The following is a 59,740-nucleotide window of genomic DNA, read 5'->3' on the forward strand; positions in this document are numbered from 1 at the left end:
ATTCCGTTGCACTGATGTATTATAATGTTTCCTGTGATATCCTGTCACTACTCCATAGAGCTTAACCTAGAAGGAGCTTGGCTTTGGGAAAAGAAAAACCCAACAATAATAATAACATACGCCACAAAGAATTCCTGAATTGTAAAAAAATGGCCACTAAAAGCCCAGAAGACAAAAAAGAATAGCATACCTGTTCACCTACACGTGACACCAGTAGGTCCGATTCCTAGTCTCTCTCTCTCGCTTTCTCTCTCCCCCAGTCTCCGCAATTCCAGTTCGCTGCAATAATTCTGTTGCTAGACCTACCCTGACGTCAAGAAGCCACTGGAGTAGGTGGCGCTGATTTTCCAGTCCTTGAGGCACGATCCTAAAATCACGAATTGACGCCTACCTTAACTATCACTTTGCATTTCTGTGTACAATTTTTGCGCCTTCAGTGTAATTCTTAAAGCATTGCGCTCAAATAATTTGTATCACGAATACACTGGACCAGTGCATCTCGATGTTTGTGATTTGATGTCGAGTGCTATTAGTCATTAGACTTAAGATATGCGTTTATGCGCACACACGCACGCACACACGCACACAGAGAGAGTTTTTGAAGTTTTTTTTTTTTTTTGGTTCATATACACGATACTAACACACTTGAAGTTAACACAGTTTTTTCATTAGTACAGGCAAGACTAGAAGGAGGTCTTGCCTTTACTAATAGACCTTTACTTTTACTTTATTATTCAGTTTGAGGCAAAACGGACAAAGAAATTAATTAATCAGGTGTAGACCTCAGAATCAGATGCTGACCTCAAAAGAAATGGACATGGGGACTAAAATACGAGGTGGAGGTTTGCCTCAATTTATTTGAAAATCACAGAATAGAAAAGCAGATGTTAACTTGTTTCAACTGAAACTTACAAACAGTATAAAACGTGTTTTGGCTAAATTGCTGCAGAGCATGATAGCTTTCCAGGGAGAAGAGTGATAATAACAGCTTTACAAAAAGTCGGCGAATAAACGCAAATTTCGATTAGTGTTCTTGAGGCACTCAAAAAAACACATTTCACGATTGCTAAATAAACAGTAGTTGTCAGTAGCACGGATTTTTGAAGCATTAGACATATTCGAGTAAGCCAATGATAGATCGAAATAAAGGAAATAAAATAAAATAAATAGAAAGAAAGAAAGGAAGGAAGGAAGAAACAAAACACTAATATTTATAATTACAGCATCACAGTAAAACGCTAAGTCACACACTTCCGGTAGGCTTTTGTTGTGGAGGAGGGACTTTTGTTTGACCAGGTTAGCATTTAAGCTAACAGTCATTGTGCTCTCTAACTCACAGCGGGAAATTAGTTTCAAAGTAACTGTGAGCGCAGGCCTCACATTTTTCATACGGGTACGTAACTAAATTGTTGCTGCTACGTTAACTTAACAGTGTACATACTCCCTCCTTAATGGATATTGTTTTATTAAAGATACCATGTGATACATTTAGTTAGCCTAGCGACGCTAACATAACTTAGCATACACATGCTGTTTAGTACCGTTGACCCCTCTTTTGTTGTAGCATAGCATTTAGCTAGGCACAGTTCCTCTCCTGTTATTTTTTAAAACATTTAGATGCTGTTCTGTGATTATAATTAATTGGCAATGTCATGTCCTTTTGGGCGCTATGTATAGTAAATTATGAATGGATAAAGAATGAATTAAGTTGTGGTAGGGGTAGAAGTGTGATGCAGCTACTTATGCTACTGCTGGGCAGGATAAGTTTAAAATGAAACAGTCGCGCGCTACTATGACATCCGTGCAATGCTTACTGTGTGCTAGCGAGCATCTCCACAATGACTGAATTAAACCAGGTCAAGCAGAATAATGTGAGTCGTTGTGCCGTAGCTATGCTTGCTTCGGTTGCCCATAACTATTGCTAAGACCATAGCATAGCCACGCAAGCTAGGAACCATCTCTGGGTAACTAGGTTAGCATAAATAAACGACTTTTGAAACACTGAACAAACTACCTAACTTGAAATGAACGGTTCCTGTGATGCGAACGGTAATTGTGACCTGATATGTGTATTTATATTCATTGAAAATCTTGAGTAGGTTAGTCTTTGTCTTTCTGTGATGTCCATTCCCATGGAAATTGCTCTTGTCCGTTATAAAAGAAAATGAGATGAACAAATGTTTATAAGATTTTGATCTTGAAAGGAGCTGCACTATATTTGACAAAGCTGGTATTTTAATTTAATATACATAAAATTCGTGGATTACTATGAAATGTTAAGCGCGTATTGGACACGGCAAGCTGTAAGACAAGCATGTGTCAGTATTTACTATCTGCCTTATTTACTCTGTGTATTTTTTTTCGAATACTTCACAGGTCTTGTTTCAATGGGTTCTAAGAGGCGTCGTGCCACTTCCCCTTCTAGTAGTGCGAGTGGAGGAGACTTTGATGAGTCTTCTACTTCCACCCCAGTCGGTGGTTGGAAAAGAAGGAGGACTTCGAATGTCCCCACCATTGATCAGGTGAGTTCACTGCGCTGAGATGCTTCGTTAGCTCTGGAAAAGTTACCGAGGGGGTCCAATAGGTGGTCCATGAGATTGTTAGCAAGCCTTAAAAAAAAATCACGAGTAGTTCAGTAGCTTTAAAAATATTTATGCGTATGTCTTCAGGACCGTAACCTGAGGGTGCAAACTTGATCCCTGCGCAGAGATAAAATAAATTATGATGTTTTGCGCGTCACTGCAGGTGATATGTAAATCGCCTGGCTGTGGCGGAGAAGTGCAAATTGTTCTTTGATATCGCGTGTATTTGCTAAATGACTAGACGACAGAGTTTGAGCGTCATGATATTGTTGTGCTGATGTAATAACGTATGATATGGTCTTATTTAGATCGCTGTATGCCACGAATTGTACAACACTGTCAGAGAATACAAGGATGACCAGGGCAGACAGATCTGTGAGCTGTTTGTCCGAGCACCAAAGCGAAGGTATGAAATATATCTGCACTGGCCTGATGGAAAAAGAGAGACACATTTTCTCTTTTTAATGACACAGGAAATACAGGCTATACCTCGAAACCCGCTGCTTTCAGGATGGCTCTGTTCTAATTTAAACAGCATAAAAGCAGGATTTTTCCAGTCCAAAGGGAATAACAGTTAGTTGATAAATAACTTAAGCTGTGGCTTTGGAGCAAAACCCAGAGTACAGTGCAGCTTTCCCAAGAGAAGCACTGTCTACCTCCCACTGTGTTAAGGAACAGAGACAAGAAAATGTTTGTCTCCTGTCTATTAAAAACTTCAAACCACGTCGCTAGACTCTCTTTCCCCATTTGAGTCAATGAATATGGCGTAACTGATAGAAAGTGAGGTCACCCATGAGATGCGGGCATCACTGTTGTCATTTAGCACGGATCCCTTTGTGACTCTCTCTGTTTTTTGTTTTTTTTTTCTCTGTGGGACAGAAACCGACCGGACTATTATGAAGTAGTGGCTCAGCCCATAGACATGAGTAAGATCCAGCAGAAACTCCGAGCTGAAGAGTATCAGGATGTGAGCCAGCTCACTGCAGACTTCCAGCTTCTGGTGAACAATGCCAAAGCGTACTATCAGGTAAACACCGGGTACTCAACGTCACAGCGACTGCAACCAACACCAGACTGCCAGTTCACAACAGATGGATTGATTCACACAGATAAAATGTAATAGAGTCTGGGAACAGAATCAAGACAGACCCCTATGTGATGTGTGTGGAAGAAATGATTATAATTGTCTTATTTCTTATTAACACTGGTCCACATGTTGGCATAAGCTCTAGCTTGCTTTGTTTTTATGAAGTGAATTCTGAGGCAAAAGGTTGTGAAAACCCAGGAAAAGCACCGTTACCTCAAAGCATTCTTAAAATCGTTGTTGGTAACCTCTAATACCAATGGCAGCAATGGAGATGTTGGAGAATGATTCGCTAAGATTTTAACCTTTAAATCCCCCCCCCCCCCATTTTTGATGAACTCATCATCAATCAGCGAGAGTCCTGTGTTTGGAAGATGAACGCACAGGGCTCTCGCGTGTTAAGGTGAACACACAGGGCTGTCGCGTGTTATTCTCCTCTCTCTGTGTCTTAATGAAAAGATGAGAGACCATAATGCCCATCGCTCTGTTTGTCTCTCTCAGACAGACACTCCCGAGTACAGAGCGGCCTGCAAACTGTGGGACGTCTTTGTGTCCACGAGGAGCGAGCTCCTGCAGGGAGGCGACGGAGAGGAAGGTGAGGAAGAGGAGGAAGGCGAGGACACACTGGAGAACCCAGGAACCTCCACAGAGGAGGAGGTAAAGAGCAGCATTAAAATCCACCTTCTTAGTTTTCTCCAGCATCTCAGTAGCTTTGATTAACGGTGTCAAGGTCGCAGAAAGGACAATGCGAGGGCCTGTTTTTTTTTTTTTTTTTTTGGAGGAGTGGTCAGGAGAAGGCTCTTGAACAGTAATTAGTGTTTGCTAATATTAACTCGATGAGGAGAAAGGAGATTCCTTCTAGCTTGAAATCTAATCTGAAGAAAAGTTAGCAGTTGACTTTTTAAATATGTAAATTTTCATTGCTTTTTTTTTTTTTGTTTGTTTGTTTTTTTTATACGTTGTTCAGTATACGTACTTGACTAGGTGTGTTTGCGTATTTGATCAGATGTGTGTGTGTGTGTGTGTGCATATGCTTGTGTCTGACTATGCTTTCTCATCTTTGGTTTTCAGACTCCGCTGAGCTGTTTGAAGGAAGTTCTAGAACAGCTTTTGGAAGCTATAGTGTCTTACACAGACTCCTCAGGGCGCCTAGTCAGTGAACTCTTCCAAAAACTTCCATCCAAACTGGTAAGAGCTTTATAGACCCCATCACGGTGTTCTGGGATGCAGAGAAGAGATTCAGCATTTTTTTTCCCTCAAAATCCGCTGAACCACCATTACATACTCTGGGTACTATATGTAAAATCAATGTAACAGTACATCATTTTTTACTTTATTTTTTCTTGGACCTCCTTGATGAAATTTTTCAGTTATTGCGTCTTAGAGATGTAAGACATTGTGTCTGACAACTATATAACCTTTTTTTCTCTCTCTCTCTCTCTCTTCTTTACTCACCTCTCTCTCCTGTTTTGCATTTCTGTTCTCCACCCTCTCTCTCTCTTTAGCATTACCCAGATTACTATGCTATCATTAAAGAGCCAATAGATTTACGAACCATTGCCCAGAGGATTCAGGTGTGTATTTCCTAGAATATAGCATATATCCATTGTCACTCAAACCCTGCAAAAACAGGTGGCAGTAACAAACGTGTGTGTGTGTGTTTTGCAGATGGGACACTACAAATCCATCAATGCAATGGCGAAGGACGTTGAGCTTTTGACCAAAAATGCCAAAACCTACAATGAACCTGGATCTCAAGTTTTTAAGGTAACCCGGGATTCAGGTTACCCCTTTACATCATCAGTCTTTGAAGATTTCTGATCATACAGAGTTACAAGCAATCAGTTAAATCTTCTGTCATTTTTTTTTCTCTTTTTCTTTTTGTTTTCTTTTTGGGGGAAAAGGATGCAAACACGATTAAGAAAGTTTTCATGCAAAGAAAAACGGAAATCGATCAGGCGGAGCCCACAAAATCAAGCCTCCGCATAAGGTCTGTTTCTCTCTCTCCCTCTCCCTCTCCCTCTCCCTCTCCCAATAAGAAATGGTTTGTTTTATGGACAGTTAGGTTTTTTTTCCCTATCGTTCTCTTCTGTTTACTGACAGAGTCGCCAAACTCATTAGTATGTTTGTACTGAGGTAGCTGTCAGGTGTAAATATATTTGTGCACTACACGCACGTATTTACTCCTGTGTGTGTGTGTGTGTGTGTTTTGCCTTAGGAACAGGAGGTCTGCCCAGGGAGACCGTCTGTCAGCGATAACTCAAGCCCTGCAGTGTGGCTCAGAGAGTGATGAAGATTCCCTCCTCTCAGGTTAACAAACAAACGAACATATTTAAACTCAGTCCCCTGCCTAAGGGTCTTTGCGTGATTAAATACAGTGATTTATCTATAAAGGTTTGATCTTTGTCACATATATATTTCTCATGTGTTTCTTTCAGAAAATTGTCTTAAGCCAGTGCAGGGCCAACCCCCTTTTTTTACAAGCTGAACCCCCCCCCCCCCCCCCCCCCCCCCCCCAAGATTTTAACTCAGTGAATTAAACTTGATGTTGACGTTTCCATCACAATCTCACTAACCTCCTACTGTACCGCCACAAACCCCTGGTTGAAAACCCCTAATGTAGAGCATGCCCAACCTCCCATGAAAACACAGAGGAAAATCGACAAAGCGATATTCATTGTTTAACGTTGCTATCCAGCATAGTGACCTGTTTGCCCCTTGGCTGTTTTGAGCGTATTTCAGATTTATACATCATCTCTCTGTTGCTGTGGTTACGCGTCCGCGTTTACACGCGCTGTCGCCGTCTGCCCGCCCCAGGTTCCGTGCTGCACGACGCCGGCGAAGGAGAGGCCGAGTCGGGAAGCTCTCGGACGGGCACGGGCGACCCCGCCCTCCAGCTGTACCAGTCCGTCCGCGGGGCGCGTAACACCCAGGGTCAGCTCCTGGCCGAACCCTTCCTCCAGTTGCCCTCGCGCAGAGAATACCCTGATTACTACCAGCAGATTAAACACCCCATCTCTCTCCAGCAGATCCGGTACCAAGTCTTCCTTCACTTCATTTGCTGTAGATGAGTGTGGGGATCTGAGGAGTGCACGTGAGGTTTTCAAGGAGGCTCGTGTGAGGCCGCCGGTTATTCAGAGGTTTTATTATAGCTGAGGTTGACTAAACTGAATTCAATTGTACTTTGGCTTTATCGTTTGTGAGCATTTGTAGTATCGGTGAATTCTTCATTTATCGTGAATTTCAGTTTATCCTTTAGAAAGCTGCTTTGCCTTGTCCTCGTTCACAGGCTTAGTTTAAGTGACAAGTGTGTTTGTGTTTGGCTGTCTTTATCTGTGTGTATTTCCCTTTTTAATAGGAGTCGTGTTAGTTCACACTGTGGTGCGTGGTGATAGTGTTGTGTTGACGTGTGGCGTCTACCTGTTGTCAGGGATAAGATGAAGAGTGGGGAGTATGATGGTGTTGAGCAGATGGAGGTCGACCTCAATCTGATGTTCGAAAATGCCAAACGCTACAACGTCCCCAACTCGGCCATCTACAAACGCGCCCAGAAACTCCAGCAGATCCTCCAGGTCAGTTAACCTGAATGCCGATGAACGGCACGCGTGTGTGTGTGTCTGTCTGTCTGTGAGAGCTTGTGTATGTGTGTGTGAAGACACATCCGTGTGTGTGTGTGTGTTCGTGTGTGTTTGAGGATGCTGAATAAGGAGAAGGAAGGTAACCTGGCAGATACATTGTGTGCTGTGATTTTGAGAGGTTGCCATAGTGATATAGCGTGGTGTGTGTGTGTGTGTGTTAATGTGTTTTACAGACCAAGAAGAGAGAGCTGAAAGAAGAGAATGAAGGAGACAGTCTACTCTCGTCTGATACGGGAAGCACCAAGAGAAAAAGGTAAACTTAGGACCTCAGACTTGTTTCAGACCTTTTTGAAAATGACTTCTCTCAGTACATGAATGGAATAAAAAAAAAAAATTTTGTCTCATCGATAGCCTGAAGGAAGTGACTGTATTCTTACAATTATGTGAGTGTAGCCAAGACATAACGGAATGACAAGAATGATTCTGACAGAAAATTTCAGCTGGATCTATATGTTTAGTCACCTTCTTCATCTTCAAGGCTAAAAGAAATTGCGATGCTTTCATCGCGTACCTGTTGTGTTTTTTCTTTTCTTTTTCTTTTTCGAGGATGATCGTCGAAAAAGAAAACATTGTTGAAGCAGAGCATTGTTTTTGCTCACGGTCCATGTGTGACTCACGGTAACTCGTGTCTCGTGTGCCTCTGTGTTGCAGCCATAAGAAAAACACCAGGAAAAACCGGATGAAGGCCCTGTACGCTGCCGTCACCGAGGCCCGGGAGGCCGGAACCGGGAGGCGCCTCTGTGACCTCTTTATGGTGAAGCCGTCGAAAAAGGACTACCCCGATTACTACCAGGTCATCCTCGAGCCCATGGACCTGCGGACCATCGAGCACAACGTCCGCACGGAACGCTACACCTCCGAGGACGCCCTCATGGACGACATGAAGCTCATGTTCCGGAACGCTCGGCACTACAACGAGGAAGGGTCTCAGGTCAGTCGCGCTGTCGGACGATAAAGAACGGTCGGCGTGTCCTGCCGTGACGCCGATGTTATAAACGAGTTCGTACATAGATCGATAAGCGCTACATGTTTAGATCCGTAAGCGTTGAGACTCGGTAAGTTCCTGTGATGATGGTGTTGTGTCCTGTGTGCTGCGGAATGTCACACGGCTTTTCTCGTTTTGAGAGACGTTTTTTTCTCGTTTGTGTGTCTGGTGTGTAGGTGTATAATGATGCTGATATTCTGGAGAAGATTGTGATGGACAAACAGAAGGAACTGGGACCACTTCCAGAGGAGGATGATGTGGGCTCTCCTAAACTCAAATTAAGTATGTACTTCTGAAACCCGTTTGAGTTTCAGCCTATTTATAAATACTAAAGCATGTTTTTTTTTTTTTTTTAAGTAATTAATTACTGTCTTCTGGATACTGTAATCTCTGTTATATTCTCTGGAAAGCGAAGGAGAATATTTCAGTTCAGTTTTTATTTCTTGTTGCCTAACAGTAAGTTGTCTTTGACTAGGGAGAAGTGGGGGCGGAGCATCCCCTAAAAAGTCTCGTACCCAGACCACGCCCCTGCAGCAGAGGCTGACAGAGCTGTACGAGGCCGTGCGCAACTTCACGGACGGGCGTGGCCGGCGCCTCAGCGGAGTCTTCCTCCGACTCCCCTCGAGGGCGGAGCTTCCCGACTACTACGCGGCCATCAAGCGACCAATCGACATGGAACGCATGCGCAGCCACATGGCCGCGGGGCGGTACCAGGACTTGGACTCGTTGTTCGAGGACTTCATCCTCATGTTTAACAACGCCTGCACCTACAACGAACCCGAATCGCTCATCTACCGGGACGCCCTTCTGCTCCACAGAGCCCTCCTGGACGCCCGGCGCCGCCTGGACGAGGAAGACGAGGCCGAGGAAGGGCAGGGCGGGGTCGCGGTCGCTCCGCTTGCCCGGGAGCTCATCCGGAACCTCTTCGTGTCCGTCATGGGCCATCAGGACGACGAGGGCCGTTGCTATAGCGACTCCCTGGCTGAGGTGCCGGCCGTCGACCCGGCCAATCCGGAAAGCCCACCCCTGAACTTTGACACGGTCCGAACCAACGTGGAGCGCGGGCGCTATCGGAGGCTGGACGTCTTCCAGGAACATATGTTCGAGGTGATGGAGAAAGCCCGTCGTCTCAACAGGTATGGAGAAAAAAATCGCACTTTTGGCTGTTTATAAACCAGAAAAGGGATATAGACATATTTATGTGGGAGGTGATGACATATGGGTGGTGAATGATAGCATTGTTAAACAAAAGGTTTTCAGTTGAAAGTGTCGTTTCACAGTTACATGCCTTGAGGGCGGTAAATACATTTTCACACGTATGTTCTAGAAATGGAAACACAAACAAGATGCCAGAATGAAGGAAAAAATAAAATGTTCTCTTTTTTTTCTAGGACTGATTCGGAGATTTTTGAGGACTCTGTGGAACTGCAGCAGTTTTTCATCAAGATCCGAGACGAGCTATGCAAGAACGGGGAGATTCTCCTCTCCCCAGCTCTCAGTTACACCGCCAAACACCTCCACGCCGACGTGGACCAGGAGAAGAGGGAGAAACTTCCCAAGGAGATAGAGGAGGACCGACAGAAAAGAGAGGAGGAGAAGAAAGGCAGGTTTATGTTTTCGTGCTACGTTAGAGATCACTCCTCCTCATTTTTCTCCACCCTCGGTGTCTGCTCCTGCAGCTTCACACCTTGTCGTACACACTCCTCTCACTTAAACTTCCACAGCCTTGTTCCCCCTTAAAACGTTTTGCACGTCGAAGCGGCGCCTTGAGGGTATCCGCAGTTTGCAGATTCACTCTGCGTGGGTTGCGTGCACCTGTTAGAATTTTCGCCAGCAGTGATTGGCTGTGATTAAACAAAAGGGGGTGGGATTAACAATGACATTTTGATTTGGTATTTGGTTAACACTGCCATCTTGTGCACGGAAATGCGACGACATGCCACGCGCGATCGGGCAGCAAGTCAAAAAAAAAAAAAAAAGCCTTGCACACAATGCATGTAATAGTACCACAGGGTCGTGTAGTGTTCCTTCTACCTTTTGTAATGTTAGTTAATCGTACAATGGGATTGGTAAAAAAAAAAAAAAACTGTAAATAACCTTTAAAAACCAGAATTCCAAAAAAAAAAAAGTTCTTGAAGTCCAAAACTGCAGTCGGCTCCTTTTGACAGCCGGGTTTAGTCTAAAGCATTTACGTTTGCCCTGTTGTTCGGTTGCAGTCCACTCCTTATATGGAGTTTCAGTGAGATCGGGGTCTGAATGTATATTTAAGGTGCGTGTGTGTGTGTGTGTGTGTGTGTGTGTGTGTGTGTGTGTGTGTGTCGTATGCGTCCGACAGAGGAAGAAGAGAAAGCAGAGGGACCAGCGGGTGACCAGTGGGCGTCAGGACCTCTGAGCTCATTCAGTCAGGACTGCAGTTTTGAGAACAGCACGTACAGCGTGGGAGACTTTGTTTACGTCCAGCCCTCTGAGCCGAACCTGCAGCCCCACATCGTCTGTATCGAGAGACTGTGGAAGGATGAGGCTGGTAAAAAAAAAAACCCTTTCTGTTATCGTCTGCTTTGACTCTTGGCTTTAGTGCCTTCTGGACTAGACCGTGCTCTCGTTTCATTATGGTGACTAATGTCCAACAGAGCCTAGAGACCAGAGAGCCTTTTAATTAAAATCTGCGTTCAGCTGCATTGTCTGGGTAATGAATATAACAGCTTTCTAGAGTAGTTACTTTCTAATTACTGTGAAGTCAGATTTAAAGTGTTTTAGGGAGACATTAGAAATATGAAGGGTTTGTCAGAAATTAGAAATGTCAAAAGTGAGTGTCTCGTAGAGGTCATTTTTTGGTGATTGGACATCATCTATAACAGTAAAGAAATTTAGAGTGCTCTGTCTATTTTGACTTGACAGCTGAAATGTTTTAATCGGGGATTTAGGCTACAGCGGTTCTTTGGAGAGATTCGAGCTCTTTCATTATATGCTTTGAAATTGCCTCATATCTCAACTTCAGAGTGGTCTCCATCTGCAGTGTGTTTGTTGTGTCCTGAGCTTTGTCTGTTTTTTTGCTCTGTCCTGTGCTCCGGGCTGGCGGCGGCACTGGTCCGTAGGTGACCAGTGGATGTACGGCTGCTGGTTTTACCGGCCCGGGGAGACCTTCCACCTGGCCACGCGCAAGTTCCTAGAGAAGGAGGTTTTTAAGAGTGACTATTACAACCGCGTCCCTGTCAGCAAGATCATGGGAAAGTGCATGGTCGTGTTCGTTAAGGTAAAGATTCAGTGTTACGGTAGTACACTCACCACTGAACAGAGAGCAGTTATATTACTGACCATTAGTATGTTTATCACTGAAAAGAGAACTGGTACATAATCAATCAGCAGTATACTTATCACTGAAAAGAGAACAGGTATATTATCAATCAGTAGTATACTTATCACTGAAAAGAGAACAAGTATATTATCAATCATTAGTACACTTATCACTGAAAAGAGAACAGGTATATTATCAATCATTAGTACACTTATCACTGAAAAGAGAACAGGTATATTATCAATCATTAGTACACTTATCACTGAAAAGAGAACAGGTATATTATCAATCAGTAGTACACTTATCACTGAAAAGAGAACAGGTATATTATCAATCAGTAGTAAACTTATCACTGAAAAGAGAACAGGTATATTATCAATCAGTAGTAAACTTATCACTGAAAAGAGAACAGGTATATTATCAATCAGTAGTAAACTTATCACTGAAAAGAGAACAGGTATATTATCAATCATTAGTACACTTATCACTGAAAAGAGAGCAGGTATATTATCAATCATTAGTACACTTATCACTGAAAAGAGAACAGGTATATTATCAATCATTAGTACACTTATCACTGAAAAGAGAAGTTATATCACTGAACTGTGATTTAACTGTATTTCTCACTGAAAAGAGGACAGTTATATTACCAATCATTGATGTATTTTGCACTGGGCAGAGGTCAGGTATATCACCGATCAGTAGTATATTTAATCATTTAAAAGGACAACGGGTACATTACCAATCACTGGTGTATTTCTCACTGAAAAGGGAACAGGTATATCACCGATCATTAATATGGCTGTCACTTTATAAGATTCTGTAGAAGGAAATACAACTATAGAGGAAGCACGAGGACAACAGTGCATGATACCAGATGATATTCATTCATTCATTCAACCTTTATTTAGATCTCTGTGAGACATTGAGGGTAGACCCCATTTTCAGTGCTGCCGAGAGTATTCAAATAAGAGAGACATAATAACAATAATAAACAATAATAAAGAAACAACAGTAAAAACAATAAAAGATAACCAAAAACAGTAGAACAAGTTAAGAGCAATAAAACGTGTTAACATAATAAATAAACTAAAACAGTAAAATTTCACCAGAGGACAAGGAAAAAATCCAGGTAAAATCAGATAAAACACTTATAAATTGAGGTGGGTTGGTTTAAGCTCACGGTTTTGAAGTGACTGTATGAGGGTAGAATACTGATATTACTGGGTTATTAATATGCTCACTTAGCAAACAACATCAAAAAAAGCATTGCTGTTTTGAGCTGTTAATCTGGCCCTGTCTTTGCTTTTTTTTTTTTTTTTTTTGTATGTTCTTCGTGTTTCTAACGTGACCCGACTGGGCTCTGGTTCCTCCTGCCTCCTATCAGGATTACTTTAAAGTCCAGCCTGAGAGTTTCAGACCCGAGGACGTTTACGTGTGCGAGTCCCGCTACGCTGCCAAGACAAAGTCCTTCAAAAAAATCAAGATGTGGTCCATGCCCCCGAGCTCCGTGAGGTTCGTCCCTCGCGAGACTCCGTTGCCTGTGGTCCGAGTGGCGTCCATGTTCGTCACCGCGGCGAAGCGGGACCAGGACAAGACTGCCGACGCTTCAGACGGAGAACAGGGGGGATTTATCGAGAAGGTGAGCGTTCGTCTGGACGCGAAAGAAGATCTCTGCTAGTCGTATTTCGTGATTGTTGTGTTCTTTGGTCTGGGGCAGTGCTGACGATGTAGCATTTGGGGGGGGGGGGGGGGGGGGGGGGGGGGGGGGGGGTGTCCTAAAAAAACAGGAGGGTCGCAGTCAAGAACATGACAACTCACTGAACATGTATCTCTGAAAAAGGCTTTTAACCCCTAATTCTGCTCCTCTGATTCAATCTGGACAAAAGTACCGGTCAAACATAAATGGCATCTCACATAAATAATTGAACTCAGCAGTATCTATTGTTAGCTGCTGTTTCCATGTTGTGTTCATTGGTGGGCTGATGATTTTGTACGTTTTTTTTTGTGTTGTTATTGTCCAATGGCGCGCTGTACAGGAGAGAGAGGATGTCCCTGTTGAAGTGGCCAGTGGTGAACCAGGCTGTCTGTACTATGAACAGCTACGATACAATGACATTTGGCTGAAAGTGGGAGACTGCGTCTACATCCGCTCACACGGGCTAGTGCGCCCCAGAATCGGCAGGTGGGAAGAGCCGTCTCCTTTCTTTCTTTCTGCCTTACTGTCTTTCTTTCTTTCTTTCTTTCTCTCTCTCTCTCTCTCTCTCTGCCTTTCTGTCTTTCTTTCTGCATTTCTTTCTTTCTGCCTTTCTTTCTTTCTGCCTTTTTTCTGTTTCTTTCTTTCTTTCTTTCTGTTTCTTTCTTGTTGTTCTTATCCTTTTTTCTTCTCTCTGGTGTTTGGTTCTTTCTGATTTGACTTAACATGGCGGTTTACTGAGGCAGTAAAGGCATGAGTAAGGTGTGTGCAGTGTAATATACTACAGATGTAGTTACATATGTAAGGTTTTCTTAAACCCATTGTTTAGTAGGTTTAAGGGTCTGCCCCTAACTGTGAATGTACCCAAATGCACAGTTTTGGCCATTTATAAAATGGTTACCACATGCTAAAGACAATAGTAAGGATGTGTTTTCATTAAAAGTTGTTATTTCAACGTATTAATTCATACCTATGCACACAATGTTCCCTGGTACACAGACAGCACTGCACAAACTCCCATCTATATCCTTACTCTAGGTCACTTGCAACTTTCAGAAAGGGCAGTGGTATTTTACCACGGTTAAGTAAACAGATAAACGCATAGTAAGAGTGGCGTTAGCAGAGAACAAAGCATGGCTCTTTGCATGTTTCAGCCAATCAGCATTCACGAACCACTTGTTTGTATGATTCAGTATAAATAACACACAAGATGAGCTAAAGAAGGGACACGAGACAAAGAGAAAGAAAGGGAAAAAAAAATAGTTCAGTGAGCGCAGGTTTGGAGAACCGACCCTCTGTTCTGTTTGCGGCTGGTTTGGACAGGATCGAGAAACTGTGGGTGAAAGATGGAGCAGCGTTCTTCTTCGGCCCCATTTTCATCTACCCCGAGGAGACGGAGCACGAGCCCACCAAGATGTTCTACAAACGCGAGGTGTTCCTAAGCAACCTGGAGGAGACCTGTCCCCTTACCTGCATTCTAGGTACCGGACATAGTGTGTGATTTGTCCCTTCTTTAGAATGGCATGAGGCTTGAGTTCATATGCATTTCTTGGAGCGAGAGAGCTGATCTGTGATCAGTTATCGCCTTAATTCTGTTTATTAGGATTTCTTATCTCGATTGAGCGAAGCTGATCCCAGATCACCAGTCCGTGAGACGCTCTGTGCGTGTTTTCCCAGGCCGTGACTGTGTCAGTCCTTCGAAAAGGATTTAAATTTGCAACGACCGTTTCAGGGTTTCCGTCGCGTCCTTGCGGTGCTCTGATGTTTTTAGTGGTTCACTGTGACATTGAATCTTAAAAAAAAGACCCCCTAGAGCAGAGGACCCTGCAGCTTCCACTGCACATAGATAGATAGATAGAGAGTAGAATAGAACATTACTAATTAATCTGAATTAGGAACAAGTATTGAGAATAGAGCATTACTGCATTGTCAAACAGCCCATCTCATGAAAATGGAAATATCTGGAATCCTGAAAGCATAAGTGCTGTGCTCATTGCCAAAACTTGTTTCTCACTCATATCAGGTTCTTCCCCTCCTTCCCTCTAATCGCTCTCCCTTCTCCTCTGCAGGGAAGTGCGTGGTGTTGTCTTTCAAGGACTTCCTGTCGTGCAGGCCTACGGAATTCGTCGAGGATGACGTCATGGTCTGCGAGAGTCGTTACATCGAGAGCGAGAAACAGATGAAGAAGTTTAAGGGGTTGAAACGCTTCTCTCTCTCTGGCAAAGTCGTTGATGATGAAATCTACTACTTCAGGTGCCTGTCACATCCTCTGACTACCTCTTTAGTATGGCCCCAGTGCACCAACATCCTGTGAACTGGTCTGCTTTTATGGCAGCTGACTCTTGTCACACTGAATGATGTCACATGCTGTTCGTCTGGTTTTCTTAATGCTTTGTCCGCTTAATTGGCTCTTCTTAATAATATGACCAACACTGGCTCATTTTTACTGCAACTGTAGGGCTTTGTATTTCCACTGGTAGTTGTTGAAAAATGACACCCCCTCTTTCTATAAATAGTTTGACCTAGAAAAGCTGAATGTAGCACTTGTTTGTATTTATGTATTTATGTATGTATTTATTAATGTATTTTATTGAAAGTGAGCTTTGAGACAAACCTAGGCCTTCTAGTCTCTCATCCTGAGCTTGTTCTAAGTGGAAGCGTTATTGTGGATTGTGGGTTTCTCTGGAATTACCAAATTTGTCCCGTTGGTTAGGAAGCCCATCGTGCCGCAAAAGGAACCTTCGCCTCTGCTGGACAAGAAGATCGAGGAACTGGAGACCAAGTTTGCGGACATGGAGGATCTGGATGAGGACATGGACGAGCTGGAGGAAGAGGACGAGGAAGCTCCAGAGACGCCTTCCATGCCAGCTATGGACATCACGAATGCGAGCGATGTGGACATCATGCCTTATACGCCGTCGCAGGTCTGTCGCCCCTGCCGCTCATGTACCAGACGCCTGCTGTTAAGATGAAGGAAAGATTCAGCGTAAAGTTCATCTGCAGCTGGTTCTCAGTCTCTGTTGTAGTCATAGTTATGCACTCATGTAGTGAGGGTTTTTTTGGGGGGGGGGGCTTTAGTAAAGCCTCAAGAAAAACAGGTGGACATTCTTCTGTACAAGTTCATTAACATTTAATAATCTTCTCTTCTGTGCTCTTCTCTTCTCCTCAGTCCACTCCAAAGTCGATGAAGGGCCTGTCGAAGAAGGAGGGGGCGAAGCGTAAGATCAACATGAGTGGCTATATCCTGTTCAGCAGTGAGATGCGGGCAGTCATTAAAGCCAGACACCCAGATTTTTCCTTTGGAGAGCTCAGCCGCCTGGTGGGGACAGAGTGGAGGAACCTGGATACGTCTAAGAAGGCAGAGTATGAGGGTACGTCAACCGCATCCTCGCTGAGAGGGCGGAAGAGACGCTCGCCAGTGGCCTGTTATGTCACTGCAGTTAAAACCTGCACTTGTCTCTAACGGAGTGTTTATGAAGACAGCTTGTTTCTGGAAATGAAGTTTTATGCACTATTTTTTTTTTTATCTCAGTACATCCCATTTTATGTACTGTTTTGGTACATAGTAATGATATAGTCCATTTTAGTCGAATTTTACTCCAGAAATCTCTTGTGTAGCCAAGTGCCGCTAGACACAAAAGTAAGTGTGTGTGTGTGTGTGTGTGTTTGCGTGTGTGTGCGTCTCCATAGAGCGTGCAGCCAAACTGGTGGAGCAGCAGGAGCGAGAGAGAGCAGCCCGGCAGCAGGCGTCCCCAGGAGCAGGTACCCCTGTTGGGGCAGGGATGGGGGTAGTGCCTCCCCCAAGCTCAATGGGGATGATAAACCAGACCATGCCACCCATGCCAGGTAACCCCACGCTCCTCCCCCTGAGACAGACGCAGCGAATGGGCACCCTCGCATTTACTCCCCCTCCCTCCCATTATCAGGGCTCACCAGTCAGATGTTGCTTTAATTGCAGCTGGTATTTTTTTTTTTTTTTTTGGTTATTTTATTATGGCAATGAAATGATTTTTGGCAGATGTTTTTTTTTTTTTTTCCCCTCATTGTTGTGTCTCTAGTTCACCACAAATGCTTTTGTCATGAAAATCAAGTGCATGATCATTCCTGAGTCATTAACTGGATCTCTTCATAAACTTTTCACCTTTCCTGTCATTCTATCATTACATACCATCAACTTTTTTTAAAAATTTCATTCTATTTATTATTTTGTTTTAAGTATATTATTTTGCTGTGTTATGCTCTGACTGACTGCCCCCGACACTGAAAACTAAACGTATATTATTTCTTAGTGCATGAATACTCTTAGTCTGTTGCATGTCATCAATGCATGGATGTCTTGTGTTGTCTGTTTCCTCCATACCCCAAGGCATGATGGGAGCTTACGGGTCACCGTACATGCCCATGCAGGGCCCCGCTGAGGGCATGATGGGTATGGGTGGCCCTCCACCTCATCCCGTTGGGGTGCCCTCGCTGCCACATCAGCACTATCCTCCTCCTGGCATGGCTGGGTACCCTGGCATGCCCCCTCCGGGTAAGAAGCCAAAGGAAACACCCCCCCCCCCCGCCCCCCTGACACAACCTGCTGGCCTGTTTAGGTCCTTAATACTCATCCAGTCCAAAAACTCACTTTGATAACGAAGCTCAATTAAACCGTGCAAAACTGTGTGCGCCAATCCCGATCAAAGACTGGGGTGTTCTGCAGGGGTTTGTTTAAGGACCGTTTTTAGTTTTGGTGATGAGACCACTTCATCTCTGTTCTGTCTTTCCTCCTGTCTCACGCTGAAGAAAAGACAGGATTGGAGTGACCTGTGACTGATCAGTATGACTGCATGCTGCAACACATTAACAAACGTACAACCTCGAATTAGGCACCCAACGTATAACAGCACTAACCCCTTCTACAAATTTCTACCGACCACACCCTGAACAGTTCTAACAGATTTTACTCAAATCTTTTTTCTTTTCTTTTTTTCTCCTTTTTCCTGGCGTCATCCTTCGATTCTATCTTGCTAACTCTTTGGTGAATTAAAACCACATGAGAAGAAGATATTAATAAATAGAAAATTAAATAAAATATATTGAAAATACACGGGTTATACTCGGCCAGCATAGCTAGGTGTAAAAGTGTAATTCCCTGCAGGATTTTGATGCTACTGAATTCCCCGCAACAGGTTTGGGAAACGTGGGTTTAATTCCCATTGGTCCATTCAATTTTGCTTTAAAAAAAGCAGCCAAAGCCCAGGGCAGCAAGGTTTCAATCCTACATTTCCTTTTTTTTTTTTTTAATATTCTGTTTGTTGCCACAGGCGTAATGGGTCCAGGTGTCAATGGCATGGCAGGAAGTCCAGGTCCTGGAAACCAGTATGGAATTCAGGTAAGAAATTTACATTTACTGAAAGGTAACGGAGGAGAACGAGAGCGTTGTCCCACGGCTAGGTTTTTTTTTTTCCCTCTCCCCTCAGCGATTATTCTCGCTCACGACCACGGTGTGTTAGCCGCGGTCAGCGCAGCATTGTGACTCTGTGGGGCTATAAAACACAATGCTTTAATGCTTTATGTTCTCTTTCATCCTCATCAGATGGCGGGATATGGGCCGGGCCAGCAGGCTCCACCCCCTTACCCCGGTCAAGGTCAGGTGGGTGTGCCCGCACAACAGCAGCCAACCACGCCCATGTTTGTGGCCCCACCCCCTACTCCACAGCGACTCTTGCATTCAGAGGCCTATCTGAAATACATTGAGGGCCTCAAGGCAGAATCAAACACCATCAGCAAATGGGACCAAAGCCTTAAAGGTATGGCTCCGCCCACCACATGCATACTTAATTAGCCACCCATGCGCCACAACTCAAGAATCTTAATTTGTTTGAGCTGTTCACGTCCTTTGTATTTGTGAGTGCACATTTTATTTTCTGTCTCTTGATGATCTTTACCTTTCTGTATTGTGATTGTTTTTATTTGGAACTTTTGAACCTGAAGCTCTCTTAAATCATGATGAAAAGAACAAAAACAGTTTATTTTTAATGTTTACTGCAATCTGTGTTTCCCATCTGTGTGATGTATACTGTGTGTGTGTGTGTGTGTGTGTGTATGTGTGTGTACGTGCGTACTCCCCCAGCTCAAAGAAGAGACTGCCGCCTGACCAAAGAACAGGAGAGTCGTCTGCCCTCTCATTGGCTGAAAAGCAAAGGGGCGCACACGACCATGGTGGACGCTCTGTGGCGACTCAGAGACATGATGATGCGTGACACGCTCAACGTGCGACAAGCGTACAACCTCTAGGAGTCTCGCGCTCCAGGACTCAGGGCCGTAGTAACTTATGCAACACCTCTCTCCAACCAAAAGTATCTAACCGCCTGACAACTCAGAGCTCACTTCACTTCATCTTACGGCAGGAATAGGAACCACAGCACTCCCTATGCAGCAGTCACGGTATCACTTCAGTCTGTACGCTAGGAAAAAAAGGGTGTTTTTTTTGGTTTTTTGTTTATTTTTTAATTTTTTTTTTTTTTTTTTTGTATGTTTTTTGGTCAGGTAAATACTGAAATGACACACTGGAATCATGAGGTGTTTCAAAACAGTTGTGGGCTAATTTATGACTACTGAGGGAAAAAAAAAATTGCCCAGGGAATCCTGTTACTGATGACAGTTTGGACGTGTTAGAAGAATAGTGGCATGTAATCTTTTCATAAGTTTTTTTTTTTTTTTTTTGGGGGGGGGGGTGTGTGTTTGTGTATGTGTGGGGTGGGTGTGTCCAAACCACAGGTGCATTACTTAACTGTCAGCTGTTGACAGTGGAGAGACTGTTCGGAGTTCAAGACACCTCGTACACAGAGATCTCAGCAGCGTTGCAACTGCTGGACCTGAGAGCTTTAATCACCTTTCCCTTCACTGTCCCGTTTATGAAATTCACACTTAAGGCAGAGAGGCTAAACACAGTAGCATTGAAGTGTTGGGTTTATATATATATATATATATAAAATTCAGAATAAGCTTAACTGTCTGTTAATTTTATTGATATTGTTATTGCTATTATATTTTTTTTTCTCATTTTGTATGGTCTTAAAAGATTGTGGAAATGTCGATTTGTAGTTTTACTGCTTTGAGAACAGCGCCAGAGTAAATTTCAGGGAAAAAAAAAAAAAAAACACTGCTTGTGATTCTTCTTATTTGACTCTGGGATGGACAAACGTGATATATCCATCCATACATACATACATACATACATATATATATTTACATACTGTAATTCACCACTTTTTGCGGCGAAAGAGCAGTAACAGCAATATTACCTCACGGTCAGTTGAGCAGCACAGATCACGTTTAACCACACTTTTCATAGCGAGCAACGGTGTAACCGGAAATTCATGAAACTGCGTGAAAATTGCTTTTGATGCTGAGGTCGCGTCAGTGCCGAATGCGACAGTAACTAAAGATAAAGTCATAAGAAATGTTATTGAAAGTCCACACTCTTCACAGTGAACGAGGGTGTAACGTGAAATTCATGAAACTGTCTGAAAACTGCCTTTGATTCTGAGGTCATGTTATTGTTGTATGGCTCATTAACAAAAAAAAAAAAAGATCGCATACAAAATTTAATTAGGAGTTCACACTTTTCATTGTGAAAAACGGTGTGTGTAAATTGAATTCGATGTCGAGGTCATGTCAGTAGCTACAGTATGGTACAGTAAGACTACACTGGCAGATCGTTAAGGCGGAGAGCTGCACCGGGCTTCGGCTTCGACTTCGGCTTCGGCTTATGGACGATAACATGGCGATTGGACAGGTTTTTACAATCCAGATAGTTAATGCCAAGCCGGGTTGCCATCACTTTCCCCTGGCTTTCCAGCAGCTGAGAAATAAACAAGGGATTTTACTACAAATAAGTCATCTGAAACAGTGCCTGCCTCCTCTCCTACTGTTTCACTCATGATTTAAATTGATTTGATCTCGCCATACGAGAGAGAGGGGAAGAATCTTTGCACAACGTCAACATGGTTTCACTCAAACTATTGTACAATAAAAAGTGAACCACGGGCCTTGAAAATAAAGAGTAACCTAGGCCTAGTTTGAGAGAAGCGACGAGTTCAACAGTCTTGACTCTTGCTGTATTCATTTGCGCTGTGTGTAATAGTCTATGCTGAGTTTTGCTTTGGCTGAGGAAACGTACCAGATGTTTGTCGGAGAGGTCGCACAGCTCCAAGGTGTCAGTGTTCCAGCCTTTGAGAATGAGCCTGTACATGTAGTGTTTTTCTAAAAAAAAAAGAAAAAAAAAATAATTATGATGATAATAATAGATAAGTAAATGAATAACCCAGAATGAGATTAAAGAGCATTTATAGATATCCTGGGGCGGAAAACCTGCTCCCACTAACTTGACACATGGGAACAAAATGAATAAAATAAAACCGTTTTTTAGTACGCATTGAAGATACGACGAAAGACGTCTCACCAATTTTCACTGCAGTGAGTCGTATGTAAACCTCATGAAGCGGACCCTGATAACACAAACGTCGGTGAATGTAATAGCGGTACTCTTCCTTCTCATGATCAATAACAAGGCGCCGACGGAAAGCCCCAGACCAAATGAGACGAAGCGCCTGGCAGACACAAAAAAGCAGCACTGGTGTGTACTTATGGTGATCCTGAAACCAAAAAAAAAAAAAAACACCGTTAGGAATAAACCAGCAGGCATACCTTTTTTCATATTCATGAATATGAATATATGAACGTGAATTCATAATTCACATTCCCTGATCTAAGGTCAAAGGGAACGCAGTAGTAATGCAAAAATAAATAAAAAAAAAAACGACCCAAACTACGGTGGGATGGAGTTATCCAATATCTGGGTCGTCTTGTCCTGACCAAAAGCCAGTGACAACCAGTTTATCTCTATGCATGAAAAGTTGTGCTGCCCTGCACTTTTTAAGTGACTACAGATTATATTATTTATAGTGTTTGTGGAATCTGCAGTGTACCGCTTAAACTGTGACAATATCCTCCCATTACCTCGAATTAAAACGGCTAACTTTCAACATTTTGAAACTCTGCTATATTAGCAGAGTTCAATTCTCATCTATAAAGTTATTTTAAAGTAATAAACAAACAAATGAATGGGTATTTAGATGTGACAGGACAAGCCGGTATCGGTTTTAACGTAAGCAGCTCAACAGACTCTCACCCCAAAGTCTACGGTGATATATGTAATCATTCCTACTACCGTGGCTATTAAAAGGATTGTTCCTCTCTTAAGGTTTTTGTGGAAGTACTCCTTCACGAATACTGTAAAACACACACACACACAAAACAAATTAAATATTACATGCAAGCACACAGATGGGACAGCAAACAATGACGGAATATTAATTTAAAGAACACGTAGAGATCAATATAGACATGCAATCATTTTTTTTTCTATTTGTAAATCTTTAGGTTTTACGTGTGGTATAGCCTAGGTAAAACATGTTAACAGTTTAAGGACGCACAGGCATACGATATTATAGGCCTAGACTAAGCCTCAAAGTTCCACTGAAACATCCATGCATTAAGTCTTTAGGGGTCAGAGATGTGGTCTTACCGTTATTGTGCCTGCTGAAGGGATAGCTAGGGTTTCTTTTAATTTCATTTGTCAGCGTCAGCTCTGACATACAGGGCTTCAAAGTAGTGAGAAGGCTGACAGTCATCATGTGCACTGCGAATTAAAAAAAGAAAAGAAAAGATAATTAAACTTCTTTCATTTTAAGGCTCCTGACGGTTACATTCATAAGTGAACATAAAGCCCTGTCATTGTATGCAAATAATAGGCCTTCACGCCCTCAGTCCTGGACAGAAAATCCTCTAATAATCTGGCTATTTACTTAATTGTAAAAAATACCAATAAGTAACTTTATTTCTATAGGACGTCATAATGGCTTGTGGACACACTCGCAAATGACATCAGAATTCTGAGCTGGAAACTCAAGCGTTGCCAGAAAAAATGCTATCGAATACAAAATTGATGTCACTTTTATAAAGGCAAAAAGACTACGTGTACTGACCTATGTTAACATGTAGAGTATTTTTCCCCACATTTAATTTGACTCTGTGGTTTAATGGTAGGCCTATATAAAATGTAATTTTCTTTAAATTACGCATTTATTTCCAAACAACGCGGAACTAGAAAAGTCGACATGCCCGTTTTCATCTGTGCACTCTTTCCATGCAAAACAAATTGCATGAGGCAGTTTCTACAAAGCCCTAACAGCAGAGGATACACAGAAAATGAAATATATGGGGTATAAAAGCCATGTATTTATGTATTTGAGGGTTATTTATACTCATCAGAAAAAAGAACCACTTTGAGTACATGAAAAATAATAGCACAGTTTTAATATCAGAACAGACTTGACGGTTTCACTGGTGTTTTTAGCATAACATCAGTGGTTCTCAAACGTGTTTTAAATTCCTTTTAACCAACAGTTTTATTAATTAAAAAGCCACTTTACCAGTCACATGAAAATGCAATAACAAACAGAAGCGACGTAAAACGCGTTCCAAACACATGGTTACTTTCTTACGCCAGTTTTAAATTACTGATAATAAATTGAAAAGTTTACAAGTTTGACTTCGGTCCATCTCCCAAAACTATACGATCGACTTAGGCCAACTGTGGTCAGACCCTAAAATCAAATTACACAAACTAGATTAGTGTGTTTCCCTACTGGAAGCTCAAGAAAGTAAAATATATTATTATTACAACCTATAACAGGTTACAGTACAATCTAAAATCGATCGCTAGAATGATTCATTTTAATTAATTCACCGACAAATGAATGGGTACGTACTCATATACGTGATAAACAGCTCCAACGTCAGAATGTTTCTTGCCGTTTTCTTGCGTAAAATGTGCTAAATATCGCAATATTCCTGAGATCACAATGACTACGCGAGAGTCCGTGGTATGGTCGGTGTTGCATGATATTTTGCAGGACGAAAATTAAGTCAGAACGGACAACGGAGACTACAACGTACCATCGTATACGATGCAATCCACAACAATCTACAATCTGCAACAAACAAAAAGTGTAAACAAACAAACAAACAAACAAACAAAGTGGTCGCACACACGGTCATAAAAAGTTCTGTAATCTGTCTGGTCCGCTGACCAGGTTCTACACCACTTTGACCTGAAGCCCGACAGAAATATTTCAAGCAGACAGTTATAGGACATATGGGCTATCAGCTGAGCAGCTACAAGAATTTTTCAAGTATTTTTGAAACAAATGGGAGATTAGATATCGGCCTACAATTATTTAGGGCTTCAGGTTCAAGGTTCGTTTTTTTAATTAAAGGCCTGATCACAGCTGTTTTAAAAGCGTAAAACACCAGATTTAAGTGACATATTTAGAAGGTTAAGCACCTGCTTCAGCATGCGGGTTTCATTATTTAACCAAGTTGTTGAGTGTTTACGCCTATTTTTTATAGTTAATGGTGCTACCATATCTAGTACATTACAGAGGGTAGAATTTATACTGTCCATGAAGTCATTGAAAGACCTTTGCTGATCATCCAAAACGTTGAGAGCAATAGGGAGCAGCTCAGCAAGTACAGCAGTGGAAGCATTAATGTGACTATGAGCCATGATAGAGACAGCCGGTGTGAATGGGAGAGCTATTTGGAAAGTAATAAGAAAATGGTCTGAGAGGGCAGCAGAGTAAGGAGAGATGACAATGTGAGAGACATCTAGTCTGCTGGCTAGAATAAGATCTAAAGTGTTGCCTAATAGAAGAGCCCTATGGCTTTGTTTTGCTAGGAGACTGAAGCCATAGGGGTCTTCTATTAGGTGGTTTACCACTTACTCTGAGTTAACTTAACCAGAAGTTACCCTTACCTCACTCTGTAGTACAGGCCCCTGTTGTGGACTTAAACATCTCTCTGTCTCTCTCTCTCTCTCTGTCCCTGTCTCTGTCTCTCTCTGTCTCTCTTTTTCTCTCTCTCTGACTCATTCACCTCAACCAGGAAGCCACTCCTACTTTCACTTACAATGAGGCAAAACTGATCTGAGCCTCCTGATCAGTGTGCGTTTAATCGTTCGGTGATATTTCGGAGCGTGTTAACATTAAAATGGAAGAAGAAGCCAGTATTTCTGTAGGTCAGGACCAGTTCGTGTGTCCAGTCTGTCTGGATCTGCTTAAGGATCCTGTGACTATTCCCTGTGGACACAGTTACTGTATGGGCTGTATTAAGGACTGCTGGGATCAGGATGATCAGAAGGGAGTCTACAGCTGCCCCCAGTGCAGAGTGACCTTCACTCCAAGACCAGGTCTATGTAAAAATGCTATGCTGGCTGAGGTGGTGGAGGAGCTGAAGAAGACAAGACTCCAAGCTGCTGATCCTCCTGCTCACTGCTATGCTGGACCTGGAGATGTGGAGTGTGGTGTTTGTACTGGGACAAAACTCAAAGCCATCAAGTCCTGCCTGGTGTGTCTGGATTCCTACTGTCAAACTCACTTTGAACAACATGAAAAACTGTTCAAAGGGAAGAGACACAAAGTGACTGATGCTACCGGACGCCTACAGGAGAAGATCTGCTCTCTTCATGAGAAGCTGTTAGAAGTTTTCTGTCGTACTGACCAACAGTGTGTGTGTCTGCTGTGTGTTATGGATGACCATCGTGGACATGAGACAGTGTCTGCAGCAGCAGAAAGGACTGAGAAACAGGTACAAAACTCATCTGTCTACAATTAACACTATTAACACGTAGGCTACTGGACAAGTCACTGTCTCAGACACATAGTCTAACAAGTCTAACAGTGTTGCCCTTATTTGTTAACATTTGACATAGATTAATCAGTTACTGTTGTTATTGGTAAAGGGAGAGAGTCATAGTTCTCATAGGTCCAAAAGGATGAAACACAGAGAGAAGACAGTAAACATCAGTCAGCCAGCACCCAACAGACACACACAGAAACACACACACACACAAATATATACGAATACACACATATACATACTCAAATGCGCACACACAGACACACACACACACACACACTCACACACACTGTGTATAAACGTATCCAGTGAGATGTTTTTTATTTGTGTAACAGAAGAAGTTGGGAGAAATTCAGAGGAAAATCCGGCAGAGAATCCAGGAGAGAGAGAAGGAGGTGCAGGAGCTGAGACAGGCTGTGGAGTCTCTGAGGGTGAGTGTTGAACAGAGGAGAAGACAAGAGCTGGCTGCTGGAGGAGTCATTTGAGGGCTCAGTCAGGGTTCTCCTCCAGTCAGTCAGTGAGGAGTCCAGTGTTGGGCTACTGTCCAATCCCACTGAGTCACAGTGTAGTTAACAGACTGGCTGAGAAAGAGCTGAGTGAAGTGTGTGATTATAATGGACCCCCCTCCTCTCTGTGTGTATGTGTGTGTGTGTGTGTGTGTGTGTGTGTGTCTCCTAACAGCACTCTGCACAGGCAGCAGTGGAGGACAGTGAGAGGATCTTTACTGAACTGATCCGCTCCATTGAGAGAAGGTGTCGTGAGGTGATAGAGCTGATCAGAGGTCAGGCGAAGACTGAATTGAGTCAGGCTGAAGGAGTCCTGGAGCGACTGGAGCAGGAGATTTCTGATCTGAGGAGGAGAGACGCTGAGCTGGAGCAGCTTTCACACATAGAGGATCACATCCACTTCCTCCAGGTGTCAAAACAAAATCCAATATACCAGTGGTTGAATTCTAGACAACTGTGTTTATGCGTGTGCATATGTGTGTGTGGGTGTATAGGGGAAGAATTAGTCAGAGTACAGAACGTGGAGTTCTCCTCATTCTCACCATCATTAAAATATATGTGATGCAGTTTTAACTCTTATGTGTGTGTGTGTGTATGTGTTTAGGGTTTCTCGTCTCTCTGTTCCCCTCCTGGATCTGAAGACTTACCCAGCATCACTGTCAGTCCACGCCTCTCTTTTGAGGATGTAGGAAAATCTGTCTCTCAGCTGAGAGAGCGACTGGGGGATTTCTGTAAGGAGGAGTTTGGAGGACTTTCCAGTGAAGGTTGGGGGTTTTAATGTTATGACTGTTACTGTGCTGAGAATGTTTAACAGTTTAATAATTGGGCCTTTTGTTTGTATAGTGAAAAACACTGAGATCGCACTTTTTCCTGAATCCAAAATCAGAGAAGAGTTTTTACAAGGTGAGTCTCACACACACACACACACACACACACACACACACACACACACACACACACACAGAACTCAATGTTTTAGCCATAGCTGAAAGGTAATAGCATCTTACAGCTTTAATTTTTTTTTTGATATTTTAGATATTTGTTTCATGTTGATCAGACACAAATTCTTTCATTATGACTCACACACTTGCAGAGTTCTTTCAATATGACACAAACACTTGCAGAGAGAGAGAGAGAGAGAGAGAGAGAGAGAGAGAGAAAGAGAGAGAGAGAGAGAGAGAGAGAGAGAAAAGAGAGAGAGAGAGAGAAAGAAGTTATGACTTAGACTGCTGACAGTTTTCAAACATTACACAGTTACATTAAGACAACAGCAGATAAGCTCCGCCCCCTTTGAGTATCTGACAGAGGTGCACTTCAATGTGCTATGAATGAATGTGTTTCAGCATTTCAAATTTGCTCTGGTAATGTTTTGTTTAGTCATGACATTACAGCTTAGATGTGAATTATATTGAATTGATAACAGGGAACATATTTACAAAGAAAGAAAGAAAGAAAGAAAGAAAGAACAGAGAGAGAAACAACAGAAAGAGCAAGAAAAAAGAGAAAGAGACAGAGAGAGGGTGAGAAAAAGAAGAGAGAGAGAGAGAGAGAGCTGTTAAATGATTTTCATGTTCCTGAAAACAGAAGAAATCCATTTTACAATAAAAAGGAATGAGACAGAGATTATCGATAAATGACAGAGAGCTGAGTTCACAAAAGTGTGTGATTTCAGAATTTGAAATAGATTTAATAACATACAGGTTTAATGTAAAGTGGATATTATATTTTATATAACATATCTCTGTTAATGTCTTCATAATTAATTATTTCAACTCTTTAAGTTTTCATGTCCTGATTTTTTTTTTCATGTTAAGAGTTTTTAATTAATTCAGTCTTTATTTTTTATTCCTCAACTCCACCAGATTCCTGTGATCTCACACTTGATCCCAACACAGCACATAAACACCTCTGTCTGTCTGAAGGGAACAGAGTGGTGACATGGAGTAAAACAGTCCAGTCATATCCTGATCATCCAGAGAGATTTGATTACTGGCGTCAGGTGTTGTGTCGAGAGAGTGTGTCTGAACGCTGTTACTGGGAGACTGAGTGGAGAGGAGATAATGCAATTTCTATATCAGTGTCATATAAAGACATCGGGAGGAAAGGACGGGGTAATGAGTGCTGGTTTGGACATAATGATCAGTCCTGGAGTTTGTACTGCTCTCTCTCCAGTTACTCATTCAGACACAATAATGAAGAGACAAATCTGCCCATAGTTCCCAGTTCCTCCAGAATAGGAGTGTATGTGGACCACAGGGCAGGAACTCTGTCCTTCTACAGCGTCTCTGACACAATGACCCTCCTCCACAGAGTCCACACCACATTCACTCAGCCCCTCTATCCTGGGTTTTATGTCCACAGGGGATCAAAAGTGAGGTTATGCCACAATAATAAATGAATAAAAATAGAATGGTCCGGTTATGTCCATAATGTCAAATGACTGTGTTGTATTTTTTCAGATGACAAAATAAGAGTGTATTTTTCACGGTTTGTAAACTGCTGTGAAATATTCTGCTCACCTCTGTGACTGATCCAGTGGACAGAGCCGCAGAAGGAACTCTGTCTGTTTATTGGATGTTGGACATCTGTTTGGTCCAGTCTGGGAGTTAAGAAGAATCTGCTCTCATTCAGTTTGATGTAATATGACACTGCACTAATGCTCCAGATTTTTCCGATTTAGATTTTTACAAGCCGATATAGTTTTAACTGTAGATGATGTCTGTTTGATTAATACCAATGATAGTCATTAATACTTTGGATGAAGTGTAATGTTGCAATGTTGCGTTGATATCATTATTTTGTTGGGGTCCTCATGTCATTCCATTTAAGCTCCTTTATTAAATTGAATGATCTGCTTTTGAGCCGTGACTCCTGTGTGTCTGTGTCGTAAGGCCTATCTTTAAAGGCCTTGGTCTTCTAAAGGCAGCAGATGTGATGGAGTTTCAGGTATTTACTGTTTCTTCTGTCTGGTGTCCAGGCCTCTGACTGAAACAGTAGTGTAGAGACAGACTGACTGATACACCGCCGCTTTGGTGAACAGTTGAGTTTTTTTGTTGTGGAAAACCACGGATCACAAGTGTCTGAAGGCTGCAGGTGTAAGACAACCCCTTCATTAAACACTGTGTAGTGATCACAAAAAGTCTAAGAAGGGCCTAATTCCTGAACAGTTCTGGAAACTTTCTGCAGAACTCAGTTCTGTTTCAGTGCCGTCTGCAGACAACCACTACAAAAAAGTTGACCTCCTGCTGAAAAAAGTGTCATATAACGGTCTTTTTAGTTTCAGAAGTACAATCTCCAACCTCTTCAAATGTTCTCTGAATGTCTGAGGGTAAACCACAATACTATCTAAGTTGAGATACATAATATTGAAGAATAAGTCAAATAGTAGCCTGCATAAAGTAGTGTAATGTGGCAGGATAATTACTGACCTTATCAGACATATAAGACTTATATGGCATTCTCAAACACTCACACAGATCCAAAGGTATTCTCAAACACTCATATAGATCCAAAGGTATTCTCAAACACTCATATAGACCCAAAGGTATTCTCAAACACTCATATAGATCCAAAGGTATTCTCAAACACTCACACAGATCCAAAGGTATTCCCAAACACTCATATAGATCCAAAGGTATTCTCAAACACTCACACAGATCCAAAGGTATTCTCAAACACTCATATAGATCCAAAGGTATACTCAAACACTCACACAGATCCAAAGGTATTCTCAAACACTCACACAGATCCAAAGGTATTCTCAAACACTCACATAGATCCAAAGGTATTCTCAAACACTCACACAGATCCAAAGGTATTCTCAAACACTCACACAGATCCAAAGGTATTCTCAAACACTCACATAGATCCAAAGGTATTCTCAAACACTCATATAGATCCAAAGGTATTCTCAAACACTCATATAGATCCAAAAGTATTCTAAAACACTCATATAGATCCAAAAGTAATCTCAAACACTCATATAGATCCAAAGGTATTCTCAAACACTCACACAGATCCAAAGGTATTCCCAAACACTCAAATAGATCCAAAAGTATTCTAAAACACTCATATAGATCCAAAAGTATTCTCAAACACTCATATAGATCCAAAGGTATTCTCAAACACTCACACAGATCCAAAGGTATTCCCAAACACTCATATAGATCCAAAGGTATACTCAAACACTCACACAGATCCAAAGGTATTCTCAAACACTCACACAGATCCAAAGGTATTCTCAAACATTCATATAGATCCAAAGGTATTCTCAAACACTCACACAGATCCAAAGGTATTCTCAAACACTCACACAGATCCAAAGGTATTTTCAAACACTCATATAGATCCAATGGTATACTCAAACACTCATATAGATCCAAAGGTATTCTCAAACACTAATAAAGGTATTCTCAAACACTCATATAGATCCGAAAGTATTCTCAAACACTCATATAGATCCAAAGGTATTCTCAAACACTCACACAGATCCAAAGGTATTCTCAAACACTCATATAGATCCAAAAGTATTCCCAAACACTCACACAGATCCAAAGGTATTCTCAAACACTCACACAGATCCAAAGGTATTCTCAAACACTCACATAGATCCAAAGGTATTCTCAAACACTCATATAGATCCAAAGGTATTCTCAAACACTCATATAGATCCAAAGGTATTCTCAAACACTCACACAGATCCAAAGGTATTCTCAAACACTCATATAGATCCAAAGGTATTCTCAAACACTCACACAGATTCAAAGATATTCTCAAACACTCATATAGATCCAAAGGTATTCTCAAACACTCACACAGATCCAAAGGTATTCTCTAACACTCACACAGATCCAAAGGTATTCTAAAACACTCACACAGATCCAAAGGTATTCTCAAACACTCATATAGATCCAAAGGTATTCTCAAACACTCATATAGATCCAAAGGTATTCTCAAACACTCATGTAAATCCAAATCATTCTCAAATAGTCCTGTAAACCCACATGCTGTATTTGGTATATCTGTGTCTCATACATTTTTCTTTGATGAGAGCCACAGCACATTTCAGTTGTCATGACGAACTTTGGCTCCTCTCACAGTGTCAACACAGTCGTCAGTTCTAATGCTTTGTATCTTCCCTCTGAGTCAACTCACCTGTGCTCTTCTCATAATCTCAGGTTAGAACCAGACTTGTGTTCTACCACAGTCTGCTCAGTGTCTGCAGAAATTCTTTGAAACTTGTCGTGGCTCATCTGTTTTCATATGCTCTGTGTGACACAGAATGTCCAGCCTGGTTCTAGTATGTGGTCAGATCTCTTTCTGAAAAAAATTACTAGGACTAGGACCAGGTGACTGTGTCGTGTCACTAACATTGAAATAATAGCGAGCCAATCTGGTCAAGGAGACCAAAACCCATGGTGCTGGAGTTTTAGGTCTACAACACACTACCATACTCAGAGCTGACCATGTGTGAGCCTAGACTCTGCTCTGACTCATTCTTTGGATGGGAACATTTCTTTATTATGTAAAGTCATAACAGATCATAGTCCTCACCCTCTCAGTGAATTGTTAGTGCTCTGTCTCTTTAAGAGAAATCCATTTTACTCTCAGAAAGAACCAGGAAGTCTAGAGTGTGGAAGTCACTCCTGATCTTGTTTTCACAGAAACGAAACTGACATTCCTGTTCACTTTGTGTGGAAACTCATGTTACTAAGTGTGTGAGAACAGTATGTGCAGTAAAATGGAAGCATCCAGAATGTCATTGGAAATAAGTGAGGACCAGTTCATCTGTTCATTCTGTCTGGATCTCCTTAAGGATCCTGTGACTATTCACTGTGGACACAGTTACTGTATGGGCTGTATTAAGGGCTTTTGGGATCAGGATGATCAGAAGGGAGTCTACAGCTGCCCCCAGTGCAGACAGACCTTCAGTCCGAGACCAGTTCTATGTAAAAATGCTATACTGGGTGAAGTGGTGGAGAAACTGAAGAAGACGAGACTCCAAGCTGCTGCTCCTCCTGCTCACTGTGACCCTGGAGATGTGGAGTGTGATTTATGCATCAAGAAGAAAGAAAAAGCCGTCAAGTCCTGTCTGACATGTCTGGTTTCATTCTGTCAGACTCACCTCCAGCCTCACTATGAATCTCCTGCTCTCCAGAAACACACGCTGGTCAAAGCCTCCACACGACTACAGGACCAGATTTGTCCTCATCATAGCGAACTCATTAAGCTTTGGTGTCGAACCGACCAACAGTTCATGTGTTATCTGTGTATGGTGGATGAACACAGAGACCATAAAACAGTATCAGTGGCAGCAGAGAGGACTGAAAGACAGGTATGTACAGGGACTTCCCTTACAGCTCAGTGATAATGTGTGTAAATGTGTACTGACTATTGATAACTGTCATCTGGATTCAGTAAAACAAACACTGTCTATTTTGTCATAAAGTTACAGCAGAAACTGTTCAATCATTACATTAGAGTCCTGTCAGAAAAATATCCCCATACATGGAAAAATATTTCCTATATTTTAAACCAAAATACAAAAATGTTTCAGTGATCGAGTGAACATGTTCAAAATTTAAAAAAGAAAAAAGTTTACAGTGGTAAAATGGTTATATATTGTAATGTTGATTTGCAATATTTCATATCTAAATATTTAAAATTACACAGAGAACTGTGTATATACGTTGTTATATATTTTCTTTGTGTGTAACAGAAGCAGTTGGGAAAAAGTCAGAGGAAAACCCAACAGAGGATCCAGGAGAGAGAGAAGGAGGTGCAGGAGCTGAGACAGGCTGTGGAGTCTCTGAGGGTGAGTGTTGAACAGAGGAGAAGACAAGAGCTGGCTGCTGGAGGAGTCATTTGAGGGTTCAGTCAGGGTTCTCCTCCAGTCAGTCAGTGAGGAGTCCAGTGTTGGGCTACTGTCCAATCCCACTGAGTCACAGTGTAGTTAACAGACTGGCTGAGTAAGAGCTGAGTGAAGTGTGTGATTATAATGGACCCCCCTCCTCTCTGTGTGTATGTGTGTGTGTGTGTGTGTGTGTCTCCTAACAGCGCGCTGCACAGGTGGCAGTGGAGGACAGTGAGAGGATCTTTACTGAGCTGATCCGCTCCATTGAGAGAAGGCGCTGTGAGGTGACAGAGCTGATCAGAGATCAGGAGAAGAGTGAATTGAGTCAAGCTGAAGGAGTCCTGGAGCAACTGGAGCAGGAGATTTCTGATCTAAGGAGGAGAGACGCTGAGCTGGAGCAGCTTTCACACACAGAGGATCACATCCACTTCCTCCAGGTAACAACAGAAGAGAAAGTGATCACCAATGTAACAGCACTAGTAAAATGTATATGAGCTATATAAAGACTCCTCTGATTTGTGTGTGTGTGTGCATGTGCATGTGTGCGTGTGCGTGCGCGTACATGTGCACGCATGCATGTGTGTGTGCATGAACAGATCATAACTCATCTTTATATTTATTTTTTTTTTTTTATCTGAACACAGGACACATAACACAATGTGTGATCAGGAAGAGATTAGATAGCTGCATTTCTGCTTAAACCTCAGATAAATCAGAAAATTCACTCTCATGTTTCCAAATTAATAACAGTGTTCCAGCTAAAATACAATACATATCTCATAAGTTGGAGTTTTTTCGCTTTAATATAGTTCTAACATCACAAAAAATAGATCAGCTCTGAAATGACAGTCCCCTGATTGAAATAGCTATTGTCTCCTTTTTTACTGGCTGTAATGTAAAGCAAAGATGTGAAAGATTCACACCAAGATCATCATTTCTGTTCTGAATGCATGTTTATGTGCTCCAATTTTAGCAGAATGTAATTTTAATCACAAAGGTCTAGGTGCAGTTACAGAATATGTCCACCAGGTGTCTCTTTTTAATTCTGTTTGTACTTTGTGTTTGTGGTGTCTCTTTACAATGTTCATATTTGGTTCTGAGTTTTGGGGAATACACTTCTTAAATTAGCGACAAAGAATTAACGTCTCTGCTTTTGTGTGTAGACTTTCTTGTCTGTCTGTTCACCTCCTGGATCTGAAGTCTCACCCAGCATCACTGTCAGTCCACACCTCTCTTTTGAGGATGTAGGAAAATCTGTCTCTCAGCTGAAAGAGCGACTGGAGGATTTCTGTAAGGAGGAGTTTGGAAGACTTTCCAATAAAGGTAGATGCTGTTATTGAAGTTTTGGTAAATTGAAATTTATTTCCGTTCCATTTTGCACAAGTTAATAATCATTCCTTTTGCTTTTTTAGTGACAAACATCAAGATCATTCTTTGCCCTGAACCCCAAAGCAGTGAAGAGTTCTTGCAATGTAAGTTACATACACACGTGCACAAACACACACACACACACACACACACACAACATTCTGTCCGTAAAATACATTCCTTAGAATATATTCACAAATTAAAAAAAATAGAAAATAAACAGAGAGACTCATTACCATAGAAGCACAGGTGGAATAAGAGAGTGGCAGAACATTCTGCTTTGTCATTTAATTATAAAAATGTTTAATGTTTAATAAGATGAAACCACAACAGAAAAGGGAAACATCTTTACTTTCCATTACCTGTTAACAGCTACATGTCTTATGTTTTCACAGTGACAGAGACAAATATAGAGGAAATTCCTCCTCCTGAACCCCAGACCAGAGAGGAGTTCTTAGAATGTGAGTACCTCTCTCTCTCTGTCTCTCTCTCAAAAGAATTTTTTTAAAGAAATGATATTGTATTCATGTCTGTAATGTACTTAATATGAGTATTTTTTTTAAATTCTTATTCTTCATGTCTCCCAGATTCCTGTGATCTCACACTGGATCCCATCACAGCACATCAATACCTCCGCCTGTCTGAGGTGAACAGAACTGTGTGGAATGCCAGGGAATTTTATGCATGTCCTGATTATCCAGACAGATTTGATACATATCTTCAGGTGTTGTGTAGAGAGAGTGTGTCTGCACGCTGTTACTGGGAGGCTGAGTGGAATAGGTATGACGCAGGTATAGCAGTGTCATATAAAAGCATCAGCAGGAAAGGACGGGGTAATGAGTGTGGGTTTGGACTTAATGATCAGTCCTGGGCTTTGTTCTGTAATTATAATAGTACTAAATGGACAGTATCATTCAGACACAATAATGAAGAGACTAAACTCCCCGATGTCCAGTGTCTCTCCAGAATAGGAGTGTATGTGGACCACAGGGCAGGAACTCTGTCCTTCTACAGCGTCTCTGACACAATGACCCTCCTCCACAGAGTCCACACCACATTCACTCAGCCCCTCTATCCTGGGTTTTGGGTCAAATCAAAAGTGAGGTTATGTCATAATCCAAAATGAATAAAATCGAATGGTCTGGTTATGACCATAATGTCAAATGACTGTGTTGTATATTCAGATGACAAAATAAGAGTGTGTATTTTTCACGGTTTATAAACTGCTGTGAAATATTCTGTTCACCTCTGTGACTGATCCAGTGGACAGAGCTGCAAAAGGAACTCTGTCTGTTTATTGGATGTTGGACATCTGTTTGGTCCAGTCTGGGAGTTAAGAAGAATCTGCTCTCATTCAGTTTGATGTAATATGACACTGCACTAATGCTCCCGATTTTGCCAATTTAGATTTTTACAAGTCGTTATAGTTTTAACTGTAGATAATGTCTGTATGATTGACTGTAGATGATGTCTGTTTGATTAATACCAATGATAGTCATTCATACTTTGGATGAAGTGTAATGTTGCCAGGTTGCGTTGTTATTATTATTTTGTTGGGGTCCTTGTGTCATTTCATTTAAGCTCCTTTATTAAATTGAATGATCTGCTTTTGAGCCGTGACTCTTGTGTGTCTGTGTCGTAAGGCCTATCTTTAAAGGCCTTGGTCTTCTAAAGGCAGCAGATGTGATGGAGTTTCAGGTATTTACTGTTTCTTCTGTCTGGCGTCCAGGCCTCTGACTGTAACAGTAGTGTAGAGACAGACTGACTGATACACCGCCGCTTTGGTGAACAGTTGAGTTTTTTTGTTGTGAAAAAACAACGGATCACAAGTGTCTGAAAGCTGCAGGTGTGAGACAAACCTTTCATTACACACTGTGTAGTATAGCCCGACCGATGTTGGATTTTTAAGACCAGTACTGATTTCGATATTTTAGGATTTAAAAATCTGATAATGGTATATCAGCGATATTCCTTTTTTTTTTTAGAAACACATAACAGAAACAAATATTTTCCCAAGCATTTGTTATGTGTAGTTATTTAAGAGGCCTCACCAATATAACATGACATAATGCATTTATCTTGTGGTTACAATTATCTGATGGACTCTCCTTCATAGGCAAAAATTATATAATAGTTTTTTTTGTTTTTTTTTTGTCGTTGAATAGTTATCACTTTGCACCTAATCTGTCACAATGACTACTTTCAATGTAGCATATTCACATCTAGTTTATCCCTTTACCACTCTTTTAATTCTATCCAATGCAAGCTATGAGAAACCATTTTTCAGCCACCATTTGGCACCATCTAAAACATGCCATCTTAAACTATGCAGTAAACTGATACAGTGACCAGAGTAAATGCCGCTGTTGAATGCATCTAATACTACATGACTTGTCTGCAACGAGAACTTGTGACTTTTGGATTTCACACCACACGTTTGAAAGACAAGTTAGATAACTTTGTTTGGCCATCGAGTCGTGTTAGATACTTGTTCTGCTCACGTTTATTTAAGTGGTCCCTCTGATTTAATAATTTCCAATGCACCAACTGTAACTAGGGACATGTGAGTTGCAGATATATTTATCATTGCTTCATTTAGTCAGAATAAGCTAAACGTGGCATTAGCTAGCTTTGTGGGTAACCTAATTTAGCAATGGACAGTGCTATAAGCTGCTGTAAGCGATATTGCCAGAGAATTTTATTGTAGTGACGAGAGAGATAGGAACCGTGTTTGTTTACTCACTAGAGCGGCCACACTGTTTCATAAATAAACCTACAATCAAGTTTGTCAGCAGCTTAGCCTACACTCAACCACCTTAATGTTAAAGGTAATTTTGATGTTAGATTGACAACAAACTACGCAGTGACAGCACTCATAACATGGCTGAAGGATCCATCTTCCATCTCTCCCTTTCTTTTTTGTCATTTATTGGCCAGGCTCTACTGTGTAGTGATCAGAGAAATCTGAGAAGGACCTAATTCCTGAACAGGTCTGGAAACTTTCCACAGAACTCAGTTCTGTTTCAATGCCATCTGCAGAAACCCCATAACCACTACAAAAATGTGACCTCCTGCAAGAAAAAGTGTCATATAAGGCCCTTTACTTTCAGAAGTACAGTTTCCAACCTCTTCAAATGTTCTCTGAATGTCTGAGAGTAAACCACCGTACCATCTAGGCTAAATTGAGATACATAATCTGTAAGAATAAGTCAAATAGTAGCCTGCATAAAAGCAGTGTAATTTTTGCAGGATAATTACTGACCTTATTAGACATATAAGACTTATATGACATTCTCAAACACTCATAGATCCAAAGGTATTCTCAAACACTCATATAGATCCAAAAGTATTCTCAGTCCTATAGATCCAAAGGTATTCTCAAACACTCATATAGATTCAAAGTATTCTCAAACACTCATATAGATCCAAAGACATTCTCAAACACTCATATAGATCCAAGGATATTCTTAAACACTCATATAGATCCAAGGACATTCTTAAACACTCATATATATCCAAGGATATTCTTAAACACTCATATAGATCCAAAGGTATTGTCAAACACTCATATAGATCCAAAAGTATTTTCAAACAGTCCTATAGATCCAAAGGTATTCTCAAACACTCATATAGATCCAAAGACATTCTCAAACATTCATATAGATCCAAGGATATTCTTAAACACTCATATAGATCCAAAGGTATTGTCAAACACTCATGTAAATCTATAGAAGGGCTGCTGCGGTAGGCCTACAGAAATTTCCTTACCGCGGTAGCCTATTCGAAGAATGCTGACCTTGTGGTTTGCGGTAATACCGCAACCAAACCCCCCTGTGTTTAGTTAAACATTCATTTGACGTTACTTGTCCCGTAATATGTTGAAATCGATGCTTGACGGCATCTATTTCCCCGCCATTGTTGGCAAAAACAGAGATGGTGTAAGCAAAGCGTCTACCACGAGTTACCCCCTTGTCTGGCTCCGTTTTGACAAAGTTGCAAGAAAATAAACACTTTCGTGTGTTTTCACTTCGCGCGTGTTGTTTCGTGAGTACAGAGATAAAATACTGCCGGGGATCCCTCCCAGATGACAGATATTGTAATCTGCGAACCTTGTCTGTGCTCAGCTGTGTAGTGTGTGCACCACAATGTCGACAAGACAGACATCACATTACATGAAATAATGTTGTGTAATTTGAGCGGTTCCACAACTTTAAAATTTTTACACACCATGTAGTGTAGTACTGTGTAGTTTGAACCTGGCTTTAGCTGGCTTCACTGATACCTTTTACCACATTTACGACATAGCCTACTGCCGCTTCGAAATTTGCTGTTTCTGGCAAACTGGCAATGACACATTTGGCTTTGCAACAAGAAACATCGTTTCTACCCATTTATCGCTTTCAAAAGACGAAAATCCATCGAATGAGTTCAAGGCCATCGCCTTTAGTACATTTCAGGGAAAAAAACCAAACAGACAACCAAAAACACTGCAGCTCTTAATTCTTGTTATTTGACTCTGGGATAGACAAACCTGATATTTACATACATACATTTCCATACATATTTACATACTGTAATTCACCACCTTTTGCAGCATAAAACTCCTAATAGCAATACACCCTTACATTCAGTTGAGCACTAAGGATCAAGTTTAACCACTTTCATAAGTGAACAACGGCATAACGTGAAATTCATGAAACTGCGTGAAAACTGCTTTTGATACTGAGGTCATGCTATTGTCGTATGGCACAGTAGGCTAACAGAAAAAAAAAGATCTCATACAAAATTAAATTAGGGGTTCACATTTTCATCGTAAACTACGGTGCGGTATTTACGATCCAGATAGTTAATGCCAAGCCAGGTCGCCATCACTTTCCCCTGGCTTTCCAACGGCTGAGAAATATACAAGGGATTTTACTAAAAATAGGCATCTAATGTCATCTAACACTGCGCCTGCCTCCTCTCCTACTATTTCACTCATGATTTAATTTGACTTGATTTGATGGTGACATATAGCCTACATTGCCATTGTGTAGAGATTCTCTTCCTTTTTCTCGTACACAAGAGAAAGGGAGAGAATCTCCATCCGTGTCAACATGGTTTCACTCAAACTACTGCACAATAAAAAGCGAACCACAGGCCTTGAAAATTAAGACTAGGCCTATTATCAGTTTGAGAGAAGCGATGGGCTCAACAGTCTTGACTCTTGCTGTATTTGTTTGCGCTGTGTGTAATAGTCTATGCTGAGTTTTGCTTTGGCTGAGGAAACGTACCAGATGTTTGTCGGAGAGGTCGCACAGCTCCAAGGTGTCAGTGTTCCAGCCTTTGAGAATGAGCCTGTACATGTAGTGTTTTTCTAAAATAATAAATGAATAAATAAATGCATAATCGAGAATGTCACACACACACACACGCATAAATTAAATATTACATACAAGCACACAGGTGGGACATGACGGAATATTAATTTAAAAAACACGTAGAGATCAATATATGGACAGGCAATCTTTTTTTTCTATTTGTAAATTCTTAGGTTTTACATGTGGTATAGGTTAAACATGTTAACAGTTTAAAGACACACAGGCATACGATATTTAGACTAAGCCTCAAAGTTCCACTGAAACATCCATGCGTTAAGTCTTTAGGGGTCAGAGATGTGGTCTTACCGTTATTGTGCTTGCTGAGGGGGTAGCTAGGGTTTCTTTTAATTTCATTTGTCAGTGTCAGCTCTGACATAAAGGGCTTCAAAGTAGTGAGAAAGCTGACAGTCATCATGTGCACTGCGAATTAGCCTAACAAAAATGATAATTAAACTTCTCTCATTTTAAGGCTCCTGACAGTTACATTCATTAGTGAACATAAAGACCTGTCATTGTATGCAAATAATAGGCCTTCACGCCCTCAGTCTTGGACAGAAAATCCTCTAATAATCTGGCTATTTACTTAATTGTAAAAAATACCAATAGGTAACTTTATTTCTGTAGGACGTCATAATGGCTTGTGGACGCACTCGCAAATGTCGTCAGAATTCTGAACTGGAAACTGAAGCATTGTCAGAACAAAATACAAAACAAACAAACAAACAAACAGAGGGCTGTTTAATGCTTACAACCGAATGGTTTATTAACATATATGATCTGTACATACAGTAAGACCTGTATTTACATTTAAATAAAAACTACAGGTCTACACAGTAATAGAGCAAAGACTAAAAGACAGTAAACTTTAGGAAATTACTTGTTTTCGGCCCGTATTAAAAAATAAAATGCACTGTCCCTTACTGAATCAATACGAGACGCGATTTGTCCCGTATTTTCGTGCACAGAACTGTTAGTATACTGTTATGTGCTCTCATCAGTTATAATATTTGGTATATTGTCTGTTAGGTTGTAAGGTATAATTTGTTACAATTATTTGTTCCCAGTATTACATGGTTTACGACCACGCTTTTTGTTGTGCGCATGTATTATGTGTAATACGTTCTATTTGTGACGTCAGCTATAAAAGCGGAACGACTACTGATAATTGTTCAGTGCTGCATGTAAGTATGGGATAGAAAGAGAGAAATAAAATCGACTGTATCCGAAGATATCCTCTGCGTGATCCTTTATTGATACGGTGAACAGAACTGAAAACTCAGCATATACGGGTTGTGTCTTCCTCACTTAGCCTACATGCACATCTAGTTGACGGAGCTTTGGCGCTTCTTACAACCAGATATAGCGACAGTCTCTTATACGTTAGCAAGAAACATCAAAGCCAATCCTATTAGCGATATTGTAGTGTATTGTTGTAGTAGAGAACGAGAGCTATTAATAGTAATGGGAAGTTCGTATCTTTTTACTAACTCAGTTCTTTGAATCTCGTTCAGTAAAATGAACGAATCTTTTTTCAAGTCATTTGTTCATTAGAACTAGTGTGGCGATGTAGCTGTCATTTGAGTGATGACAGAAAGAGCAAGAGCACGGTTCTCAAACACTAAGAGCAACATGGTTTGCTTCACTTCGTAAAGTTCACCTTCACCCTAATCTAAGAGAGGCTTAACTCTGGCCCCAGCACTGACCCTGACTCACTATCCTCAGTGTCACTTTACCACATGCATGTGATCAGTTTTCACATACAAACATGCTGTAATTATCACCTTATTCGCTCACTGCTCTCAGTCCAGTACAGTTCCTTGAAAGGGAGTTGTGGGTATTTGGCTGTGTGTGTATTTGATGCTGCTCTAAACTTATCAACATTAAGAAAAATCCAATATTGTCTCTGCAAGCCTATGCAGGTTTATGTGGTTTTTCTGTTCTAAACTGCACAAAACTGCTAAATAAATGTAATGGAGATTTGTCGCAAATGCAGCAGGAGGCAGCAGAGTTTCACACTGATACTACAACCACTATACACATACTGTTTACTTTTGTTAGACGTAAACAGGTGTGGTTTTGAACAAATCTCTCTCTCTCAATCTCTCTTGCTTGCTAAATCCCTCTATCACACCCTCATCGCTTATCCCTATCTGTATGTATTATGCAAACACCTTAAAATAAAGTTTTTCTCACAGAGAATCAGGAAGTAGCTTATACTTTCACTTGCAATGTAACAAAACTGATCATAGCTTCCTGATCAGAGTGTTTTTGTATTTCTGAGTGCGTGAACAGTAAAATGGCAGAGGCCGGTATTTCAGAGTTTCATGACCAGTTCAAGTGTCTAGTCTGTCCAGATCTTCTTAAGGATCCTGTTACTATTCCCTGTGGACACAGTTACTGTATGGGCTGTATTAAGGACTACTGGGATCAGGATGATCAGAAGGGAGTCTACAGCTGCCCCCAGTGCAGACAGACCTTCACACCAAGACCTGCCCTTGGTAAAAACACCATATTGGCTGAAATGGTGGAGAAACTGAAGAAGATGAGACTCCAAGCTGCTGCTCCTCCTGCTCACTGTTATGCTGGACCTGGAGATGTGGAGTGTGGTGTTTGTACTGGGAGAAAACTCAAAGCCATCAAGTCCTGTCTGGTCTGTCGGGACTCCTACTGTCAAACTCACTTTGAACGTCATGAAGAACTTTTTAAAGGGAAGAGGCACAATGTGACTGGTGCTACTACAAAACTACAAGACCAGATTTGCCCTCATCATGACGAAACTATAGAGCTCTGGTGTCAAACTGACCAACAGTTCATGTGTTATCTTTGTAAGCTGGATAAACACAAAAAACATAAAACCGTATTAGTGGCAGCAGAGAGGACTGAAAGACAGGTATGTACAGGCACTTCTCTTACAGTGAGAATGTGTGTAAATACTGACCACTGACAACTGTCATCTGGATTCAGTAAAACAAACACCGTTTAATTTGTCGTAAAATTACAGCAGAAACTGCTCAATATTTACATTACATTACATTTACATTTACACTACTCAGAAAAACCTTTCCGAAGTTTCGAACCACAACCCAAAAAAAAAAGTTCAGTGATTGAGTGCAAAGATTGATAAACAAATTTACAGTGGTAAAGTGGTTATGTATTATAACATATTATACAGAGAACTTAATTTGAATACAGATTTCTTTTTTGTGTGTAACAGAAGCAGTTGAGAGATACTCAGAGGAAAACCCAGCAGAGAATCCAGGAGAGAGAGAAGGAGGTGCAGGAGCGGAGACAGGCTGTGGAGTCTCTGAGGGTGAGTGTTGAACAGGGGAGAGGACAAGAGCTGGTTGCTGGAGGAGTCATTTGAGGGCTCAGTCAGGGCTCTCCTCCAGTCAGTCAGTGAGGAGTCCAGTGTTTGGCTACTGTCCAATCCCACTGAGTCACAGTGTAGGGAACAGACTGGCTGACTAAGAGCTGAGTGAAGTGTGTGATTGTAATGGACCCCCCACCTCTGTGTGTATGTGTGTGTGTGTGTGTGTCCTCTAACAGCGCTCTGCACAGGCAGCAGTGGAGGACAGTGAGAGGATCTTTACTGAGCTGATCTGTTCCATTGAGAGAAGGTGCCGTGAGGTGACAGAGCTGATCAGAGATCAGGAGAAGAGTGAATCGAGTCGGATTGAAGGAGTCCTGGAGCGACTGGAGCAGGAGATTTCTGATCTGAGGAGGAGAGACACTGAACTGGAGCAGCTTTCACACACAGAGGATCACATCCATTTCCTCCAGGTAACAGTGGAGGACAAAATGATACCAAATATAAGAGCACTTGACTTCTCCTCAGTAAAATGTGTATAAGCTTGATTAGTTTGGTAAAAATGCATGAGTGTGTGTGCGTGTGTGTGTGTATGTGTATATATCTTCAGTGTAACACTGTTTGATTGCTTTAGTAAAATGCATATGAGCTATATAAAGACTTGTCTATATTTGTGTATGTGTGTGTGTACAGAACGTGTCTTGTCTTTTTATTATATCTGAACCCAAGACACATAACACAGTATGTGATCAGGATGAGATTAGACATCTGACACATGTCTCTCATAATGGAGTATTGTCACTTTAATATAGTTTTAAAACAGTTTTAATAGAAAAAAACAAAACAGACCAGCTCTGAAATGCCAGATTAATCTTCAGATTAAAATAGCTTTCCACTCCTTTTTTTATTTGGTGTAATGTAAATTAAACTTTCATATGTTTTACAGGTGGAATTTTGTAATTGTAATTGTAATTTTATACATAATCTCTGTTCTGAATGCACATTTATGTGCTCCATCTTTAGCAGTGTGTAATTTCAGTCACAGTGGGCAAAGCACAGTTACATCATTTTTCCACCAGGATTTCTAGTTAGCTTTTTTAGTTCTGTTCTTACTTGGTGTTCTCTGTGTCTATTTACACTGCTTATATTTGGTGTTGAGTTTTGGGGAATACACTAAACATATTAAAAGTGAAGAATTAATTCTTATGCTTTTATATGTAGAGTTTCTCCTCTCTCTGTTCCCCTCCTGGATCTGAAGACTTACCCAGCATCACTGTCTGTCCACACCTCTCTTTTGAGGATGTAAGAAAATCTGTCTCTCAGCTGAAAGAGCAACTGGAGGATTTCTGTAAAAAGGAGTTTGGAAGACTTTACAGTAAAGGTTGGGGATTTATATACTGTTACTGAAATTTTGATGAATGGAAACTCAAATCAGTTCCATTTTGCACAGGTTAATAATCAGTCCATAATTAATCAATTAATAATTTGGAAGTGAAAAACATCAAGATCAGTCCTTGCCCTGAACCCTAAACCAGAGAGGATATCTTACAATTTAAGAACACATACACACACACAGATACATGTTCTATGTATCTCTTCTCTGAAAAATGACAAATAAGCCTTGTGTTCAAAAACTTTCATTGTATGAAGATGAAACCACAGCAGAAAAGGAAAATATCTTTATGGTCCGTTATCTGTTAACAGCTGCATTTCTTTTGTTTTTCCAATGACAGAGACAAATATTCCTCTGAGAGAAGAATTTTTAAAATGTGAGTCTCTCTCTCTCTCTCTCTCTCTCTCTCTTCACTCACTTTCTTTCCCTCTGTCTCCTTCTGTCAAAGACTGTGCTTAGAAAACTGTGTGTGCACTTCAAATCATTTAAATGAGGTATTTCTCAATCCTAGCCCTCTACATGATAAAACAAGATTCACTACTGAAAAGCTATTGGCTACAAATACAACACTACTTCTAAACTATGGCAATTCTATCAGTCTCCAACAGAGAGAATCAGTCAAAATTATTAGCAGCAATCTCTCTCTCTCTCTCTCTCTCTCTCTCTCTCTCACACACACACACACACACACACACAAAGCAAAGAAGTATAGTATTCTTGAAATAACAGTGGACTGAAGTTAAGTGAAGTGTAAGATAAACAGAATATTTAATGTGAATGATGGTCTACTGTTCTGAGGTCTACTCACTGTCCAAACATAGAAAATGGGTTCAGTAACTAGAGGTCTGAACCAGAAATCCCCCAGCAAAGACTACCTGCAGGATCCCATACCCACACACCAGAGAGAGAGAATAAACAAAAACAAAACACACAAACAGTACACCAAAAGTGCAGGGGTGCATAACATTAATAAAAAAAAAGATATCCTATTCATGTCAAATTTTAATTGATTTGATTTTTTTGTTCTTCAATTCTCACAGATTCTTGTGAGCTCAAGCTGGATCCCAACACAGCACACGAATATCTCTGTCTGTCTGAGGAGAACAGAAGTGTGAGCAATGTTTGGCAGTTCCAGTCATATCCTGATCATCCAGACAGATTTGACACATATCTCCAGGTGTTGTGTAGAGAGAGTGTGTCTGCACGCTGTTACTGGGAGGTTGAGTGGAGTGGGTATGATGAAGGTATAGCCGTGTCATATAAAGACATCAGCAGGAAAGGACGAGGTAATGAGTGTGGGTTTGGGCTTAATGATCAGTCTTGGGGTTTGTTTTGTAATTATGATTATAAGAGTGGTAAAAGAACACTTGTATTTAGACACAATAATGCAGAAACTGAACTCCAAACAGTCCCCAGTTCCTCCAGAATAGGAGTGTGTGTGGACCACAGGGCAGGAACTCTGTCCTTCTACAGTGTCTCTGACAAAATGACCCCTCTCCACAGAGTCCACACCACATTCACTCAGCCCCTCTATCCTGGGTTTTGGGTCAGATCAAAGGTGAGGTTATGTCATAATCCAAAATGAGTCAAACAGAATGATATGGTTATGGCCATAATGTCCAATGATTGTGTTATATTATCAGACGACAAACCGTGATTTGGTTATTATGGATGGAGGTTGTAGTGAAGGAGTGCTGTGATTGTAGCTGAGATTTCTCTAACGATCATCCCCTGATTCTTCTCTACATTCTTCTCTTCTGTTTTCTGGTGAGATCTCTGAAGTGTTGGCTGGGAGGTTTCTCTTAATGATTATGTTGATTTTGTCCTGTTTAAACCACTTTGTGACGCTCTGTCTGCTCCCAATGCTGAGTTTTTATTCTGTTCAGAGAAAGATGTTGTCCAGCGTTTTTACTGTCCTGAATTAGAATGTTTATGAGCTGTGGATCATTACTTTTTTACTTTTTTTTTACTTTTTTATTAAATAACTATATACATATATGTCTTATGATAATACATATATGTCATGTATATGTCAGAGTGCAGATTTGTAAAATATCATCAGTGTATATCTTTGTTGTAAAATGTTATGAATCTTTATCTCTATGGTTACTTCTGCTTTTAAGATAAGAAAACAGGATAAAAAATTAAAATGATTGTTTTGCTGTTGTTGTTTTCTTTTTTTCTGCAATCAAACCAAGGAATGACTATGAACAGTGTGTTTTTTTTTCATATAGAAACAGAAATAAAGTGAAGTCAGAAGAGACTCTTGAGTATGCTGTAATGTTTTAATCTTGTGCTGAGAGATCTGTGCTGTAGTTCTTAACCTACAGATCAGACTGAACGTTTCTGAGGAAAAGTGAAGGAGATGTAAAATGAAACCTGTCAGTCGCATTCAGCTGGTCTGATATGACACAGTTATTATAACTCTGTTATGACAGTTTTTTATGTCAATAATTGTGTAACTGTCAGTTGTCCTTACAGTCATAAGTAATAATTAGATGTATGTTCTGTAAGTCCAGGTTTTCCCCACAGGAGACATCCAAAGTTACCAAAACAGAACACAGGACTTACAGCAGACTGGTGTCGGGATATATGCAGATGTTTTGTGATGGCCTTAAGTCGTTACTTGACAGAAGAACTCTCTAACTATCTGAGTCATGTTATAAGATAACACAAATGCCATAGCTGGTCATGGTTTAGAGTCAGAGGAATTTCTTTTTAAAAACACCAACTAGGAAAAGTTTGCTTTGCAGACAGCATAACCTCAACCAAAGAGCAGAGAACCAGAGCATGTGGGCTGTTTGATCAGGGTTAGGACTGAAGGATTTAGACAGTGAGGTTTCTTCTGTGAAAAGCAGAGTGAGCAGCAGCAGTTGTATCTATTTCCATACTGGTTTTATTTTTTACGGTTCGTATCTTCTCTTTCAGTGTTTTTAATCACCTTGTCCCTTTTGCCAGAGGACATCAGTGTTGACCAAAATGTCAGTCTTAAGGTTTGCCATTGAAATGCATTTAAACCTTGTGTGATCTTGTTCTCATGCTCTTGGTTGAACTTCTGATGAATTTTGTCGAGATAAGATAATTTTCTGTGGACCACTGCCTGTGCTAATGACGACATGTTACCTGTTTGTGACACCAGGGTTAGATCACAGTTTCTTTCTAATTCACTGATCCTCTTTACTGTGTCGACTGATGCTGTGTGCTCCAGGGGCTGCTCCAAAAAAATCTGACATGTAAAATCCATGTTTTATTATTAAAGTCCTGGTGGTGTGATACAGTATCACTGCATGTACATTTTTAATGTCATGATAAAAGTGCCATTATAATTTCCCTTTGGGTCGATGGAATATCTGTCTACACCTTGATCTGTCTTCACAAACTGATGAAGGGCATAAAGATGTTGTGCTCTACCCAGCACTGTGTTAAGGTGAAAACAGTTCACGTTTTCGCTAAACATTTTGGTGAGAACAAACAGGAACAACAGGCTTATAGACACATACCATGCATAGCATGTTCTATAAAACATTGTTGAGGGTGAGAGAGTGGATGGTGAATTCCAGATGATCATCAGCTGAACTAAAGTGAATGATGGAGAATGTTCTATTTCTCTTACTGAAACACATGAGAAAGAGACACCTGAGAAAAGAATGAGAGGACTGATCTTCCATGACTGGAATGCAGTTGAACTACATTTACTCTCAGTCCACTTTTGCAGGTTATCAGTGAAACCGATCTGAGAGAAGTATGCAAACTGCACTTGTAATTAATCAATGTATGCCACATGTCTTCAAAAATCAGTTACAGTTAACAAACTTATTTTATGCTCAAGAGGAGAAAGCTGTGAACATGCTTTGTGTGTAATTCAACATTAGACATTACTGTGCAACTCGCTTCAGGATTTTCATTCATATTGAAGAACATTCAAACAGGCGAAATTCTCTGTCTTGCATATGAATTTTGGGACATAAATCTATCACATGTTCCTGCATCCACTGGCCTGTACTCCCCTGTAATCTCTAATGTCCCCTACAACCCATTTTCTCCTCACATTCATACTGGTCTCTGAACTCCATGGTAAACTCCACTGTTCGTTTTACGCTGACTTAATGCAAGATCTGTCAGTAGTGTCTCTCTGGATAATTTCCTCTGTGCTGATAACACAACCATTGGTAAAGTCCACAGTGTCAGGTCCTAACAGTGTTTGTTCATACAGGGTTCATACCATCACTAAGTCTAAGAGTCAAGTCAGGCATATTGACTTCAATGAATCTCCTCAGTTCCACATACTGACTCATTTAAAATGTTCTCACAAGCACACAGACACGGGAGTCATATCTGAAGATGCTGATTTTGATCTGGAAATCAAAAGGAGAAAAGCTCATGGTGCAGCCACATTCTCCTCAACTTGTTGGAGTTTAAGGATCATCTCTGTTTGAAGCTTGCAGTCTACCAGTCTGCGGCTCCTCCATCACTGCTCTCCGGCACTGAGACGTGGGCATCTCTGGTCACACACTTCCACTGACGGGAGATTTTTTCCACCAGTGGTGTTTGAAATTGATTTTGGGGATCAATTGTTGGTGCTGTGTTACCAACACCCAGGTCCTACTGCACACTGAAACCTTCAATGTGCAAACAATGTTGTGTAAGAACCGACTATGTTGGCAAAACCAAGTTTAATTCACAAATCACTATTGCGTCCCCAAAGTTCCTGGTTCATGAGTTTCTCTTTGGCCGTATGCTGAACCAGTGAGTTTATTACATTTCCTTTATGTTTCACACGTGTAAATGAATTCTGTAGAGTTTGATGAAAAATCGCTCATGGCTTCATTATCAGAAATGGGTCATTCCCATAAACAGACAGTGAGACCTCTGGAGGTCTGCTCCACTCTTGTGTGTAAGGAACTCATGTATAGAATAAAACACAGTGAAGGTGACAGAGAAATGATGCTGATTACTTTTTCTCTTTCTTTCTCCAGCACTGCTGTGAATTTGACTACAGTCATATGTACAGACAGTAAAAGCTCTCTCTGATACACCAGCACATTTAATAATGGTCACATTGTCTTATCTTTCAACACTGTTCAGACTAGACCGATAGAGTTGAATTTTGAAATCATCATCCACTCTGATAGCATCCAATCAAATCAAACCACACAGTCACATGATACAAACTCTCTTTGTTTTCAGATCAAACTCACGTAACAGCTGCCCAAGGACATAACACTCTGTAAAACACACATGAATTTCATATGACAAGGTCATATTAAAATAGACAAAGAATCAGACCCATCATACTTATCATTGATTAACAGTACTCAGACACATCTGATACATAAAACATAATGACATTTAAAAGGCCAGTGGACTCACAATAAAAGAGCCTCCACTAACAGTCTCCGCCAGAACAATCTCATGGATCAGAACCAATCTGGATTCAAAGCCGGCCACTCCACCGAGACGGCCCTCCTTGCTGTCTCGGAGGAGCTCCACTTGGCCAGAGCAAAGTCTCTCAGCTCTGTCCTCATACTCCTAGACCTCTCCGCAGCATTTGACATGGTCAGCCATCAGATACTCCTCTCATCCCTTGCTGGGTTGGGCATCGCGGGTTCTGCACTCGCATGGTTCAAGTCCTATCTGTCTGACCGTTCCTACCAGGTCTCTTGGAGGGAATCGGTCTCCTCCCCCCACCCTTTCCACACGGGGGTCCCACAAGGTTCGGTACTTGGTCCACCCCTCTTCTCTCTCTACACCAGATCCCTCGGTCAAGTTATCTCCGCCCATGGTCTCTCTTACCACTGCTACGCTGATGATACACAACTGTTCTTCTCCTTCCCCCCCTCTGACTCTCAGGTTCAGCCTCGCATCGCAGCCTGCTTAGCTGACATTGCCTCCTGGATGTCTGTTAACCACCTCAAACTCAACCTGGAGAAAACTGAGCTTCTGTTCTTTCCTGCAAAGAACTCCCCAACGATTGACACTGCAATCACCATCGAGGAATCTGTGGTGTTCCCCACTACAGCAGCCAAAAACCTTGGCGTAACCCTCGACAACCAGTTAACCTACTCCGGTCACATCGCGGCAATCACTCGATCCTGCAGATTCTCCCTATACAACATCAGGAGAATCCGCCCATTCCTCACACAACAGGCGACCCAGCTCCTTGTCCAAGCGCTTGTCATCTCCCGCCTGGACTACTGCAACGTCCTACTGGCTGGCTTACCGACCTGTGCCATCAGGCCGCTCCAGCTCGTGCAGAATGCTGCTGCACGCCTGGTCTTCAACCTCCCTAAGCACTCTCATGTCACTCCACTCCTTACTGCGCTCCACTGGCTTCCGGTAGCTGCCCGCATCCAATTCAAGACACTGGTACTGGCCTACCAGGCAACAAGAGGCTCCGCCCCATCATACCTTCAGTCCCTAATAACTCCATATACCACTACTAGAACCCTCCGCTCTACGACCTCTGGTCAGCTGACGGTCCCCTCACTTCGGGAACCCGGTGAGGGGACCTTCTCTGCCATTGCCCCGAGGTGGTGGAACGACCTCCCTCATACATTTAGGACTGCGGAATCCCTCACCATCTTCCGCAAGAAACTGAAAACCCACCTCTTCAGAACCCACCTATCCCCCTAAGCCTAACCCCCCCTCCTTAAAAAAAAAAGAAAAAAAGAAAACCCTTGTCCTAACCCTTGTCTAAGAATTACAGGGCGCAATACGATGGAGTAAATTGACACTCAGTCTTTTTAGCGATGTATGCTTATGACGTATTAGGAATCTGTCTGATGCACTGACTGTAAGTCGCTTTGGCTAAAAGCGTCTGCTAAATGCTAAATTGTAAATTGTACTAATGAGAGTGGGCAGTGTATCATTTAGCCTGATGTTTCTCCTTCTCCATGGTGGGGTGATCAAAGACATGAAGACATGATTTTACTCCTGTTAAAGTCTCACTTCTCATTCAGGGCCTGTTTTCAGTTATTATTATAGCATGAGTTTATGAATCCAGTGACAGAAAAAAGTTAGTGGTGTACAGATAGCAGATGTTTTATAAGCAGTATCTACAAATAACATACTCATCTGTATATCATAAATTATTATCTTTAGAGGTTTGCCCTAAATCATCTTTATGCGTTGAATGGAACATTATCTTCATTCACATAATATAAAACAAAGATGAATATAACTGGGGTTTGAATAATTTGGAATGAGGACTATCTGTGTAAATACTGTATGTATTAAGTCTGTCTTTGTGTGATCTTCTACAGAGGGTATTTGTTGTAAGTCTCTCTGTCTCCAGCAGAGAGCAGCAGACTCTCAAACTTGAATAAGAGTTACAGTAAAAAGAAATGTTGGAATTTTGAATAAAACAACTCTAAAATTCTCACTGACTCACACAACTCTCAGTAAAAGATGAGAGAATAGTCACTTTCAGAAAAAACCTGTTTTACTGACACTCAGAACCAGGAAGTCACTCATACTTTCACTTAAAGAGAAACACAGCTGAACTGAGCCTCCTGATCAGTGTGCGTTTGGTCAACTATTCATATTTCTTAGCGTGTCACCAGTAAAATGGCAGAGGCCAGTATTTCAGAGTTTCAGGACCAGTTCGCGTGTCCAGTCTGTCTGGATCTCCTGAAGGATCCTGTGACTATTCCTTGTGGACACAGTTACTGTATGGGCTGTATTAAGGGCTGCTGGGATCAGGATGATCAGAAGGGAGTCTACAGCTGCCCCCAGTGCAGACAGACCTTCACACCAAGACCTGCTCTAGGTAAAAACACTATACTGGCTGAGATGGTGGAGAAACTGAAGAAGATGAGACTCCAAGCTGCTGCTCCTCCTGCTCACTGTTATGCTGGACCTGGAGATGTGGAGTGTGGTGTTTGTACTGGGAGAAAACTTAAAGCCATCAAGTCCTGTCTGGTGTGTCTGGACTCCTACTGTCAAACTCACTTTGAACAACATGAAAAACTGTTCAAAGGGAAGAAACACAAAGTGACTGATGCTACTGGAAAACTACAAGACCAGATTTGCCCTCATCATAATGAACTGATAAAGCTTTGGTGTCGAACCGACCAACAGTTCATGTGTTATCTGTGTATGTTGGATGAACACAAAGACCATAAAACAGTATCAGTGGCAGCAGAGAGGACTGAAAGACAGGTATGTAATGCTTAATAAACAGTAATGCTTAACAACTACTACTACTACTACTAGTACTACTACTTCTACGTGGGATGGTGGTGCAGTGGGTAGCCCTGTCTCCTCACAGCAAGAAGGTCCCAGGTTTGATTCGCGGCCAGGGTCCTTTCTATTTGGAGCTTGCATGTTCTTCCTGTGTCTACATGGGTTTCCTCTGGGAGCTCTGGTTTCCTCCTACAGTCCACATAGTTGGAGGTATTCCAAGTATGTGGCTTACTGACTAAACCACATACTTGGAATACTGCCCCCCCCTCCGCCCCCCCTCCTGTGTGAACGTGTTTGTCTTTGTGTCTGCCCTGCAATGGACCAGCAACCTATCCGTGGTATTTCCCTGCCATTTGCTGGGATAGGCTCCAGCAACCCGCCCCCCCCCGCGACGTTGACAATGCATGAATTAATAATGATAATCATAATAGCAAAAACAACTAGAACAACAACGGTAATAACAATAAATTTTGAAACAAGCCTTTTTTTTCCAATCCAATTTAATTTTATCACCTAAATAATCGTTGTTACAATCTCGCCTCCTCCCTCGCCGGTTTCAGCCATTCCACGCTCAGCGTCGCTGGTTTACTAATCACCGGTCTGATCACTCTCCCTCTGCACACCTGCCCTCACTTTAGTTCCCGGTTATGCATCTCACTATATAAACCCCTCTGTCAGATCAGTTAGTGCGAAGTCTACACCTTCTCATTGTCTACTGAGCCATCTTGTGTTTCGTGTTCCGTGTTCCAAAGTTTGCTTGCCTATCTGTTAACCCATTTGCACTCTTTCTTTGGTCTCCTGTTAACCCTGTTTGAGCTGAGCCTCTTTCTGTTTGTTTTATTTGTCATTAAAAACCTTCAGTTCTCCGCACTTGTGTCCAGCACCGTTGTCCTTCCGACAGTCGTTCTCATATTCCTTTTTAAATGTAAGTTTGATTCCTTCTCAGGATCATGAGGTTAGGCTTTTAATATCCTCCTACATTAGCAGCAGAATTTAATAATCAATATGAAAGAGCAAGAAGGACGGAAAGAAACAGAACGAGTAAGAGAGGGATAGTAAAACAGGTTTATCTGAAAGTGACAGGTCACTCATACTTCATTGAGTGTTACTGAGTTAGTGTGTGAGTGAAAGAAAGAAAAAGAGAGAGAGAGAGGGAACTGTTTGGTAGTTATCATGATCCTGAGAAGGAACCAAAATTACATTTAAAAAGGAATCTGGGAACAATTGTGACAAAAAGCTGAGATTGGACAAAAAAAGTGTCTGGTTTCAAAATTTGAATTGAATATAATGAAACATCAATTTAACGTAAAGTGAACTTTACATCTCATTCATGTCTCTGTTAACTTTTTTAAAATTGATTTCAGTCACTGAACTTTTCATTTTCAAAATGTCTCGATGTTCATTTGTCTTTTATTATTCCTCAACTCCACCAGATTCCTGTGATCTCACACTGGATCCCAACACAGCCCATAAAGAGCTCTGTCTGTCTGAGGGGAACAGAGTGGTGACATGGAGTAACACAGTCCAGTCATATCCTGATCATCCAGAGAGATTTGATAGGTGGTCTCAGGTGTTGTGTAGAGAGAGTTTGTCTGAATGCTGTTACTGGGAGACTGAGTGGAATGGGGACAAAGGGGTTTCTATATCAGTGTCATATAAAGACATCAGGAGGAAAGGAGGGGGTAGTGAGTGTGGTTTTGGACGTAATAATCGGTCCTGGAGACTGCACTGCTCTCCCTCCAGTTACTCATTCTGGCACAATAATAGAAATACTAGGCTCCCCATAGTTCCCAGTTCCTCCAGAATAGGAGTGTATGTGGACCACAGAGCAGGAACTCTGTCCTTCTACAGCATCTCTGACACAATGAGCCTCCTCCACAGAGTCCACACCACATTCACTCAGCCCCTCTATTCTGGATTCTGGGTTGGAGGAAGCGTTTTTACTGGTGTAGGGTCAACAGTCAGGTTATGTCACCATCAAAAATGAACAAAAATTTAATGGTCCAGTTATGATCATAATGTCAAATGATTGTGTTGTATTATCAGATGACAGACATGATTTGGTTATTATGGATGGAGGTTGTAGTAAAGGAGTGCTGTGATTGTAGCTGAGATTACTGTAATGATCATCCTTCCTTCATTTTGTGAGGCTCAGTGTGCCCCCATTGTTGAGAGTTTGTATGTGAATCAGAGAAGGAGAATTTTATACAGGAAGACTATCATACATACATTGTGTAAGTTTTTCTCGTCCTACAATCTGAGTTTTGATTCTTGACACTGAAAATTCTTCATTGGTAATACACTTTATTCATATGTTCTTGAATGCATTAAATCATTGAGAATATCAGTGAGAAAGCAGTGTATTGTTTTCTCTTACCCCCCATCTCTCTCTCTCTCTCTCTCTCTCTTTATCTTTGTATCTCTTCCTCTCCCTCTATCACGTTGACAAACCACTGAATAAAACTCAGGTGTTTGTGACACTGTAAGAATAGTCTGCTTTACTCTCTCTCACACAGAACCATGATGCCACTTTCTGAGAAACCAAACTGATCTGAGATTCTTGTTTTGGTTTCTTTCTTGCTCTCTCTCACATACATTCACAGTCATAAACAATGTGTCATAAACACATTTACACACTGACTCTAAAAAAGACATATTCAATGATAAACATGTATAAACTCACCCTCTCTGACACACACACACACACACATACACACACACACACACACACACACACACACTCTCACACACATCCACACAAACTTTCTTATAGGGATCCCTCCGCACCACTCAGTCCTACACACACATCTGAGATAAACAAATGTAAAGTTTCTCATATCATTATCTCTTTCTGCCTCTCTCTCTCTCTCACAGTGGGAGTGAGTGGGCAGAGCATGTGTGAGTGAGATTGTACTGTGGTGCATGTGAGTTTTCTTTCTTTCAATTCTCTCATGGTTTTTCTACTACTTATAATCAATTAAAAATTTAGTTTTTTTGCATCGTGTTGTGAATTTATTAAAGTAAGAGTAGGGGGTTTACACTGTGGTCGGAAAATGCCAGCCAGCGTTTGCTGGTTGGCACGGTGGGCCCAGAGAAAATTAGATTTGAACAATTTACACGTAGACGTAGCATCAAAATTGCTCCTGTAATTAATTGTTCTGTGGAGGAATGTGCTTTGGCGGTGGGTGAAGTTGTCGATTTCGACAGCATCATGTCAGCGTCAAGAATGAATTATGCCATTGTGGTCTTTCTGGATAGCTGGATTGATAAAGTAAACACGGTAGTTGAGAATGGAGTTTTCATTTGAGACCCCAGTACTTGCTCAACCAGCAAGGAAAGTAACTTTGTCCAATTTCCTACCATTTATTAAGGATGAGCTGTTAATAGGTGAATTATCAAATTACGGTCAAATTGTTTCACGCGTGAAAAAGATCCAGCTTGGCTGCAAATCCCAGTTGCTTAAATATGTTTTAGATGGTAAATACACATGATTTTAAAAAGTTATGTAGAAGAGCTAAATGTGGCCTTCAAATTTAGAATCAATGGCTTTGAGTGTACAATATTTGCAACATCGGAGACCATGAAATGTTTTGGATGTGGGTTAGAGGGTCATATTAAACGCTCATGCCCTGAGAGGGCAGATGAAGACATCCCGAGGGATTCAACTTCTGGCCCTGCAGGAAGGGTCATAGCAGTGGGGAGGAGTGCAGTGGGAGAAAGCACTAGGCCTTTGTACACCGGGACTGGTGTTGCCTCTGAAAATACTGCACAGGAACAGGCTGGGGAGGTGAGCGGTGAAAGTGAATTGGATTCAGAAAATGTAAGCAAAGAAAATGATAGTGAGTATGCGGTTGCAGAATCATTGTTGGAAGGAAAGGGTACTGTTATGGAAATGGTACAAGATGATGCACTTTTAAAAGCACCATCTGCAAAAAGGAAAATTAATGGTAAAAAGGGGAAAGCAAGATGGGTGTCAGAATTGTGAACAGATAAATGTACGGAAGAAAATGGCTGTACCACTTTCAATGATTCTGATAGCGTGTGTTCAGAGATAGGTCAACGAAATCATCGTACTAAATGCATGTTTGGAAAAATAAAGTCTTTCCTGCAAAAAAACAAAAAAATATGAGCTGTGTCATGGCTGAAGAGTATTTTCCAGGTTGCAAGTTGTTCATTGATTCAGTTATAAATCTGATGAGACAAGAGGGTGAAGAGCAGTTCACACTCGCAGTGCAGGACATTCACAGATTTAAAAAGATGGTGGTTAAACTGAAACTTGAATTACAAAGTAAGGACGGTTTTGAAACAACATGAAGGTTTTCTACTGCGTATGCTGTTATTTGTTTTTATTATTTTATTATTAACATCATTAATGGATGAGATAAGGATGGGAAGTCTAAATTTGAATGGAGCACGGAACATTCAAAAGCATTTTCACTTTATGAACTTATTAAACAGAAGAGTGATGATGTTATGTTTGTTTAAGAAACACATAGTGACAGCATTAATGACACTGACTGGAATAAAGAAACACATAGTGACAGCAGTCGTAAAACCAAGAGAAGTGTTTTTTAGCCACATGAACAAGAGGGGGTGGAGCTATACTCATTTCTGAAAACATTTTGCCTGTTTCATTTGAGGTAGGCAGGTGATGGCTGGAAGACTTATGGTTGTAAGGGCACAGCTGAAACATTTTAAGGTTGTTTTTATTTACGTTTATGCTCCCACAACAGATGCAGACAGAATTTGTTTCCTGAGTAATGTCAGCACGGCTCTGCAGAACTATATGTGAGGATTGTCTTTTTTCAGGCAGTGATTTTAATTGTTCAGAGGATGTTTTAGACAAGAATCACTCAGAGCCTCATGCTACATCACGTCGTGTTGCATGTGAACTCACTGAGACCCACAACTAGTCTTATATATGGAGAGAATTAAATAAAAAATGTCAGGCAGTACACATGGGCTCATGCAAGAGAAAAATGTTATGTCTCCGGGCAGATTGGACAGGTTTTATTGTTTTAAGCATTATTTTAATGTGATAAAAATACGTGCAATTGCACCAGTTGGTTTGTCTGATCATTGCCTGGTCACATGTAAAGTTTTTATATGTCAGACGTGCAGGGGAGCTGGACCCAAATGCAAGACACGGTGATGGTGGTAACAAAAAAGTAGGACTTTACTTACAAAAAGTAGACAAATAAACAGGTGCAAACAGGAACCAAAACTGGATACCAACGGTGCAAGTGAAACACAAGGGCTTAAATACAAAAGGAGAACCAAACTGGGGAAACATGCTTAGTGGAACTTAACAGGGGTATAACGAGGTTAATAAATAGAATAAACAGAATCAGGTGAGACAGACACGGAACAGGAGCACAAGACATTTCAAAACAAAAGTCCAAAACAAGGTGCAAACTGTGACATTATAGCAAACGTAAAACCAAAGAGTGCATACTGACATGTTAATAGTTCTCTGCTGAGTGACACCAATTTTCAAATTTGTTTTATTTATTCATTTTATTTTTATTTATTTTTTTGTAATAATTTTGAATTAAGAAAATTGTGTTTTAATAACTTGTGACAATGGTGGGACTGTGGGGAAGGTAGAAATAAAACACTTTTGTCAACAGCACACTCACAACGTTTCACGGGATATCACTTGCTCTATGAGAAGACTGGCAGCTGAAATAGTATATTGCAAAGATCTATATATAGAGTCTACTGGAGAAGGAGGACATATTGTGATCCTCAGGTCTAAGAAAACAGCTCTCGGTGACCTCCTTGGTTTTTGGGCACCGGGGGTGCTGGTCCGGTCACAGTTTCAGAACCTGACACAAATGTATGCCCCATCCAAGTTTTTCTTTAGCCCTGAAAAAAGAATATTCACTCTCTGGGCTCTGAAGGAGGGCAGGAGTTAAGAGAGCCCACCGACATATGGAAACGGCCTTTACGATACCAATATTGATATTGAATGGCTTAGGATGGCCAATAACCGATATCTGGACGATATTTTTGGCCGATATTCATTTATCATGTTTGGCTGTTGCAGTAACAAAACTACATAAAGGGAACCATAATGCATTTGTCTGCAAATATCTCCTATGAGAAACAACAGGCAATATACCAATCTAATACTGCTTTACTGAGTAAACAATTATTCTTTTACAAACTTAAAAGTAGAAAAAATCTGTTTGTCATGTGGCAAAAACCTAAAGTGAAAAAAACACTGTTTAAACTAAGAAACAGGGCTTGACACTTTTTTTCCCAAGGAGCGCATGTGTTCCTAAGTTGAGAAATGTAGGATCGCATAACGAACTTTAGGGGCGCAATGAAAATTTACCAAGTAATATGTTTTTACTTAATAAAGGGATACAAGGAGACATTCACAAGCAAAATGATTTAATTTATTTGAATACAAAAAGAATACTTGGTTTTTAATTATTTCTGCTTCAAACATGCTTTTATTTAATAAATGTGTAATTATTCATTCTTTAAACTGCTATAAACAGTATAAACGGTATCAACGGTATGATCACCTCTATAATAAAGTAGTTCTTCTTAGTTCTCAATGGCAAAAAAAGTCTGTTTAGTACACAAAGGATATCACTGGTCCAAAGGACATCACTGGTCCAAAGGACATCAGCTGACTCACACACAGTAGCTCTTTTCACGCGCTCTCATCCTCTTTCTCTCGCATCCACTTCCTGCTAACCCCTATGACCTCCAACTCACTTCTGATTGG

General features: G+C 41.2%; 5 protein-coding genes across 7 annotated transcripts; all 5 read left to right on the forward strand.

Moving 5' to 3' along the window:
- The first annotated feature begins 2,387 nt into the window (after positions 1-2,387).
- Positions 2,388-19,559, forward strand: pbrm1l (polybromo 1, like). The gene is made up of 28 exons (XM_030777170.1): positions 2,388-2,522; positions 2,891-2,988; positions 3,462-3,609; positions 4,168-4,323; positions 4,738-4,854; positions 5,172-5,240; positions 5,335-5,433; positions 5,571-5,656; positions 5,885-5,976; positions 6,484-6,700; positions 7,097-7,238; positions 7,478-7,557; positions 7,956-8,235; positions 8,466-8,575; positions 8,772-9,425; positions 9,681-9,892; positions 10,631-10,813; positions 11,385-11,542; positions 12,972-13,226; positions 13,624-13,769; positions 14,604-14,761; positions 15,350-15,533; positions 15,994-16,204; positions 16,450-16,651; positions 17,647-17,811; positions 18,587-18,654; positions 18,859-19,072; positions 19,396-19,559. Exons 1-28 carry the CDS (start codon positions 2,388-2,390, stop codon positions 19,557-19,559), a joined length of 4,803 nt encoding a protein of 1,600 aa, XP_030633030.1.
- Positions 19,560-25,209: 5,650 nt separating this feature from the next.
- Positions 25,210-28,931, forward strand: LOC115814601 (tripartite motif-containing protein 16-like). 3 transcript variants are annotated; one of them, XM_030777500.1, is made up of 7 exons: positions 25,210-25,234; positions 25,366-25,976; positions 26,363-26,458; positions 26,709-26,942; positions 27,138-27,297; positions 27,377-27,436; positions 28,396-28,931. In XM_030777500.1, the coding sequence occupies exons 2-7, from the start codon at positions 25,380-25,382 to the stop codon at positions 28,929-28,931; spliced, it is 1,683 nt and encodes a 560-aa protein (XP_030633360.1). In that variant the 5' UTR covers positions 25,210-25,234; positions 25,366-25,379. The 3 variants fall into 3 exon arrangements, with proteins under 3 accessions (XP_030633360.1, XP_030633359.1, XP_030633358.1); XM_030777499.1 differs by lacking the exon at positions 25,210-25,234 and adding an exon at positions 27,336-27,346 and having other exon boundaries at positions 25,380-25,976; positions 27,391-27,436; XM_030777498.1 differs by lacking the exon at positions 25,210-25,234 and having other exon boundaries at positions 25,380-25,976; positions 27,138-27,291.
- Positions 28,932-32,288: 3,357 nt separating this feature from the next.
- LOC115815447 (tripartite motif-containing protein 16-like) lies at positions 32,289-35,880 on the forward strand. The gene is made up of 6 exons (XM_030778403.1): positions 32,289-32,867; positions 33,252-33,347; positions 33,590-33,823; positions 34,550-34,709; positions 35,156-35,215; positions 35,342-35,880. The coding sequence occupies exons 1-6, from the start codon at positions 32,289-32,291 to the stop codon at positions 35,878-35,880; spliced, it is 1,668 nt and encodes a 555-aa protein (XP_030634263.1).
- Positions 35,881-42,410: 6,530 nt separating this feature from the next.
- Positions 42,411-44,951, forward strand: LOC115814605 (E3 ubiquitin/ISG15 ligase TRIM25-like). The gene is made up of 5 exons (XM_030777503.1): positions 42,411-43,004; positions 43,329-43,424; positions 43,661-43,894; positions 44,643-44,802; positions 44,914-44,951. Exons 1-5 carry the CDS (start codon positions 42,411-42,413, stop codon positions 44,949-44,951), a joined length of 1,122 nt encoding a protein of 373 aa, XP_030633363.1.
- Positions 44,952-52,374: 7,423 nt separating this feature from the next.
- LOC115815448 (tripartite motif-containing protein 16-like) lies at positions 52,375-54,985 on the forward strand. The gene is made up of 2 exons (XM_030778404.1): positions 52,375-52,974; positions 54,440-54,985. The coding sequence occupies exons 1-2, from the start codon at positions 52,381-52,383 to the stop codon at positions 54,983-54,985; spliced, it is 1,140 nt and encodes a 379-aa protein (XP_030634264.1). The 5' UTR covers positions 52,375-52,380.
- Positions 54,986-59,740: the final 4,755 nt, after the last annotated feature.

Source organism: Chanos chanos, chromosome 6 (assembly GCF_902362185.1).
Source record: "Chanos chanos chromosome 6, fChaCha1.1, whole genome shotgun sequence".
Taxonomy (NCBI): Eukaryota; Metazoa; Chordata; class Actinopteri; order Gonorynchiformes; family Chanidae; genus Chanos; species Chanos chanos.

Excerpts from the sequence above, each read along its gene's own strand:
- LOC115815447 (XM_030778403.1), top strand. The coding sequence starts at position 32,289 with ATGTCATTGGAAATAAGTGAGGACCAGTTCATCTGTTCATTCTGTCTG. Across the intron at positions 33,348-33,589 it reads AGGCTGTGGAGTCTCTGAGG|CGCGCTGCACAGGTGGCAGT; the intron begins GTGAGTGTTGAA and ends GTCTCCTAACAG. Across the intron at positions 35,216-35,341 it reads CAGAGAGGAGTTCTTAGAAT|ATTCCTGTGATCTCACACTG; the intron begins GTGAGTACCTCT and ends CATGTCTCCCAG.
- LOC115815448 (XM_030778404.1), top strand. The coding sequence starts at position 52,381 with ATGGCAGAGGCCAGTATTTCAGAGTTTCAGGACCAGTTCGCGTGTCCA. Across the intron at positions 52,975-54,439 it reads CAGAGAGGACTGAAAGACAG|GATCTCACACTGGATCCCAA; the intron begins GTATGTAATGCT and ends CCAGATTCCTGT.
- pbrm1l (XM_030777170.1), top strand. The coding sequence starts at position 2,388 with ATGGGTTCTAAGAGGCGTCGTGCCACTTCCCCTTCTAGTAGTGCGAGT. Across the intron at positions 5,241-5,334 it reads CCATTGCCCAGAGGATTCAG|ATGGGACACTACAAATCCAT; the intron begins GTGTGTATTTCC and ends TGTGTTTTGCAG. Across the intron at positions 14,762-15,349 it reads TCCCCTTACCTGCATTCTAG|GGAAGTGCGTGGTGTTGTCT; the intron begins GTACCGGACATA and ends TCTCCTCTGCAG.
- LOC115814601 (XM_030777500.1), top strand. The coding sequence starts at position 25,380 with ATGGAAGAAGAAGCCAGTATTTCTGTAGGTCAGGACCAGTTCGTGTGT. Across the intron at positions 26,459-26,708 it reads AGGCTGTGGAGTCTCTGAGG|CACTCTGCACAGGCAGCAGT; the intron begins GTGAGTGTTGAA and ends GTCTCCTAACAG. Across the intron at positions 27,437-28,395 it reads CAGAGAAGAGTTTTTACAAG|ATTCCTGTGATCTCACACTT; the intron begins GTGAGTCTCACA and ends CAACTCCACCAG.
- LOC115814605 (XM_030777503.1), top strand. The coding sequence starts at position 42,411 with ATGGCAGAGGCCGGTATTTCAGAGTTTCATGACCAGTTCAAGTGTCTA. Across the intron at positions 43,005-43,328 it reads CAGAGAGGACTGAAAGACAG|AAGCAGTTGAGAGATACTCA; the intron begins GTATGTACAGGC and ends TGTGTGTAACAG. Across the intron at positions 43,895-44,642 it reads ATCACATCCATTTCCTCCAG|AGTTTCTCCTCTCTCTGTTC; the intron begins GTAACAGTGGAG and ends TTTTATATGTAG.